Source organism: Hordeum vulgare, chromosome 2H (genome assembly GCF_904849725.1).
Source record: "Hordeum vulgare subsp. vulgare chromosome 2H, MorexV3_pseudomolecules_assembly, whole genome shotgun sequence".
NCBI classification, from domain to species: Eukaryota; Viridiplantae; Streptophyta; class Magnoliopsida; order Poales; family Poaceae; genus Hordeum; species Hordeum vulgare.
In genome coordinates this window covers 323197372-323269460 of record NC_058519.1, presented here as the reverse complement: position 1 = coordinate 323269460, position 72089 = coordinate 323197372, and the positions used below count along the sequence as shown (strand labels likewise).

Genomic DNA, 72089 nt, shown 5'->3' with positions numbered 1-72089 from the left:
TAATCCCTGAACTCCTCAAAATCCTTACGGTCTTGCTCCCTATTCTTTTGGAGCAACTGAACATCCAGCTGCAGGGAGGTGAACTCCAGCTGGTCTGTGGAGGAAGATTCACCAGGAGCAGCCATTGGGGAGGAACTCCAGAAGGGTTTAACACTGGCAGGGAACCAGGTTACCTTTCTGTACAGATCAACAGCCACAAAAAGAGGGATTTTTACTACAGATTGCGCTGCAAGCCGGCCTTTGTGCTGCTAATCCTGCCGCCTCCTACACCGTCGCCTACGCCCGCCGCCAAGTACACCGGATCTGGGTGGGAGGTGGGATTTTATCACACAAGCACAGAGCTTGCGCAACCACTGACCAGCACCAAACCTGTACCGAACATCGCCGCCACCAGCGCCGCCGACAGTCACCGCCACCGCGATCAGAGGGGAGCAGGGAATTTTATGGCTCCTCCAACCCCATTTCGACCTCCAGATCGAAGACGCCGCCAAGGAACTTAGGCTCTGATTACCACTTGTCAGACCCAACTAGTCTAAGAACACATTTAGAGAGGAATAGTGGTGCATCGATGGTATTTTCATGGGCAAATTGTCGAAGGTTGCTTACAGAAGGAGGCACCTAAGCCGGCCAGGAACACTGGCGACGCAAAGGGGGAAACCCTAGTAACAATACATGAGCTCCACGAGTTGAGAATCATGGCTTTATAGCCTAACAAACGCGATAAAAACGATAAAGCAGGGTAAGAAAAGGCGGGCGGTGCTCGGCGCTGGTGCCGGAAGGCTACAACGACGGGGGAACGAAAGCGCAGCCCTTGGATCGTCGATCAACGTGGCAGGTTGCATCTGGCATGAGCAAAGCGGTATGGGAGTCATTGGAGCGTCAGATCGATGATGGGTGGCTGAGGTTGGTTGGCGCCATCATTTAAACTTTGAACAGCCACGCCTTCTTCCTCACTGGGTCCTAACAGGTTAGGGTTACTACAAGGCTCCATGATGGCATATGCTTTGAGTAGGGTGGCTAGGCTGGGGGGGACGACCATTTTCTCCGGTTCGTTGTCTCGTTGTTGTTCCCATCTCCGTCGTCGCTGGAGAATCACGATCAGGGAACGAGAAGAGGGAGTATAATATCAGCGGCGAACGAACCAAGATCTGAGCATCTCCAACCGGCGTCCAACCTGACACGTATAAAATATCCGTTTACAACGCGTCCATCTTAAAATTTAGCGCGTCGTTGAACGCTAGCTTCAACGGTAGCCAAAAAATTAGACATGCGCGGTACTTCAGCGAAAGCCTAAAAATGAGACATGCGCGGTAAAATTCAGCACACTTTTTATCACATAGGATATAAGCGATACATAGATCATAGTTGCGTATATAGTCTAGATAGTTAAGAAATACTACAAAGCATGACATAGATAAAAAAGGCGATACAAAAACTACTCATGATCGTCGTCGGACTCCGACGCACCGGTGTCCGATACCTCCGTCGTGATGAAGGCGTCACACTAGCGTTCATTTTCGGAGGACCAAGTCGAGGCTTCCTCCAGCTCCATCTGGAAGAGTCCGGCTTGCTTCTGCGTACGCCTAACTGCACGATAGGCGGCTTGCTCCGCCCTCTTCTCCGCCCTCCTTTGCGTGAAGAATTGACGCTCGTCGAGGACGTCCTGCAGGAACTGTCGGCACCATGCCTCCATGGCATGCTCGTCCATCTGGCGCTCCCGTCTCCGGTTCCGTCGACGGTCCTCGTCGGTGATTACCCGTGGATGAGGCGCAAGTTTTTGCGCCAACTCCATCGTCATCACCTCGGGGAAGTTCATCTCCCTTCGAGGCCTGTTCAGGCGCCACGCCGCCACGTCGAACGCGCGGGCGGCTTCCTCGACGGTGTCGAACGTGTCGAGGCCAAGGCGCATCTCGTCGGATCGGATATTGGAGTAGAACGTGTCGGAGGGGCGCGCACGAACGCCGCGGTAGCCAGAAGTTCCATGCTGGCGCGACGGCTTGTTGGCGCGGCGGCGACGAGGATAGAAAGGAGGCAGAGGGGCGTGTGGCGAAGCGAGGGATGGCGCGTGGCGGGACAAGGGCGACTGAGATTCAGTGGAAGTGCGTGCGGCAAGCGCTGCATTTTATAGGCGCGCTAGACACCGCGCGTCAAATCTAGAGCGCGCCCACCCGCCTTTCCCGCGCGCGCGAGTTTGCCGCGTCCGCTGAAGCGCACGAAACCGTCCCGTGAACGTTAAAATGGAGTTTTAGCGCTCGAGCGCATTTTTTGGCGCGCCCGTTGGAGATGCTCTGAGTACCGGTTTGGGAAGATGGTGGATGAAGGGAAGGGAGCGGTTTGGACATGCGAGTGAGCTTGGGGCCATTGCCCTTTTTTGGGTGGGATCGTACAGGGGTGTAGCGCGTACGTGGGTGTGTTGATTTTTACAAGGTTGAGGTTGGGCTTCTTGTGCGATCATTGCATGTTTTCCTGGGATGATTTACTTGATCGTGTGTGCGTGCGTCAGGAATGAGGTGAGAATCAAGTGTGGTCAAACCATCACGACGATGTTCGATCCTCTTTAATGATTGGCTAGCACTACCCATCACACGGATGATAATATGCTTTTTAAACCGCCTTGTGAGCCGTGTGATTGGTCCCAGCCAGTCGTCGTCTTCACGTCAGCGGCTAGGACGTTTGACTGCACAATCCCGCGTTCACACACATGCACGCATACATAACGTTTGAATATGGTCTTGCAGCACCGCTGCCCTTGCATCGTCGCGTAAAGACTTACACTTCCAACCATGCACGTTTATCTCTTTGTGGTGGCATGGCATCAAAGCATGAGTCTAGTTAGTGCATGGTAGCATCGTGCAACAACGAAAGACACATCACATTCTCTATTGCAGTGACAATAGCTATTGTAAAGGCAAGCCCCGGCATGGCTGCTATCAACGTTGGCTCACACGCTACAAGTCGAGATGACAATGTTGCTGCTGCGGGCGACAAGCAGTGCAACGCCAGATGGCGGATGCTACGATGGTGACCTGACTCCATTGACGCCCACGGTGATGCTAGGAGGCGTGCTAGGATGGCATGCTTCGACTGGTGCAATGATGGCGCAACAACATGCTTCGAACGGCCATTGTGTCCTTCGACAGCGACGATGATGCTGTGACGGCGTGCGTCGACCGCCATCATGATGTTTGTGATGGCCGCCTGACTGCTTCAATAATGTTTGTGATGGCATGCTTTGACTGCCGTAACAAGGTTGTGATGTCAGCATGACTGATTCGATGATGCAACGACAAGCTTCAACGGGCACGACGGTATCATGACGGTGTTCTTCAAATGGTTGCGGCAATGCTGCGATGGCAGCTTGGCTGCTTTGATGCTGCTGCCATGACATGCTTCAACAGGCACGACGATGCCACGACGGTGTTCTTTAAACAACCACCGTGTGCTTTGATGACATGTGTCAACAACAACGACGATGTGACGATGGCAAACTTGATTGTTTGATGATGTTGTGACAACGTGCTTCAACAGCGGCAACGGGTGCTTAGAAGGCCGCGGTGGCATGATTCGAATGAACACAACAATGTTGCGACGACGTGCACCGACCACCCCGGCGATGCTGCGACGGAGGCCCGGCTACTTCGACGATGCTGCAAAGGCATGCTTCCCGGCCATGACAGTGCTGCGATGATGGCATGCCTGCTTCAACGATGCTACAACACCGGTCTGGCTGCTCCCATGATCGTGCAAAGGCATGCTTACCAGCCGTGGCAGTGCTGCTATGATGGCACGACTGCTTCGACGATGCTACAAGAACGGTCTGGCTGCTCCCATTATGCTGCAATGGCATGCTTGGACGGCACCCACGGTGGCATGCTTCGAACGATCACGACGATGTTGTGATGACATGCTCCAACCACCGCGACGATGCTGCGACGGAGGCCCGACTGCTTCGACAATGCTGCAAAGGCATGCTTACCGTCCATGGCAGTGCTGTGATGATGGCAGGACTGCTTCGACGATGCTACAACAACGGTGTTGTTGTTCCCATGCTGCTGTAAAGGCATGCTTACTGGTCATGGCAGTGTTGCGATGATGGCACAACTGCTTCGATGATGCTACAACAACGGTCTGGCTGCTCCCATGATGTTGCAATGGCATGCTTGGACGGTCACGACGACATGCTCCGAATGATCACGACGATGTTGCGACGACGTGCTTCGAAGATCGTGACGATGTTGCGATGAAGGCCCAACTACTTCACGATGCTGTAGAGGCGTGCTATCCGGCCATGACAGTGTCGCGATGATGGCACGACTGCTTCAACCATGCTACAACAACGTTGGTTTGGTTGCTCTGATGATGTTGCAATGGCATGCTTAGACATCCGCGATGATGGTGATTGTGTTAATGACACTACTCAAAGCATGCGTTGCTAGCGATAGTGTTTTGCATGCAGCGACCACACCCAACTATCGTTAGGGAAAAAGTTTAATGGTCAATGCCAATCCTTATACCAAAGCTAACTTGCTTAGAATATTTGATGCATGCAGAAAGGATGAGAGAGTGAGTAGCACACTAGCACGCGTAGTGGTATAGCGTGTGAGATAGCTACTAGGCCATGCATGTGCGCGAAAACAACAGGAGCAACAACGTAAGGTGAACACTGTTATCACGGAAGGAAGATCATGGAATCAGCCAGGACCACAGATAAGTGGCGGCTGCGGGAGGGGCCTTACGCCCGAGCTGAAATCAGACGAATGATTACAAACATTTTCCTTAATATATATATACTATAAAAGAACGAAGGGGCAGATCCAAATTACAATCTAAACCGTCTAATCAGATGATCAATGGTCTAAATTCTTCATTAACGAAATTCTTCGTTAACCCTCCGAAGCCCCTCGAGCGACCTAATCCCCACACCTCGCACGTCCTCTTCGCCAACCGCTTAGCCCCGCCTCATCGCTCAGCCCCGCCTTCACCCTCCACCCTCCCGTCCCGCCCACTCAACACCGCCCTAGATCCACCAGCCGCCAAGAAGACAGGGGCGAGATACAGGACAAGGGTAGGGACGAGGCACACGACACCGGCCGCGACATCAGGGTGAGCAGCCCTGGCACCGGACGACCAGGAGTAGTACACCCCCGACGCCTTGGCCTGGGACTGCCTACGCGGGGGCCTCCATCGTCGGGGTTGGGTTGCTTGCTGCTGACTGCCGTCACGAACGCTGGCGTCGCTGGGATTGCTAGTTGCTGTCGTAGATAACCAAGACATCCACGGAGATAAGCAAGATTCACTGTGCCTCCCTGTCCCTACGCGCTTTGAGGGTGCAACGTGTCCAAGAAAGGGTTCGGGAAGACCCTCGCCTTCGTGATCCCAATAAGATTTTGTTATTACTTTACTTCCCCGGTTCCACTTACATGAAATTAAAGAGTAAGAGTAATCCTTGGGATAATGGTATTTTCATTTGTGCTTCTAATTGATAGTACTATTGTCACGTCCATCCTGAGAGCAATTGACGATAATTGTATTTGTGCACAAACAGGACAACGGCCATAAAACAACTGCCGCTGCATTGCTAAGATACACCTTTATTTGGCCTCATTATTTCAATTTTTTGAGCATTACTTTCTTCCACACCTCTGCAAAATACTCCTACGTTGTTCTGGCTTCTCATGCCTCTATTCTCAACCAGTCCAGTTGTCCAGGTGCTTTTTTTCATACATATTGAAATTTTTTCCTTTATCTATCGATTTTAATTTTGTATCCATCCTTCTTAGGATAACCCTGTAATGTAGCCATGGGATCCAAAATAACTATTATTTTTACTAAACCTACACACTAAGTAGTTTCTACCATGTGTACTATATTTTGATTTAAACCTGAATGGCTTTCATCGTATGATACACCGTAGTGCTTTCATTTTTTATGATGGTAGTTCTTCCCTGTGTTACGAATATGATTACTATGGTGTTGCTGTATTTTCTGTATGGTTAGTTCTTAATTTTATGCACTATTCAAAGGGAAAATCTTACCATCACCCAGTGGATCGAAGCGCCTGTGTCCGTCACCTCCCCTACATGGCACGCGTCTTACTGAGTATCCACATACCGTCCTTCACCGAACGCGCTTCTGTAACAGGAATTGCGTTTCTGAAACATATACGATGTTGCAATGGTCTACGACGGATCTATATTTTACAACAAAACCTCTATTGTGGAATTTTTCTACACCAAGACATTTGTTACAAAAAAGTTCTGCAACAAGACCTATGTTACAAAAATAATTTTGTAACAAGGCCTACATTGGAGAGATAATTCTGCAATAAGACCCGTGTTACAAAAATAATTCTGCAACAAGACCTATGTTGCAGTTGTGATCCACGCTTCCCTCAGTCGATACGGGAAATCTAATGGCTCACAACCCGGCCGGTGGACGCGTAGTGGGTCCCTTATTCAAAATACTTGTACCCACTAGGATTTCATTTTTATTACTTACCTTCAAGCAGTATCTATTATTGTTGTTTGTTGTCCACCTTAGTCCTTTGCTGATAACTTTCCTAGGCAACTTCACATGGAATTAGGATGAGTTAATAAGATTCCGGTATATTTTCAAATTGTCTTGCTTTATGCATGAACCTATCATCAATATTTGGATCTCTTATGTACATGTGCTATTGTTGGAGTTATTCTGTGGTAAGAGGAAATGTACTATTGTTCTCATCATTTCTTTGATAGCATGTGTAATGCGTTACAATATCAGTTTCATTGGGTGGAAAAGGTGATAAACATCTAACCGTTCTTACTTGATGCTTCGCTGGGAGCAATTTCGAGTTCGTCTAGGTTTTGAATATTTCTTCTATTCCGGACAGGCCCAATCTTCCTCGACGAGGATGGGGTTGTGGTGGCGGACACGACGTTACTGGACGACGCTGAGAGTATAGTGGGTGGGTGCAAGTAGATCCCTCTGTGCTGCACATGCAGCGGGTCTGCAGACAAGGAAAGCAAGGCAGAGAATGCAGTGCTCGCGACAGCTGAGCGAGAAGGGGGCAGCTTCACATGATTATAGAACATGACGACCGTGCAGATACAGGGTCTGTGATGTTGACAGGGAAGATGGACCCTCATGCCCCTGAGTGGACGAAGCAAGGTAAATGGTTCCACTTTCGCTTCGGTACACCCCCCCTCCCCCACAAAACGTATAAAGGAGAATGTGTACCCACATTGTATTGTACACATAGACCGTCATACGTATACTCACCATGTATTCAAATGATTCAACTTTGTGCATATGCTTATCATGAGTGAGGAGTGCGTGATTAGATGCATTAACAATAAACTGAATGTGTGAATCAAACATACATGACTCAATGAGGCATAGTGCCCTAGCTTTTGTTTGGCTGTGTTAGTACATTCAGATTGCATGGCAAACATTATGTGATGTGAACACTAGGGTGATGTTTGAGCAACTCCGCAACCTGATATACCACGCCTGGCCAGTCACATACACAAACCTGCACATCCAGATACATCATTTATATCTCTGATTTACTACTCCCTCTGTACTGAAATATTTGTAGTTTTAGTAGGCTAGGTAAGCCTACTAAAACTACGAATATTTTGGTACAGAGGGAGTATTCCTCTCTCGCATACACAGACATGTATCTTCACATATCGGAATATTGATTCCCTTCCTAATCCTTAGTTTTGGGCCCTGTTCACTTCATATACATATATACTACCATCTTATAGAAATATGTTGTTTAAATATGAAGAGGTGGATAAGTTTCTGCCTTTAGCTACTTAATATCCAGATCCGGCTTGCTTCTCAGCCATGACCTACATTTAGAGAAGACATGTTCATATGTAAGAGATTTAAGGTCAATTATCTCCACCTGTTATAATGCTCCTCATCTTAATTCAGTCATTGTTATATATATGGACTATGGTTCATGATTGTACTTTTTGATATGTGTTTGCAAAGTTTGTCAGTATTATTATGCAAAGACAACCTGTCATGGCTCTGCGTTGATGTGTTCTTTCATATGCCATTTTTTTGCTTTGAAACAATGTTGATTGGTTGAAAGAATGGTTCCGCGTGGATCACACGCTTAGACCTACTATATTAAATTTTATTAGCTAACCCATCGAGAACAATGTTAATAGTTTACGTCTTGCTACATGATGAAGCTATGTACTGAAGATGTATTTTTCTTGATTGGAAATATTATACCTCAAATTTAATTCAATTGTGGACACAACGACAACTTTATGCCCTGAATAACAAGTTATTATGTGAGTGTAGGAATTAGGAATGTTGACAACATGTGGAGCGGCACAACAAGTGGTGTTGTGGAGGTACCGAAGCAAGGGTAGTCGGACAAATCCAAAGGCATGCACGTCCCAATGTACAGCTCTCTGCTACTTCTGTAGCCGCGCCCATGAGGATGGGGCGCACTTATTCTTCAAATGCAAGGTGGTGAAAGAAATCCGGAGGGAGCTAGCCCTTGAGAAAGAATGGATGGATTTTGAGCAAACACACCAGTACATGCAATGGTAGACTACCTCTCGAGTCTAAATGAGAGTAAACGGTTGCACATTCTAACCTTTTGGCGGTTGTGGTGGGGCAGTCGTAACAAGCTAAGGGAGGGTAAATTGCAAATCTCGATGATGGAGCTAGCGAGATGCACACGCTATCGTGTACTATAGTACAATCAAATCTACAATTCAGCGCTAGCAAAGAAGGACATGGAGAAGTGACGACCGCCAAATAATGATATGATCAAAATCAGCGTGGATGGTCCTTTGTTCCTGATGACATGCATGCGGGCTGGGGCTTTGTGACAAGAGCTTCCTATGGGAACATCATCTGGGCACGAGTTTGACGATACGAGAATGTTCAAGATGCCTTTGCTACAGAGGTCCATGCCATAGCACAAGCTGTGCCTTTTGTAGCCGACATGGGAATGATCCGACTGGTATTTGAGACTCATTCACAACTCTTATGTGATGCTCTAGACCTATGGAAGACAGACTCATCTACTTACTCGGCTGTCATTGAGGACATCAAGCTTCAGCTAAAGCTTTGATTCTTCAAACATGTTATTTCATTTTATAGGCGTAGTACGAATAATGTTTCTCATGAACTCGCTACTCTCGGGGATTGAAAGTGCAGTCATGCCCTTAATCGAGTTTTGGTGTTAATGACAACACATACATAGGAAACTAATCTTATTTGTTGAGTGTATCTATGGATGGCAAGTACTTTTAGTAGATTGAGAATTATGTGCCAAGGTGGTCTAAGAAGATCGGTACTTGTATGTCAAGAAGGCTCGGGATTGAGAAATGATGATGTAGCCTATCCTTTATATTTACTATTCTTGAGTATAGGGATCCCACGCTATTAAGAGGGGATCACAGGTTTTGCGATGAACTTGCTCATACTACATCTCTACTTTTCTGCTCATACCACATCTCCACTACTCTGCTCTTATCTCAAAACAGAACCAATGCCTCGGACATCCGGCCTCCTCCGGACGTTCGAGGGCCGGACGTCCGACCTCCTTCGGAAATCCAGAACCTTGGACCAGAGAAACTTGAGCCATATAACTCGGACTTCCGGCTCCCTCCGGACGTCCGAGGGCCGGACGTCCGACCAACTTCGGAAATCCGGAACTTTGCACCACAGAAACTTGAGCCATATAACTCGGACTTCCGGCTCCCTCTAGACGTCCGAGGGCTAGACGTCCGACCTTCTTCGGAAATCCGGAATCTTGCACCACAGAAGTTTGAGTCGAATAACTCGGATTTCCGGCTTCCTCCGGACGTCCGGTCCCTGTCCAACTACATAGTGGTTCCAGATATATATACATCCCTCGGACGACCGACCCCTGTCGGACATCCGAGAACTGTCGGATGTTCGACCACTGTCAGACTTAAGTGACCCCAACGGCTGTTTTACTCTCCCCACTATATATACCCCCTCCCACTTCGTGAGAGGGTGTTCAACACAGTTAGAACACTTACAAGAACACCTTTCTCCTCACTCACTCTTGCCTACACCGAATCTTAGATCCCAAGAGCATTTGTGAGTCCCTTTGAGTGTTGTTCCAATCAAAAGATAGATCGTCTCCTTCTCCTCCTCTCCACAAAAGTGATTTGTGATTTGAGCAAGTTTTGAGCAAGCCCCGTGATCCTGTTACTCTTGGAGGTTGGAGACTCCTAGGCGGTAGGAGTCTTCGGAGAGGAATCAAACCATTGTGATTACCCCCGGAAAGTTTGTGAAGGTTTGGAAGCCACCTCAAGGCTTACCACTAGTGGTTGAGAAATGCCTTCGTGGAGTTATCTTAAAGGGAGAATAGGGTGAGCCTTTGTGGCATTGGTGTGCCTTCTTGGTAACATCCGCCCCTCTAACGGTGACGTAGCTTACCTCCAAGGAAGTGAACATCAGGATACATCCTCGTCTCTCTTGGAGTTTCGGTTATCCCTAACCCTAAGTCTCTACTTGTGTTAATCCTTATTGCGTACTTGCATTTGATTATTGTTTACCGGTTGCCTTACTTCACTCTAAATAGCTTACTCTTTGTCATTGCAATTATTAGGCTCACGCTCATATTCCGCACCTTTGCCTAAAATTGCTAAGTAATTATTAAAATTTGGAACTGTACCTATTCACCCCCCTCTAGGTCCATCTCGATCCTTTTCAATTGGTATCAGAGCCTCGTGCTCTATTCTTGTGGCTTAACCGCCCTAGAGCGAGATGGACGGGATTCCCACTACTATAGCTCCAGTGGAGAGGGACGGGACTTCCACGGAAGTCAGGTCCTTCACCTCTGAGGACCTGGAACGGGCCCTAGCCAAGAAAAAAGAGGAGCATGATGCTTCTCTTGAGGCCTTGGTCCAACTAAGACTGGCATCATTAACCACGGGGACAGCCACGTCCCCGAGGGCCTCAGGGCAAAATGTGCACGGTTCTTCATTTGGCCAACAACCTCCAGGCAATAACCAAACCAGTGTTCCATGGCTTTATGCTAGATCTCAAGTTGAGAAACCTAAGTACAATCCTGGAGGAAAACCTCCTTTGCTTGATGACAATTCCGATTTTGCTTTGTGGAGAGTTGGTATGCAGGATCATCTTAGGTACGCCAATGATGAGATGTTGGACATCCTCGAGCATGGCAACAATCCTGTAGATCCAAGGTGCCTCACTCCCAGAGAAACTTATGACAAGCATCTCAACGACACTGCGATCATGTGCATAAGTAAAGGAATGAATGACAAGCAACGGAGACCTTACATTCACATCATAAGTGCCAAGGAACTGTGGAGTAGCATTATAAGGACCAAGACCGGTACCTCCACTCTTCGGCTTGCTCAATATGAAATTGCCAAGGGGCAATTGCAGAATTTCTGTATGGAAAAGGGTGAATCTCCCAAGCAACTGCTAGAACGGCTCATGACTCTCGCCGCAGACATTGAGTCCTGTGACTGTGACAAGACTCAAGATGGTTTCAACCTGACCAAGAGATTTCTCGTGGACAAGTTACTTCATGCTCTTGCTCCGTACCACCATCAAATGGTATGGGACATGAGGCAGCACCATGCGTTCAAAGAAATGACTACAGATGACATCATATCCACTTTCCAATTATTTGAAGAGTCAAAGGCAAATGCAACAAAGCACCTTGCCATGCATGGCACTTCAACATCAAAGATCAATCTTGCCTTGAAAGCCAAGCATGAATGTGACGAAGAAGAAGAATAAGAGGGTGATGATGAGTGCGAAGATGGTGATGATGTTGACTCTGATGAAAGCCCATCTTATGAGGACATTGCTCTCTTTGTAAAGAAGTTCAGTGCAGGAAAATTCAAGGGAATATTCCAAATAAGAAAGTAAGGAAATGCTATAACTGTGAGGAAACCAACCACTGCTCCAATGACTGCCCTTATGAGAAGAGAGAGGATAAACCAAGGTTTCCGAAGACCTTTGTAAAGAAGAAATTGCCAAACCCTATGAACTCGAAGCTCAAGAGAATAGATGGAAGAGCAATGGTTGCACAAGAAGAATCAGATCCAGAAGACGTTGGTGGGGTTGCCGGAGTAGCTCAGGATACACAAAACACCTTGAGTCTAGTCAACAAAAGTGGTGATGTTGTTCACTACAACTATACGAAAGACTACAAGGGCAACGCCCACAAGTGTTTGATGGCAAAGACTGTCAAAGAAGATGAGGAAGACCAAAGCTCCCATGATAAGGTTAAGGTAACTCCATGGTTAAACTCTTTTAGTCTAGCTTCTACCTCACCTGATGAGTACCTTGATGCGGAAGATCACTATGAGGATAATGACTTAGATCATCCTATGTTTGCCAAAATAAACAAATTTATGTGCTCTCTTAAAGGAAAGAGGCTCACTATGTTTCACATACTTATGGAAATGGTGAGTAAGCACACCAATACCATCAAGGAACTCGAAACCCTCGTCATTGAGGAGAAGGAAAGAAATGAAATCCTTGAGCAGAAAGTCCTGTATGAGGAAGCACAAAATGATACATTATGCTCAAAAGTTGGTGAAAACCTTGATAAACATGCTAACGATCTTGCTGTTGGAAATATGCCCTAGAGGCAATAATAAATTAGTTATTATTATATTTCTTAGTTCATGATAATCGTTTATTATCCATGATATAATTGTATTGATTGGGAACACAGTGCATGTGTGGATACATAGACAAAACACTGTCCCTAGTAAGCCTCTAGTTGACTAGCTCGTTGATCAAAGATGGTCAAGGTTTCCTGACCATAGGCAAGTGTTGTCACTTGATAACGGGATCACATCATTAGGAGAATCATGTGATGGACTAGACCCAAACTAACAGACGTAGCATGTTGATCGTGTCATTTTGTTGCTACTGTTTTCTGCGTGTCAAGTATTTGTTCCTATGACCATGAGATCATATAACTCACTGACACCGGAGGAATGCTTTGTGTGTATCAAACGTCGCAACGTAACTGGGTGACTATAAAGATGCTCTACAGCTATCTCCGAAGGTGTTCGTTGAGTTAGTATGGATCGAGACTGGGATTTGTCACTCTGTGTGACGGAGAGGTATCTCGGGGCCCACTCGGTAATACAACATCACACACAAGCCTTGGAAGCAATGTGACTTAGTGTAAGTTGCGGGATCTTGTATTACGAAACGAGTAAAGAGACTTGCCAGTATACGAGATTGAAATAGGTATGCGGATACCGACGACCGAATCTCGGACAAGTAACATACCGAAGGACAAAGGGAATGACATACAGAATTATATGAATCCTTGGCACTGAGGTTCAAACGATAAGATCTTCGTAAAATATGTGGGATCCAATAGGGGCATCCAGGTCCTGCTATTGGATATTGATCGAGGAGTCACTCGGGTCATGTCTACATAGTTCTCGAACCCGCAGGGTCTGCACACTTAAGGTTCGACGTTGTTTTATGCGTATTTGAGTTATATGGTTGGTTACCGAATGTTGTTCGGAGTCCCGGATGAGATCACGGACGTCACGAGGGTTTCCGGAATGGTCCGGAAACGAAGATTGATATATAGGATAACCTCATTTGATTACCGGAAGGTTTTCGGAGTTACCGGGAATGACGAATGGGTTCCGGATGTTCACCGGGGGGGCAACCCACCCCGGAGAAGCCCATAGGCCTTGGGGGTGGCGCACCAGCCCTTAGTGGGATGGTGGGACAGCCCAAGAGGGCCCTATGCGCCAAGGATAGAAAATCAAAGAGAAAAGAAAAAAAAGGAGGTGGGAAAGGATTGAAGGACTCCACTTTCCAATCCTAGTTGGACTAGGATTGGAGGAGGACTCCTCCCTTGGTGGCGCAGCCCTTGGGGCTCCTTGAGCCTCAAGGCAAGCCTCCCCTCCCTCCTCCTATATATATGGAGCAATTAGGGTTGATTTTAAACAACTTTTCCAAGGCAGCCCGACCACATAACTCCACGGTTTTACCTCTAGATCGTGTTTCTGCGGAGCTCGGGCGGAGCCCTGTCGAGATTAGATCATCACCAACCTCCGGAGCGCCGTCACGCTGCCGGAGAACTCTTCTACCTCTCCGTCTCTCTTGCTGGATCAAGAAGGCCGAGATCATTGTCGAGTTGTAAGTGTGCTGAACGCGGAGGTGCCGTCCGTTCGGCACTAGATCGTGGGACGGATCGCGGGACGGTTCGTGGGACGGTTCGCGGGGCAGATCGAGGGACGTGAGGATGTTCCACTACATCAACCGCGTTCACTAACGCTTCTGCTGTGCGATCTACAAGGGTACGTAGATCGGAAATCCCCTCTCATAGATGGACATCACCATGATAGGTCTTCGTGCGCGTAGGAAAATTTTTGTTTCCCATGCGACGTTCCCCCACACTTGCGTCCTTGAAAAAGGCTGAATCTGTGTGCAAAGAGTTATTAAATGATAAAAACCAACTAGTGAACTCTCATGCTTCTCTTTCTAAGGACTGTGAGCGCCTATCCTTGTCTCTCAAGGACAAGGAAGAGAAACTCATTGTTCTTACAAAGAGCTTTGAGGCACTCAAGGTTACTTATCTTGACACTCTAGCTAAGGCTTACTCCTCACCTATTATTAATGTTGATACCTGCACTACTAACTCTATTAGTGAACTGTCATCTATCCTTGAGGAAAACTGTTCGCTAAAGGCACAGCTAGATAGAGGTATCATGACATGTGCAGAAGGACAAAAGACTCTCAATGAGATCTTAAGTCAACACAATGGAGTCTTTGCCAAGGAAGGGCTTGGGTTCAATCCAAGCACCGCCAAGAAAAGTGCATCTCCTCTCAAGTGTACCACTCCGCTTAAAGAAATATTTGTACGAGAGGGACACAAGGAGAAAGGTAAGGTTGTGAGTGGGTCGGCCACTAGGGGTTTGCCCACTCTCAACAAGACAACTGAATTCATGCATCCATCCTATGTACTTCGCAAATCAAAGGAAGGAGAGGTTTATGCTAAATTCGTTGGTCCCCATAATGCATTCCGGTTTTATGCTATTTGGGTCCCTAAGACTCTTGTAACTAATGTGAGAGGCCCCATGACGAAATGGGCACCTCAAACCAAGTCTTAATTCGTTACAGGTTGTTTTCTCCGGAGGAGTCAAATGGGTGATCGACAGTGGATGCACCAATCATATGACCGGAGATAGTAACTTGCTCTATGACTTCATGCAAGCCATTCGACCATACATGAGCATTGTATTTGGTGGAGGGTCGAAAGGGCAGGTAATTGGGTTGGGCAAGGTGGCAATCACTAATGACATGTCTCTTGCAAATGTCATGCTTGTCCAATCTCTTCAATATCATTTACTTTCAGTTCGCCAATTGGCTTCCGTTGGTTATGACACACTATTCGGACTAACGGATGTGAAAGTCTTTAAGAGAGACACTCTCGAAGTGGCCTTTGTTGGAGAGTTGGATGGCAACCTTTACACGGTTGATTTCTCGAAAGAGAGCACCTTCCATACAACTTGTCTAATGGCCAAGGCTGACATGAGATGGTTGTGGCATCGCCGGCTCGCCCATGTCGGCATGAGAAATCTTCAAAATCTCTTAAACGGCAATCACATCCTTGGACTAACCAATGTATCTTTTAAGAAAGATCATGTGTGCAGTGCATGCATAGCTGGGAAGCAACATCAATCAAAACATACACCCAAGAACATTGTATCCACTTCAAGGCCGTTAGAGCTCCTTCATGTGGATCTGTTTGGGCCTCCTTCATGGGCAAGTCTTGGTGGGAAAAAGTATGGCCTAGTCATTGTTGATGATTACTCAAGATACACATGGGTATTCTTTCTCAAGTCCAAGGATGAGACGAAGATCACCTTCATTGATTTTGCCAAACAAGTCCAGCGGAAGTTTGACAAGGACATCAAGGCAATAAGAAGTGATAATGGCTCCGAGTTCTAGAATTACACCCTAGAAGAATTTCTTAGTGATGAGGGAATTGAACATCAGTACTCCGCACCTTACACCCCTCAGCAAAATGGTGTAGCAGAGAGGAAGAACCGGACACTTGTGGAAATGGCAAGGTCCATGTTAGACGAATACAAGTCACCACATAGTTTTTGGGCTGAGGCTGTCAACACAGCATGTCATGCATCAAACCGGCTCTTCCTTCGATCAATATTGGAGAAGACTCCATACGAGCTCCTAACCGGGAACAAGCCCAATGTTAAGTACTTTCGTGTATTTGGATGCAAGTGTTTCATCCTCAACAAATGGGAACGGTTAGGAAAATTTCAATCCAAAACAACTGAAGGGATTTTTGTTGGCTATGGATCAAACTCTCACGCCTACAGAGTCTACAACAAATCCACTAGATGTGTTATAGAAACATGTGACGTGACGTTTGATGAATTTAACCGCTCCCATGGGGAGCAAGTTGGTCTAAGTGATGCAGGTGAAGAAGATTCCTCGCAAGATATCTTGAACATGGGTGTAGGTGCACTTCTTCCCATGGAACAAAGACCCCATGATGATGATGAAGATGATGAGAGTATTTCTCATCCTCGAGACAGTTCACTGCCCGTACATCCACAAGATACTAGCACACATATCATGCCAGTTGTTGAGGATAAAGTGGGAGAACATGTCTCTCACCCTGATCACACTCAAGAACAAGTTGATCTTCAAGAGCTAGACCAAAGTATGGATATGGTTGATGATGAACCTCAACAGGTGCAACGCGATGAGGAATATCTTCCACCGCACGTTAATGATCCATATGTTGAGGACGTTGATGATGGAAACAAAGTGGAACCTCGTGAAACCCTGACCTCCATCATGCCACGTGTGGTCGGTCATGTTGATATTGATCAAATCCTCACCGGCATGTCGGAAGGTAGAGTGACTCGTAAACAATTAACAAACTTTTGTGCTCACTTTTCGTTTGTCTCTAGTACTGTGCCACACAGGGTTCAGGATGCATTGTGTGACAATGACTGGCTCCTTGCTATGCAAGAAGAGTTAAACAGTTTTACACGCAACGAAGTATGTCATTGGTAGAACGACCAACTGAGGAACACAATGTCATTGGAACTAAATGGATCTTCAAGAACAAGGAAGATGAGAATGGGACTGTCCTACGCAACAAGGCAAGGTTAGTAGCACAGGGGTACTCCCAAGTTGAAGTTTGAACTTTGGTGAGACTTTCGCCCCTGTTGCTCGTCTTGAATCCATTCGCATTCTATTGGCCTATGCTGCTTTCAATGGTTTTACTTTGCATCAAATGGATGTGAAAAGTGCTTTTCTTAACGGTCCTCTACAAGAAGAGGTATATGTATCACAACCACCTGGGTTTGTTGACCCCCACCACAAAGACCATGTGTACAAACTTCACAAGGCTCTGTATGGCCTCAAACAAGCACCCCGTGCTTGGTACGATCATCTTAAGAAGTTCTTACTCGATGATGGCTTTGTGGTAGGGGTGATCGATCCCACTCTTTTTACTAAGAGGGAAAATGGTGATTTGATCTTATGCCAAATCTATGTAGATGACATCATTTTTGGTTCTCCTAACATCCATTTATGCAAGAAGTTTGCGGCTTCCATGACCAAGACCTTTGAGATGTCACTCAACACGGACTTGAAGTTCTTTCTTGGGTTTCAAATACAACAATTTCAAGAAGGAATTTTCTTGTCTCAAACTAAGTACCTCAAGGACATTCTTGAAAAAATTGATATGACAAATGCTAAACCAATGAAGACACCCATGGCCATAGATGTCGTTCTAAATGAAGACACCAATGGTATTCCTTTTGACCCATCTACTTACCGCTCTATGATTGGTTCGTTACTTTATCTTTGCGCATCTAGACCGGACATCATGTTAAGTGTAGGCATATGTGCTAGATTTCAAGCTTCCCCTAGGGAAAGCCATCATACGGCGGTTAAGAATATTCTTAGATACCTTGTTCACACCCCCAAAGTTAGGCCTATGGTACCATAAGGATGCAAAGTTCGATCTTATTGGGTACTCCGATGCGGATTGGGCCGGTGACAAAGTGGGACAGAAATCCACTTCCGGTGCATGTCAGTTTCTTGGACGCTCCTTGGTAAGTTGGTCCTTGAAAAAGCAGAATTGTGTTTCTCTCTCCACGGCCGAGGCCGAATATATTCCAGCCACAAGCTGTGCAACCCAACTGCTCTAGATGAGGCAAACCCTAAAGGATTATGGTATCACGTATCGACACGTGCCTCTTCTCTGTGATAATGAAAGTGCCATAAAGATCTCTGAGAACCCCATTGATCACCCTCGCACAAAACATATTGATATTAGGTATCATTTCTTGAGAGACCATGTGCAAAAGGGTGACATTGATATTGCCCATGTGGGTACCGACATGCAGCTCGCTGACATTTTCATCAAGCCACTTAGCGTAGCAAGATTCTGTCAACTTAGGCGTGAACTTGGTATCTTGGAGCTTGATAACATAACTTGAAATCCTGTACACATGCACACACTCACATTATGTTCTTGTCTTGATGTCGGCATGCATTTAAGGGGGAGTCACTAGGACTTACGTCATAATTTTGTGTTTTAATCCTACAAATATGCATAAATCAACTACTTTCCACAAGTAGTATATATAATTCTTGTAGGCAACTGTGTTCAGTGTCCCTTGTGATAAACCATGTCCAATCACCACATCATCCAAATCCCAGAATTTGCCTCTGCCTACTCCTCTCTCGGTCGTCCGACGAGTCTCGGACGTCCGACGGCTAAACACACTCCGGACGTCCGACCCATGTCGGTCGTCCGACGGCTAAATACTCTCCGGACGTTCGATGCCTGTTGGACGTCCGACACATCGGGACCTCTATAAATAGAAGGGCGGGGGCTGGGCCTTGCCCTAGCCCCCATGCGCCTCCTTTTTTCCCAGCCGCCACCACAGCCGCCGCCGCCAGCGCCAGAGGAGCTCGCCCGCGCCGCCACCGAGGGCCCTGCTCCGGGATCTGGCTGATCTCCTCCACGGGATCCGATCTCCTCCGCGGGATCCGTTTTCCCTTCCTCTCCTCTCTCGATCTGCAGGTATCCTCTCGATCCTTTTCGGTCTCTCTCGCGATTGGTTCCTCTTTCTCACAAGTTCATACGTCGTTCATGTGGTTTGACTGTGACCGTTCCCCATTGGGTTTCCAATCGTGTAGGCCTTGTTCATCATGCCCAAGATTAAGCACACCGCCCGGAAGAACTCTGCTAGCTCATCCGCTCGTGCCCCTACTGGCACAGGGTCGGATGACTCCGATGGGCAACGCCGTCCCTTCAAACGGATCGCCCGGCGTCCTCCTCGACAGCTCCACTCCTTGTCTGATGGCTCTGACTTTGAGGATGAGCTTGCAGCTCAGGACCGTGCTGCACAGCCCGCCGTTCGGAAGACTATGCCGAAGCTTGGGACTCGCAGGCCCTCCTATATGCCACCGCCTCCTCCTGAACAGCCTAAAGGTGAAGCTCGTCGCATCTCTCTTGAACCTCCTCCTACTTTAGGTCGTGAAGTCAAGGACTTCACCACGGTTCCTAAGTCTTCCTACTTCACTTTCCGCCGCGACGTTGACCAATTTTCTGTTGTACGTGACTCTATGGATTCATGTTTCCGCACAAACTTCCAAGCGGACATCTTTACTACTGTCATTGTTCCTAAGGGTCTCTCTGTCCATCACTATATTGATCTTGAGCATATTCGCACACACCCGGCGAAATACCCGGGTGCCATTGAGCTCATTGAGTCATCGGGGCTCGCTGTCCCCTTTGCTTTTAGGTACGATTTTAACGGTGTTGCTATTCATCAATTCTATGCCACATGTTTCTTTGGCTCAAACAACACTATTAGCTGGATGACTTCTGATGTTCAGTTCACAGCCTCTTATGACGAGTTTGTTGCCGCACTCGGTTTCCCCGACTCCGGCTTCAAAATCCATAAGAATGATCCTAACCATGCACATAAGCCAATTGAGGCGTGTGGGTTTCTCCTCAAACCACTTCGTGAACTTGATGCAGATGAACGGATGAAGGATCTTAACCAAGTATCCATCTGGCGCTCTCCCTACTTTATCATTTTTCAGTGTCTTATCCGCACCATCTATCCCAAGATGGGTGGTAGGGGATCCTGCAACGGCTACTGTATTGACATCATGTCACATTTACACGAGTCCCCCAAGCGCAAAATTAATGTGCCTCACTTTCTATGGCATGAGATTCGGCTTGCTAGTTTTCAATACAAGCGAGCCTTCCCTCATGCCCCCTTCATCCAGGCTTTTATTCACCGTGTTGCTGAATTCACTGTTGCTCCCACTCACACGCATCACAAGTGGGTCATTCCCACCCACATGGAGGATAACTATGCTCCCAAGAAAACCCCACCATCCACCTCCACTCATCGCACTGCTGCCCGGACAGCAACCCCTTCATCCAGCTCAGCTCCTCTCGGTCTCTTTGCCAAATTCATTGGCAAGGCACATTCTGCTATGATGAAGGCCTTCTCTTTCCAGTGCGGTCAAACTAATGATGTGGTTTCTCGCCTCGTCTCCTCCAAGAATGCCCTCAAGGCTCGTCTGAGAGACTCGGGCGCTCTTGATGTGAGCGATGATGAGGCCCTTCCTGCTGCTCCTCCTTCTGACTTTGGCTTCCCATCTGGTCCTGAGTGGGCTGATTTTCTTGATGAGGCTGGTGGCAGTGGCTTGCCTAACGATGAGGATGATGATGATGCTGCTGCTGCTGATGATCTCTGAGCATGGTTGGTGCCTCCCTTTTTGGTACTTGGTGCCAAAGGGGGAGTAATGTATCCTAGTTTTAGTTTTTGGAGATTTAGTCTCAATTTGCATGTTTGTGTAATGTAATGGATAAACGACTGTGATGCACTATGTATGGCTACCTATGAATGTCGTGATTGCTATGGATTGCTATGATATCATCATATGCTATTATGTTTTGCTCCATTACTTCATATGATGATCTATTATCTTTACTAAGTCACATGATAGTTTCGATACACACATTAAAGGGGAGCTCCGATATTTTTACCATGCACATACTAAGGGGGAGCTCCGTACTAAACCTCTCCAAAGCTAAAATGTATGTTAAATCTTTTGAGAGCTATGTATATGTTGTCATCAACTACCAAAAAGGGGGAGATTGAAAGTGCAGTCATGCCCTTAATCGAGTTTTGGTGTTAATGACAACACATACATAGGAAACTAATCTTATTTGTTGAGTGTATCTCAGGATGGCAAGTACTTTTAGTAGATTGAGAATTATGTGCCAAGGTGGTGTGAGAAGATCGGGACTTATATGTCAAGAAGGCTCATGATTGAGAAATGATGATGTAGCATATCCTTTATATTTACTATTCTTGAGTATAGGGATCCCACACTTAAGAGGGGATCACAGGTTTTGCGATGAACTTGCTCGTACTACATCTCTACTTTTCTTCTCATACCACATCTCCACTACTCTGCTCTTATATCAAAACAGAACCAATGCCTCGGATATCCGGCCTCCTCCGGACGTCCGAAGGTCGGACGTCCGACCTTCTTCGGAAATCCGGAACCTTGGACCAGAGAAACTTGAGCCATATAACTCGGACTTCCGGCTCCCTCCGGACGTCCGAGGGCCGGACGTCCGACCAACTTTGGAAATCCGGAACTTTGCACCAGAGAAACTTGAGCCATATAACTCGGACTTCCGGCTCCCTCCGGACGTCCGAGGGCCGGACGTCCGATCTCCTTCGGAAATCTGGAATCTTGCACCAGAGAAGTTTGAGTCAAATAACTCGGATTTCTGGCTTCCTCCGGACGTCCGGTCCCTGTCCAACTACACAGTGGTTCCAGATATATATACATCCCTCGGACGACCGACCCATGTCAGACGTCCGACTCCTTGTGGACGTCCGGACATCCGAGAACTGCCGGATGTCCGACCACTGTCAGACTTAAGTGACCCCAACGGCTGTTTTACTCTTCTCACTATATATACCCCCTCCCACTTCGTGAGAGGGTGTTCAACACAGCTAGAACACTTACAAGAACACCTTTCTCCTCACTCACTCTTGCCTACACCCAATCTTAGATCCCAAGAGCATTTGTGAGTCCATTTGAGTGTTGTTCCAGTCAAAAGATAGATCGTCTCCTTCTCCTCCTCTCCACCAAAGTGATTTGTGATTTGAGCAAGTTTTGAGCAATCCCCGTGATCTTGTTACTCTTGGAGGTTGGAGACTCCTAGGCGGTAGGAGTCTTCGGAGAGGAATCAAACCATTGTGATTACCCCCGGAAAGTTTGTGAAGGTTTGGAAGCCACCTCAAGGCTTACCACTAGTGGTTGAGAAACGCCTTCATGGAGTTATCTCAAAGGGAGAATAGGGTGAGCCTTCGTGGCGTTGGTGTGCCTTCGTGGTAACATCCGCCCCTCTAACGATGATGTAGCTTCCCTCCAAGGAAGTGAACATCGGGATACATCCTCGTCTCTCTTGGAGTTTCGGTTATCCCTAACCCTAAGTCTCTACTTGTGTTAATCCTTATTACGTACTTGCATTTGATTATGGTTTACCGGTTGCCTTACTTCACTCTAAATAGTTTACTCCTTGTCATTGCAATTATTAGGCTCACGCTCATATTCCGCACCTTTGTCTAAAATTGCTAAGTAATTATTAAAATTTGAAACTGTACCTATTCACCCCCTTCTAGGTCTATCTCGGTCCTTTTAAGAGATGTGTGTGAACCTTCTCATTGTGTAATATGGGAGTTAGATGTACCAGCCAATGTGGTTGCGTGTGCGACGACCAATTTGCCTAAGCACCGTTAATTTATAAAGCTTTGCTTCTCCTAAAAAATGTACAACTTGAGAGGGGTTCGAGTGTGAACTGCGTTCACCCTATTTGTATAACGGAAATGTTGGTTCATGTAACAATCAACTTGTTTTTATGACTCGAGAATTAGGAATTTTACACACTTTGCATCAAATTTTAAATTTCCAAGAGTATTATTCTATATTATGATAGAAATATTTATGTTTTATAGTGCAATATGGTTTTAGTCAAGACGTGCAATGCACGTACAAGTTTACTAGTGATTTTAAGGATCAGACAGACTTACTTGAAAACATTTGGAAAAGTATAGCCCTGTCCGGGCAGGGCCGCCCATATGGCCAGGTTTCGCGGCCCAACCACTGGTCCATAATCCTTAAGAAAAAACAAAACCACGGTCCCATTTCCGCACGCATCGATCAACACGACACCGCCGGCGATGAGCGCGAAGCAGCTCTGCGACGCCTTGGCCGCCGCGGGGTTCGACAGCGGAGATCCGCTCGACCCGGAGAGCCTCGACTGGGCGTTCCTCCAGGAAGAAGACTCCTGCCGCGTGCTCGCGTGGATCGCCGCCCGCCTACGCCGCGCCAACGTCCTCTCCGCCTCCGACCTCGAACTGTACATACCGATCTGTCCCGCGAACCCTCTACAAATTTCTCTAATCGTAGCGTGCACAGGCGCTCGGTAGCGCAGGTGCAAGGGTCGCCAATGTCGTCTACTCGGTGGGGTTGTTTCGAACGCGATGGGAAGGGCATGTGTCTGAACTGTGAGAGGTGCAATGTGCATTGGCAATGCAAGGCGCTGTTGGGGCTTCCGGGTGGGGTTCTGGTTGGAGTTGGCCTGAAAAGTATGGGGTTTGGATTCAATATAATAATGTGACGTGGAGTACAAAGTTGTCTGTGAATCTCTGGGAAGTGCAGGGCTTTGGAGAGAAAAGCACACAACTGCAATGTGCGTCGCCACATGCTTTTGTTTTTTAACAATCGCCACATGCTTTAGGAATGCGATTCATCAAATCATAGTACTGTCTATACTTTAATTAAGGATAACAATTTTTTTTGCTGCATGAAGAATAGCTGCAGATTGTGATTTTAAATCCCATATTACATCATGATTTCCCCTACATGTACTTGATTCTCTTTCTTCTGAGGCTTAAATTGGTCTTCTTGTTTCGTGGACTATGCAGCTATGATCAGCTTGAACTAGAAGGGAAGCTTCTGGAGGTATAGAAAATTTTAGCTCCATTTATTTAGTAAACTTAGTTGGACTATTAAGTTACAATTGTTCATATAATCTTAGTCGATTGTTGGAATATAGCTGTTTCCGGCTAGGGACATGATCCTAATATGCGTAACATTTTTAGGGGAAGGACTTGGATTCCGCTTTCGACAGTATTTCGGCGTTCTCAGAATTTGGAGAGAACCATGAATACACATTCCTGTCAGAAGAAAGTCTGGGAGACATCCGGTATGCCATGTTGCTCTAGTGTTATGCAAGAACTTTTTTTTCTTCGAGAAAACGCAAAAGAATTTGCGTTTCATTGCATTGAACAGGAAGAAGACATCGGGGGTACAACCTCCAGAAAGGAGGGACACACACGCGCACACACACACACACACACACACACACGACCGTCCTCACCAAGCGACTACAACTAGGTAAGGAGGTGCCCTCAGCTACAGACACACAACGACATTAGGCCTCGCCCTGCCGCCATTGCAAGACACCTCTAGGGACAATTGCAGCTCCAGGACTGCCCAGGCCAACGTACCTCACACCCATGTGCCTAGGATCGGCGGTGAAAGGCAGGGCCTGATAGAAACTGGTGTAGCAATCGTTGGGGGAGGGCCGCGCTGGCAAACAACCTGCTCCCTGTTCAGCCGTCTACGCCAACGGTGCATCACGAGCCACCATCTGCCGCATCAAGTACTCCGCTTGCAGCCAAAGCAGCGCCCTCAAGAGGGTAACGGCGTTGAGACGCCGCCGCTGCCCGGTCCAGGAGGCCGGACCTAGGATTTCTCCCGGTGCTCGAGGAGGAGGTCCGGTCAGGGGTCATGCCAACGCCTCCAAGGAGGTGACGGCACCCTCGGGCGTCGCCGTTGACAGCGCAGGCCGTCGCTGCGCGGGGATTTCGCCCCGACCCATGAGCAAGGACCTCAGATGCAGATGCAGACCGGACATGACGAAGAACGTTGGAGAAGACGGAAGCACATGGAGAGGGAAGCCTAGGAATGTCGGTAGTCGCAGGTTTGGGCACCGGCCAGCGCAGCGCCAGCAGGCCGGCCACCACCGGGAGCGCGTCCAGCAGGCGACAACGATCACCTGCACCGCGCCGGCCCGCAGCCTCCGTCGCCGGGATTCGCCGTGGCACAACATCGCAGCAACCGTCAGGGTCACCGCGCGCGTGCACAACCCAGCGACAACCACCGGCGGCGGCTGGGAGGGGTGGGAGGAGGGAGAAGGGTGGGTGGGGGCAGAGTGGTTGACTCGGGCCAAGGCGGGCCCGCGCGGCCCAGATCTGGGCGCCCCCAGCTCTGCCGCTCGCTGCAGCGGCCGGCAGCCGCCGTAGCAGCGCCTCCGCGCACACGCACCACGCCATCTCGACCTCTCCTGCACGCGGACAGCTTTCCGGCGCGCCACCACACGCTCCCACCGCTCCAGCGCGCGAGCACGTTCCCACCGCTCCAGCACGCGAGCACGCGAGCACGCGAACAAGGGCCCCGCCGCCGCCGTCCACCGACGAGGGCATCGCCCACCAGCATCCTCCGGCGGCGGCGAGGGGAGGGAGGGGAAGGAGGGGGCTTGGGTGGCGGCTAGGGTTTCGCCGCCCGAGTCGCCCCTGGGAGCGACGCGGGGGCCGAGTCTCAGTAACCGCTCCGTATGAAAGAGGTTATGCAAGAACTAAATCAATTCCTCTAAAAAAACTGATTCAATTGTTATTGTGTGACCCTCTCTTGAGCTGCATTTCCCCTTTACCTTTCCATCACCAACACTTGCCGAAACAGCAACTTTACTATGTTTCTCTCCCATCATGTTCTTTTTCATCTTACTGAGTATGTCATTTATTGACATATGTACTTCGTTTGATTTTGCATGTGTTATACAATGGAATCACTGCCTAAATCTCTGATATGCTAACTTCTGTAACACCATCAAGTCTGATTTGGATATCAGAGGGTCTACCAAGTAGCACAGTAGTCACATACTAGAAAAAGAAAGAGAATTAGTCAAGGTTTGCTCAATATCAGCATCTAGCTTGCTAACAGTGTGTTTTAACCGCTCCATTGACCAAGGATTTTCTTTTGGTTTTTTCTAGCGACTCAAAACTAGCACTTAGAGCTGAAGTTTCTGATTTGGAAAAAAAGCTCGCTTCTCTGGAATGGCAGCTTGATTTGCTTACAGCGCAAGCTACCACCATCACACAGGGAAAGAAATCCCGCACATCTGCTAAAACTAGTGCAACTGGAGAACTTGCAAGATTTGATGAGGAACTTGCCAAGAGAAGTTTAGAGGTAAAATGTTAGTTTCTCTTGTCAACCTGGAAACAGTATACCATATACCACTGTCCTTTTGTCATTCCCTGATGTATCGTACTCCCTCAGTCCAAAATAAGTGTCTCAAGCTTAGTACAACTTTGTAATAGAGCTAGTATAAAGTTGAGACACTTATTTTGGGACAGAGGGAGTATTAAGTAACTCTAGTCTGCACTACTCATTGTCTAGTTTATAATCAGCGGGAGCATGGCAGTACTCTGGAATTAACGAAGTAACTACCTATCATTGTGACCAATGATTGTGGTCGTGTTCACTCAAAAAGAGACATATTGGCAGCGAACAGAGTTTACTAGACTTCAAGTTTACACAAATCTATACATATGTTTAAGTTCTTCTATATTATCTTCCTGTCTGACATTTGATAGGTGTGAAATACCGACTGTGGTTCTTCCTAATTGGCTTTATTATTTCTTATAGGAATTCGTTGTAGTACTATAATAGAAGAATTTGCTATGTGACAGTTTGTTTTTCCATTTTCCCTCCTTTGCTTCAGATGAATGCAGTACTTGGAAAACTTGTTGCTACAATCCAGGAGTTGTCTTACTATCATTCAGAAGCTGGTATTAGTGTTGCCCTTCACGTGTAAAATTGCACATCTTACCATTTGTTACTTACATTGACATGCGTTGATAACTGGATACCTCCATTTTGACCCACGTCCATTTCATTTTATTTTATTCATTATAGATATTGGCGTCTACCTGTCATACTGTGATTTCCAATCATATGTAATCAGTAACCTGGCTTGTACCAAAGAACTTAACACATGGTTCACTAAGAAGTTTGAGAAGGTGTGTTAATCTATCATGATCTTGCTGTTCCTATATTAACTGATTTATGTTTACCAAAACATGCAAATATCAGCTCAAACCATACATGGTCATACACATAGTGTACAGTGAATTAATGCATGCGGATTTTAATATTTTGCCAAGTCACGAAGACCTAAGATATTCATGCACTGGTGCCTGTTGTAAAAACCAAATCTGTCTTATCTTTGTTCATTTTTTTATTTGCAGTTATTATCAAGTTTACGTTGTCAATAATACCTTGTGTGAATATTAATCTTAAACACTATATGCAACAACAACAACAAAGCCTTTAGTCCCAAAAAAGTTGGGGTAGGCTAGAGGTGAAACCCATTAGATCTCGCGACCAACTCATGGTTCTGGCACATGGTCCACGGACTCCTGTCCATGGCTAATTCTTTGGTCATACTCTAGTCCTTCAGATCTCTCTTTATAGACTCCTCCCATGTCAAGTTCGGTCTGCCCAGGCCTCTTTTGACATTATCAACATGCTTTAGCCGTCCACTATGCACTGGAGCTTCTGGAGGCCTGCGCTGAATATGTCCAAACCATCTCAGACGATGTTAGACAAGCTTCTTTTCAATCGGTGCTATCCCGACTCTATCTCGTATATCATCACTCCGGACTCGGCCCGTCCTTGTGATACAGGGCAAACACGAGGGTGGCCCGATCTTCACGAATTGGAGGTGGATTCGAGGAAGAACACGAGGGGAAAACGTGGAGAAATCAAAGGGGAAAACACTCTATTGGACAAGAGTACAAGACCCACAACAAGTACTCCTCAAATCACAAGTAATACATGAGGTGCATCAAGATCCAAGAACAACAATGAAAATAAAGATACATGGGTACTTCATCCAAATCTTTAGGAGAGATGGGCATAATTAGCAATACATCAAGTGCATAAAGATCCAAGAACGTCTTCATACACCATAATTAGCATTTAAAGCTTACGTTATCTGTAACGCCGGCATTTACTCGCCACTATTCCACCTCTGTCCACCGGGCCATTATGAAGGGCAGCGCACTCTATATAAGCCGCCCTTCACCACTGGTACGGGGGTTGACACTTGCTGTAATCCTACAATACACTCGACACAAAGCTCCCAAGAGCAACGAGATGTAGGGCTTTTACCTACACCGTAGAGGGGCCTGAACTCATACATCTTCGCCGTAGCTAAGGCTCTGCCCATATACTTTCATACCGCATACTTCTACTGTCAGACTTATACCCACGACAGTTGGCGCCCACCGTGGGGCAGGTGTCTAAGCGACTTCCGACGAGTTTGCGATTTCATCTTTTCGTCATGTCATCCGGCGGAGATCTGTGCATGGGTCATGAGATCCTCTTCGGTGCACTCTCCTTCATCGCCGACGATTCGGCATGGCTTCGGGATGCGCCCCTCGACGTCGAGATGCTTCCGAGTCGCGGGGCTACGCACTTCCGTGCCATCTCCTGCGGCGTTCTTCTTCTCCAGCCATCGACCCCGGTGTCGATCTTCGCCCCCGTCACGCGCCGCAACAAGCGATCCGGTCGTTCGCGGCTCCAACGTTGGGTGCGACACGCCCTAGCGCGACAAAACATGTCCCCTCAAGTGGTGGTGCTCGAATCGGTTGTGGTCCCGCCGTCATCCCAGTGCTTGGAGTCAGTTCCGACTGAACTACCTTTCGAGTATCAGGGTCACGGGCCTGCAGCCGAAGTACTCATGGCCGATTCCCACGAAAGTCCCCTCGGGACTGGTCGGAACGAGCGTGAGTTCGGAGAATCATCCGGCGCTCGTCGTCAGCACCTTCGTTCCTCCAGTCGGCGCACTCGCCAGAGCAACGTCGAGGTGTTCCGCACACCCATCCTCAACTTGGCTGCAGCCGCCAGGATAGCTGATTCTCTCCAGCCGACTGATTCGGAGGCTGGTAGAGGAATCGAGCAGATCCGTGCCTTGTTACATACGGCGCAGCAGCAAAACTCGGCGGTCTCCCAGTCGCACAACAAGATCCACAACAGTTCCGTTCAAGCGAACATGCATCGGTCGGTTTTCAGTCCCAACTCTCACCAGCGACGCAGAGGGGGCAGCCGTTCCAGGGACCCGAGTCGGAATCCGCTTTCCATTCGGTCTCATCCCGAAGATCGTCGCCGTTCGCGTACTCCTCCGCGGAGTGGGCCTTACGGACCCCGGCATTACGATGATCGTCGTTCGGGCGGTGGCGCGCATGATCCAAGGCCTGATGCAAGAGGGTATATCACTCAGAAGAAGGTCGATAGAAGTCGAGCCGACCGTGATGGTCACGATAGAGACCGTTCGAGTGGAAGTAGGACCGTTGTTTCTGGTCCCGAGTGCTTCAGTCGGGCCATCCGCTCAGCTGACATCCCTCCTAACTTCCGATTGGCGACGGGAATCAGCAAATTCACAGGAGAGTCCAAACCAGAAACTTGGTTAGACGACTACAGAGTGGCGGTCCAGATCGGTGGCGGAGATGACCATGTCGCCATGAAACATCTCCCACTGATGCTCGACGGTTCGGCTCGAGCTTGGCTTAACCAGTTAGCTCCTTCAAGCATCTACAGTTGGGCATATCTGTCCCGAGTCTTCATCAGAACCTTCGAGGGTACGTGCAAACGCCCTGCTGGTCTCATAGAGCTTCAGCACTGTGTCCAGAAGCAAAACGAGCCCTTCCGCGATTTCATCCAGCGCTGGACGACCCTCTACCACACGGTGGAGAATGTTACAGAGCACCAAGCAGTCTGCGCCTTCAAGGCAGGCGTTCGGTACAGAGATCTATACTTGAAGTTTGGTCGGACAGGCGACATCTTCATGAGCAAGATGATGAAGATAGCTGCACACTATGCAAATGGCGAAGAGGAGGACCGCATACGTAGCGGCAAGCATAAGTCAGTCGCCGACGGAGATGGGAGCACCACTCGGAAGCAGAAACAGAAAGCCCAACCCACTCCGCAAGCAGAGGCAGCAGTCGTTACAAACGCTAAGTTCAAAGGCAAGGGGAAACAACAGTACACCCCCAAGAAGAAACAGTCAGGGAATTCCATCCTAGATCAGCCGTGTCCAATCCACATGAAGATGGATGAAGAAGGCAATGTCATATTGCCGAAACATACCACTTGGCAGTGTCGCCTCCTGATCCAAGGATTCGGTGAAGGACAGCCGAGTGAGAAAGACACCGAGCAAGATGATGAGGACAAGGAGGATCGTTCCCTCAAGTCCATGCAACGTTGATGATTTTTGCTGATGTGGAAAGCAAGAGTCGACTGAAGCTGTTCAACAGGGAGGTAAACATGGCAACCCCATCCACTCCCACGTTCCTCAAGTGGTCACAGACTGCAATCACCTTTGATCAGTCAGACTGCCCAGCACACATACCCACCCAGGGAGGCAAGCTTTGGTCGTCGACCCGGTGGTGGAAGGAGTTAGGCTGCGCAAAGTCCTCATGGACGGCGGCAACGGCTTGAATATCATGTACGCTGATACTCTCAAGGGAATGGCATTCCGATGTCCAGACTTAGCGCGAGCAGTATGCAATTCCATGGAGTCGTCCCAGGAAGAAAGGCCAAATCACTCGGCCAGATTGCGTTGGATGTCGTTTTCGGCTCTGGCAAGAACTTCCGCAAAGAGAAGTTAACATTCGAGGTGGTAGACTTCCAGAGTGCATACCATGTCATTCTGGGCCGTCCGGCATACGTACGTTTCATGGCCCGTCCATGTTACGTATATTTGAAGCTGAAGATGCCTGGTCCCAAAGGCGTGATTACTGTCACAGGCAATCGGCAGCGGGCCGAGGAGTGTCTGCAACAGGGGTCGAGAATTGCAGACAATCAGATGGTTGTACTCGAGTTGGATGAGTACAAGAAGACTGCTGACCCCGCTGACCTGGTGCGTTCAAAGAAGCCAGCTTCCGAGTCTGCATTCCAGTCGGCGGGACACACGAAGAAAGTAAGCATCCACCCGACGGATGCCACCGCCGCCCCAACAAACATCTCCACCACCCTTGATCCAAAATAGGAAGCCGAGCTCACCCAATTCCTCCGTGAGAACTGGGACATTTTTGCATGGAAGCCTGCTGACATGCCAGGTGTACCCAGGGAGTTGGCTAAGCACCGACTGCATGTGGATCCTGCTGCTCGGCCCGTCCGAGAACGCATGCGTCGGTCCGCCGCGCATAAGCGAAAAGCAATCGGAGAGGAGGTAGCTAAACTCCTGGCAGCCAACTTCATTCGCGAGGTACACCACTCCGAGTGGCTCGCTAATGTGGTCATGGTGCCCAAGAAGGACAAGTCTCTCCGTATGTGCATCGATTTCAAGCACCTTAATAAGGTCTGTCCGAAAGACCACTTCCCGCTCCCCCGCATTGATCAAATTGTTGATTCGACTGCGGTTTGCGAGCGCTTATCCTTCCTTGATGCCTATTCGGGCTATCATCAGATCCGTCTGTATGGTCCAGATGAATTAAAGACATCTTTCATCACCCCATTCGGGTGCTTCTGTTACATCACTATGCCATTCGGTTTGAAGAATGCAGGAGCAACTTTTATGCGAATGATCCAAAAATGCCTTCTAGACCAGATTGGCCGAAATGTGGAGGCATATATGGACGATATCGTAGTCAAGTCACGCAAAGGTTCCAACCTGCTGACTGACTTGGCAGAAACATTCGCCAACCTACGTAGGTACGATATCAAGCTCAACCCAGCCAAGTGTTCATTCGGCGTTCCCAGCGGGAAGTTACTCGGTTTCTTCGTTTCCGAACGAGGGATCGATGTCAACCCCGAAAAGATCGGGACCATTGTTCGAATGGAGCGGCCGGTAAGAGTACATGACGTGCAAAAGCTCACAGGTTGCCTAGCGGCTTTGAGCAGGTTTATCGCTCGACTCGGCGAGAAGGCGTTACCTCTGTACCGACTCATGAAGAAGTCAGATACCTTCGAGTGGACAGACGAAGCCCAAATCGCATTCGACGACCTCAAAGCCCTGCTTTCCACCCAGCCGGTTCTTACTGCCCCGCTCAGTAAAGAACCCCTTCTTCTGTACATCCCGGCTACAAATCAAGTCGTCAGCACCGTTCTGACAGTCGAACGCGAAGAAGAAGGCAAAGCGTACAAGGTTCAGCGGCCAGTATATTCTGTTTCCGAAGTCCTGACTCCTTCCTGGCAGAGGTATCCCCATTATCAGAAGCTTATTTATGGGATCTACATGACTGCAAAGAAGGTCGCTCATTATTTCCAAGACCACTCGGTATCTGTCATATCTGATGCTCCGTTGTCGGAAATTCTCCACAATCGGGACGCATCAGGCCGAGTGGCAAAGTGGGCAATGGAGATGCTATAATGTGACATCAAGTTCGAAGCCAAGAAAGCTATAAAGTCTCAAGCTCTTGCTGACTTCATAGCAGAATGGGTAGAACAACAACAACCGACTCAAATCTACTCGGCTCATTGGACCATGTTCTTCGATGGATCCAAGATGTTGAATGGCTCCGGCGCCGGCGTAGTGCTCATATCCCCGAAAGGTGATAAACTCAAGTATGTGTTGCAGATCCATTTTGATTATTCCAACAACGAAGCAGAGTACGAAGCTCTCCTTTACGGGTTGCGCATGGCCATCACACTCGGCTTCCGTCGCCTGATGGTTTATGGCGACTCAGATCTAGTGGTTAATCAAGTAATGAAGGAGTGGGATGTAAGGAACCCCACCATGACTGCATACTGCAACGCAATAAGGAAGCTCGAGAAGAAGTTCGAAGGTCTCGAACTTCACCATGTTCCCCGACTGAAAAACCAAGCAGCAGTTGAATTGGTAAAACTTGGATCCACACGGAGACCGGTCCCGAGTGATGTCTGCCTCGAGCACCTACACCTCCCCTCGGTAAAAGAAGATCCTTTTACAGAGGAACCTGTACAACCGAAGAGCTCAACAGATCAGACTGAAGTCGAGGTTCCCGCTGTGGTTGACTTGATCATGGAGATTCTAGCTGTCATTCCCGAATGGACTGTGCCATTCATTGCGTACATCATGAGGCAAGAGTTACCGGAAGACGAAGTCCAAGCTAGGCAGATCGTTCGCAGGTCGAAGTCCTTCACCGTCATTGATGACCAGTTATACAGGGAAGTGTTTCAGGTGTCCTTCAACGGTGTATCTCTCCTGAGGAGGGGCAGTTAATTTTGGAAGAAATTCACTTGGGAACCTGCGACCATCATGCCTCCTCAAGGGCAATCGTCGCCAAAGCATTCAGAGCTGGTTTCTTCTGGTTGCAGGCGAATGAAATGGCAAAAGATATAGTCGACCGTTGCGAAGGTTGTCAGTTCTATTCAAACAAGTCCCACAAGCCAACGTCTGCGCTGAAGGCAATTCCTCTTGCTTGGCCATTCGCCGTGTGGGGATTAGATACAGCCGGACCATTCAGAACAGGCCAAGGAGGATTCACCCATTTGCTGGTGGCAGTCGACAAATTTACCAAGTGGATTGAAGCCAAGCCTATCAAGAAGCTTGATGCCCTTACGGCCATCAAATTTATCAGAGACATCGCCAGATACGGGGTTCCACACAACATAATCACCGACAATGGCACAAACTTTGACTCGGACAGGTTCAAAGGTTTTTGCGCAGGCCAAGGTATCCGAGTGGATTTTGCATCCGTTGCGCACCCCCAAAAAACGGGCAAGCGGAGCGGGCGAATGGACTTATTCTTCAAGGGTTGAAGCCTCGACTCCTGCGAGAAGTTGGACATGCCGCCGGCGCATGGGTCACCGAGCTGCCTTCGGTGCTGTGGGGCCTCCGAACAACTCCGAATAGATCGACAGGGCGATCCCCGTTTTTCCTCGTTTATGGAGCAGAGGCAGTCCTTCCGAGTGACTTGCTTCACAACTCTCCACGAGTCGAACTCTTCTCCGAAGCCGAAGCAGAGCAAGCCGGGCAAGACGGAGTGGACCTTTTAGAAGAGGAGCGCGAGATGACACTGATCCGTTCAACAATTTATCAACAAGATCTGCGGCGATTTCATGCGCGGCACATCAGGAGCCGCACGTTCCAAGAAGGCGACCTGGTGCTCCGAGTGGATCAACAGAGACCACACAAGTTGGCTCCCATCTGGGAAGGACCGTTCATCATTTCTAAGGTGCTGAACAACGGAGCATATCGACTTTACAACCTCGACAGGGAAATGGACGAGCCGCGAGCATGGAATGGAGATCTACTGAAGCGCTTCTACACATAACCGCCGACAGAGACAATGTAAAGAACAAGTATCATCGAAGTAATACAAAGCGGATTAATTTCTTGCCGATTCAAAAAATTTCCGCGTTTGCAGACTCCGGTCTAAAAAACTAACTCCGAGTGTGCGCCAAAAGTCACACTCGGAGACTTAGCTTCGACCCAGAGTTGCCTAAGTAAAAACTCGCTCCGAGTGTGCACTAAAAGTCACACTCGGGGACTTAGCTGTGACTCGGAGTCGCCTAAGTAAACAACTCGCTCCGAGTGTGCACGAAAAGTCACACTCGGGGACTTAGCTGCGACCCAGAGTCGCCTAAGTAACAACTCGCTCCGAGTGTGCACGAAAAGTCATACTCGGGGACTTAGCTGCGACCCAAAGTCGCCTAAGTAAAAACTCGCTCCGAGTGTGCACCAAAAGTCACATTCGGGGACTTAGCTGCGACCCAGAGTCGCCTAAGTAAAAACTCGCTCCGAGTGTGCACGGAAAGTCACACTCGGGGACTTAGCTGCGACCCAAAGTTGCCTAAGTAAAAACTCGCTCCGAGTGTGCACCAAAAGTCACACTCGGGGACTTAGCTGCGACCCAGAGTCGCCTAAGTAAAAACTCGCTCCGAGTGTGCACCAAAAGTCACACTCGGTGACTTAGCTGCGACCCAGAGTCGCCTAAGTAAACAACTCGCTCCGAGTGTGCACCAAAAGTCACACTCGGGGACTTAGCTGCGACACAGAGTCGCCTAAGTAAACAACTCGCTCCGAGTGTGCACGAAAAGTCACACTCGGAGACTTAGCTGCGACCCAGAGTCGCCTAAGTAAAAACTCGCTCCGAGTGTGCACCAAAAGTCACACTCGGGGACTTAGCTGCGACCCAGAGTCGCCTAAGTAAACAACTCGCTCCGAGTGTGCACGAAAAGTCACACTCGGAGACTTAGCTGCGACCCAGAGTCGCCTAAGTAAACAACTCGCTCCGAGTGTGCACGAAAAGTCACACTCGGAGACTTAGCTGTGACCCAAAGTCGTCTAAGTAACAACTTGCTCCGAGTGTGCACGAAAAGTCACACTCGGAGACTTAGCTGCGACCCAGAGTCGCCTAAGTAACAACTTGCTCCGAGTGTGCACGAAAAGTCACACTCCGAGACTTAGCTGTGACCTAGAGTCGCCTAAGTAACAACTCGCTCCGAGTGTGCACCAAAAGTCACACTCGGGGACTTAGCTGCGACTCAGAGTCGCCTAAGTAAACAACTCGCTCCGAGTGTGCATTTCAAGTCACACTCGGAGACTTAGCTGCGAACCAGAGTCGCCTAAGTAAAAAGCTTCCTCCGAGTGGGCACTCGAGATACATTCGGAGGCTTAGCAGACCCTCATTGAGGCTCATGTGGATGTGAAGACAACTGACAACTACATGCTCCGCATGTTTGCCATTGGCTTCACCAAGAGACGCCCAAACAAAAACCACGAGCCAAAATCGTGTCAAAAAAAAAATCAGCGAAAGAAGAGCAAAAGATCCGGTTCGAATTCAAATTGGTTCTACGATCAGTCGGCTCGGTGTGAATCAAGTTTATCCACACCGAGCCACGAATGTACCGGCCAACAGCAGTGGCCAAAGTTTAATACAGACTTCACTCGGCATACCGAGGTAAATGCGCGTTCAGCATAAAGTTTATCAAGCGTCGCCGGGGCTGGCAGGCTCCACAAAGGTGTCGAGGTCGATTCCATCTGCAATCCGAGTGGACGTGTCGAGGAAGGTCTCCATGAAATCTTCAAATCGAAGCTTCTTGGTGTTGGCGACCTGCAACGTCTTCAGCTTGTCCTCACGGGCTTCCTTGCAGTGCACTCGGACCAGAGACAGCGCCACGTCCGCACCACACCGAGCGGCAGACTTCTTCCATGCCTGCACTCTGCTTGGAACGTCCTCCAGTCGAGTCATCAACCCCTCTATCTCGTTTCGGGAGTCATCTTCAGGCCATAGCTCCTTGTCAATTCGGCCGACAACTCCTCTCAGGCGACCAGTGAAAGGACCCACCCTGTTAAGGCGAGAATTCACTCGGAACATGTCCCCGTTAGCTTCATCGCCGAGTGGAACATTCTTTTGCCGAAGCGACCGTTCAATTTCGGCCGTTTCGGCCTCAACGTCCCGACAGAAATCTGCACAGAAAAGACAGGGAGAAAATAAGCGCGGAGTGAACTCCAAAGTCAAAAAGCACTCGGCAAGCAACTTACCACCAAGCAATGCGACCATCTTCTTCGCCCAGTCCCCGACGTAGTTCTCCTGCGCTCTGCACCGAGTGTTCATTAACTTCAGCTGGCCCATCCATTTGGATCTCTCCTTCTTCATTTTTTCTACCTCGGCTACCAGTGCCTTGTTAGTCTCCCGGGATTCCTCCAAAGATTTTTCTCGTTCAGCGAGAGCCTCCTTCATGCCAGCCAGGTCATTTGCAGCCACCTCCAAGTTGGCAGCAAGTTGAGTCGTCTCAGCCTTCAGAGCATTATAGGTTGATCCCATTTCACAAGTCTTCTGGCAAAGAGATACAAAGGGAGGATCAGCTAGATTCAACAAGGAAAAAGCCTCGACAGATATGACAAAAAAGTCAAAACTCAAGATTCTTCAGACCCCTGCCGATGCAAGCAATCGACAGCGGTCTCGAGGACTACACCCAGTGGGTTCACTGAGTGTGACCCCACTGGTATGAAGCTCGAACAGGTCGGTCCCATTTGAGCTCCATAGCACACCAACAACACTATGAGATTACTATTATTCGACCCGAGTAACACTACTCTCTGGGACTACACCCAGTGGGTGCACTCGGCGTGCCCCCACTGGTACCATTCGGGCAGATCAGCTCTGATCTGTAGAGATTATGGAAAATATATATAAAGACAACTGCCGGTGCAAGCACTCGACAGAAGTCATCAGGGAATACACCCACTGGGTTCACTCGGAGTGAACCCACTGGAAAATCAACCTACTGTATCCAAGTATCTCGCTGAAACCCCCAATGGGCACCAAGAGGAATGTAAACACTTACTAGCGCACTTACTCGGATATCATCCCGAAGCTCCAAGCTCTTCTTGTACAGGGACGCGATGGAGTCATATGCTCCCTTGGCGTCGCCCACCATCAGCTCCACTTGTACCATGGCGTCCTTGGCGGCTCCTACTTGATCTTCGGGGAGGCGGCGGGCATCATATTGAACAGCCGACGGACCCGGCGTGGCAGAAGGCTCCCTGGGCATCCCGAGCTCTGCTCCAGTCGGTTCCGCCGTGAGGGCCACCGTCTCAGTCGGCGGCACGTTCATCGCGGGGTTGGCAGCAGGTTGGATAACCCCAGGGACAGGCGCCAAAGCTGGTTCCGACCTACTTTGGTCGTCGTCATCCAGATGGATCACCTCCGAAGGAAGCCCGACTGAACAAAATAAAAATACAAAAAAAGGTCAAGATCAAAGACAGCACTCGCGAAACGGTAATACAGCTCTCGGAGTCGTGACAACGTACCTTGCTGGGACGTGGCGGCGTTATCAGTGTCCATGGGATCATCATCCTGACGCGGCAGAGAGGTGGCGGAGGTAGCAGCTCTGTTGAGTGAAATCCACTCGACGGGTAAACATGAATTCCCAAAAGGAAGAGTCCAATCGGATACTGAAGGAAGATGGAAGAGCAAAGATACTTACGCTGAGGCGACCGGAACAACGATCCTCATCTGGGGCAAGGCTTTCCGAGGTTTAGACCCGCTAGGTTTAGCCACCTTGGATGGCTGGTTCACGGGCTCGGCAGAAGCACCACTGGTTCTCTTCACACTCCGAGCACTCGGGGCCACGGGAGGAGCCGGCGGAGCAGCGGGGTCATGACGGCGCTTGGTTCGGTGTTCTGGTGGTGAGGGTGACGAGCTCTGCTCTCCACTCTCCTCCTCCTCTTCTGTCTCCTCCTCCGTCTCCCCACTGCCAGAGACGTACTCGACACTATCCGCGCTACCCTCCATGCTGCCTTCTTCTTCCTCGACCGGATTCCCATTTGAGACTGCAGAATGCCAGTTCGTCCACTCCTGCACAAAACACAGTTGGCAACGTCAGTCAGCGAGACAAGAAAAGCAATAAAACTGAGAAGGTTAAAAGCACTGGACAACATGTACTCACCTCATTCGGAGGAGGACTTTCGGCGCGGAAGGCCTTCACCCGCCGAGCTCCCACGGGGTTATCACATGTGCCCGTGATGCTGCGGACCCATGCACTCACGGTCTCCTCGCTCACGTCTTCAGGATGAGACCGAGTGGTGTCCGAATGCCCCGTGTAATGCCACATTGCGTGGTCTCAGGCCTGGAGCGGCTGGATGCGTCGACCCAGAAAAGTCTCCAGCAGGTCCATGCCGGTGACTCCCCTCCGGACGACGGCTATCAGCGCGTCGACCAAAGGCTGGATCTGGGTTCTTTCTCCCTTAGAGAGCGCTAGCTTCCTGGGAGGGCCCGGACGGTCTAAACTGAAGGGTGGCAATCCACTCGAAGCATTCGGGCAGGCAATGTCCTGGCAATAGAACCAGGACGATTGCCAGTTCCTAACCGACTCGGATAGCTGAAGGGAGGGATAGCTACTTTTCGTTTTCTTTTGGAATCCTAAACCCCCGCAGAGCTGGAGGATGTGTGTCGTATCATCGGACTGGCTAAGCTTCTTAACAGTCTGGGATCTAGCGGAGAAAACATACTTGAAGAGCCCCCAGTGGGGAGGACATCCTATGAAGCACTCGCAGAGGGTGACGAATGCGGAAAGATGAGCTATCGCATTCGGCGGGAAGTGATGGAGCTGCGCCCCGAAGTAATTCATGATACCTCGGAAGAAAGGATGGGGAGGCAAGGAGAAACCTCTAGCCACGTGGCTGAGCAGCAGAACGCGCTCCCCCTCCTTCGGCGTCGGCTCCGTCTCGCCTTCCGCAGCCTCCAGGACTTGTTGACGACCATGCCGTGCTCCACCAGCTCCAGCACGTCGTTCTCCGTCACCGTGGAGGGGAGGAAGTCCCCCTGGATCCAGCCCGCCGGCAACGCCCGCTGCCGCCGTTGAGTGGAGGCCGCCCCCTTCTTTTTCTTCTTCGCCTCGAGCTTGCTGGTCTGCCCCTTCGTCATGGCGAGGGCGACGGATCCGCAGAGGAGGAGAGGAAGGAGATGGCTAGAGGTGCGCAAGGAGTTGCGGGGGAGGGCGAGATTAACGGGAGGAGGACGAGCAGCACAACAGGAAGGACCGCTGGGGAAGCTTTAATAGGCCTCCGACTGAGTCACCTACAGGTAGGCCCAGGATCTTATCCTCCCAACCGGCCGCTGCAAGATTAGTGGAGAAGATCGCGGCGCGGTAATCGAGGAGGCGAAATCTACTCGATGGCGGTGTCGTCATCCCCGCTGAGCGCGCGGCAACCGAAATTTGAGGATCCCAGAAAATCCGGTGCTGTCAGTATGACCGTTCACGTCGAAAGATTCCGCGGAAGCAATCGGTCCCTCACGGTTCGTTTCGCTTGCATTTTCACTCGGATCACTTGCCGCAAAGATAAAATAGATCGAGGCAGACAACGCTAAGATCACCTCAATACCAGTCGGCTCCAAACTCCGGACTTCACTTCATCGTTCCAACCCCGATCCATTCGGGGACTAATGATGGGGTTATAGTCCTAGGGTAGGGTCATAGGTCTGCCCTATAGGTCCTACCCAAGGACTACCCTTCATAGAGGACAAGGCCCTTAGACAGTTCCGACTGAACTAAGGACGCCCCCATCATCCAGTCGGCGACGATCCACTCGGAGCATATATAACGTACCGACTGGAATCCACTCTGTACATCGTAACCTCCCAGGAGGGCAACGGTCATACGTCTTCATACACCATAATTAGCATTTAAAGCTTACGTTACCTGTAACGCCGGCATTTACTCGCCACTATTCCACCCCTGTCCACCGGGCCATTATGAAGGGCAGCGCACTCTATATAAGCCGCCCTTCACCATTGGTACGGGGGTTGGCACTTGCTGTAATCCTACAATACACTCGACACAAAGCTCCCAAGAGCACTGAGACGTAGGGCTTTTACCTCCACCGTAGAGGGGCCTGAACTCATACATCCTCGCCGTAGCTAAGGCTCTGCCCATATACTTCGTACCCCATACTTCTACTGTCAGACTTATACCCACGACAGTAGTCCACAAAGGGGTAAGTGAGAGAGAGATACATGGGCCTCAGGTCGTCCATGCGAGCAGGTAGGCGCCGGATGTCCGGCCCGAGCGAGGTGGCCCTCGGTTGGCTTTTGTTACCTCTTGGCCGGATTTCCGGGGAGAGGCCGGATTTCCGGCAGTTGATGAGGTGCCGGATGTCCGTCCGCTGATGCTTTGGTCGCTCGAGGGCACTGTTCCTCTTGTGCACAGGTGCCGGATGTCCGGCCTTCGCCCCGATGTCCGACCGTTGTAGCCTCAGCAACTCCATCTTCTTCCGTCTTCGCTTCCACGCGTCCTTCGCGAATGGTGTAGTTGTTTCCTGGCGTTTGCACTCCTCGTCATCCGTGAAGCCCCGACAATACCTATGTATGCACATGAGAGGAGTGTGAAGTAGTATACCATCTCGAAGGGGTAAAGTGAACACGTGTAAAGGATATGATTCACCTTTATGAATGTGAAGTAGATATCGCACGTGTCACTTGCCAAACGGACTCTTGTCATGGTGATGTCCGTAGGATGCTCCGCATCATCCCCTCCCCCTTGGGAAAGATCCATCCTCGAATCGAAATCCAAATCCCCATGGGAAAGAGATGGCGTCGCCGTGTAGAAGTGGGCGATCATCAAGAACTTATCATCGTCAAGCTCGAAATGGACACTCTCCAATGTCGCATCATCTTGTAATTCCTTCAAAAGGAGCAAACACGACAAACACTTGGAAACACAAATGTGGTTAGCGACTTAGCGTAAGTGCAAAACCAAGCATTCAAGCGATAATTCACCGAACAAGTGTCGTCATCATGCATATCATGTGGTGTGACAAGGGATTATTGTTGGCGAAGCTTTAACTTGACGCGATCAGCCGACGAATTCTTTCCGACGACACACGCACGTATGAAAGCTAGCCAATGCACTGGATCGATTCTTGCAGGAAACTCCAGCGAGCAAGCTAGCTAATTAGCTTTAAGCTAATGACCAACTCGCCGGAATCGCTGCATGCGGACGTAGACACGAGGCGAGATGTTTGATTGCTGCAGGACCGTCTCAGTCCTGTTGATTTCTATTGCTTTGATCTGATCCTTGATACAAAGACTACACAGGGGTATACGTATATATATTGCTAAGCTAGGCCTACTGCAAACCGACTCGGTTTGCAATACTACTACTAATCCTACTCGGTTTGCAATACTAACCAAATTAGGACACACGTGTACGTTTAGACTACAACTAGGTTAATTACTACATTCACCTCCTTAACCTTGTTGATATGTCTTCATTGCTTGCACTCCGACTTTCTTCCTCATCTCGATGAACTTCTGTCGACCGAGGGACTTGGTGAAAATATCGGCAAGCTGGTCCTTCGTATTCACGTGCAGAACTTCTATCATCCCTTCCTCAACGCACTCCCGGATATGATGGAACCGGGTATCTATGTGCTTGCTCCTTTCGTGATGAACCGGATTTTTGCACAATGAGATTGCAGCTTGGTTGTCAATCTTTAATGACACCTTCTGCACCTCCCGCTTTGCAAGAATAGCTAGGAGTCTTCTCAGCCAAACTGCTTGACAAGCCACCGTGCTTGCCGCTATGTATTCTGCCTCGCATGAAGACAGTGCCACCACCTTTTGCTTCTGAGAATTCCAGCTAATCGGATTCGGGCCAAGGTAGAAAACCATGCCCGTTGTGCTCTTTCGGTCATCAACATCACCTGTCATGTCACTATCTGAATATCCACGAAGGATCAATCCTTCCTTTCCCTTTCTGTACGTGCAGCCAAGATTAATTGTGCCTTTCACATAGCGTAGAATTTGATTGACCGCGCTCATGTGTTCGGTTGTCGGTTTCTCCATGAAACGACTCACGATCCCGACTGAATAAGCCAAGTCAGGTCGGGTATGCACCAAGTATCTTAGGCTACCCACAACGCTTCGATACATTGTGGTGTCCACCGGCGGATTTGAACTACGCTTGCTCAACTTGTGACGTTGGTCCATTGGAACTTGTGTCGCGTAGCAGTCTGACATGCCACACTTGTCCAATAACTTGACCGCGTAAGCCGATTGACATAGGGAAATCTCTCCGGAGCTTTGCTTCACTTCGATGCCCAAGTAATAGCTGAGTAATCCCAGATCACTCATGCTAAACTTGTTCTTCATTTGCGCCTTGAAACGTTCAATTTCTTGTACGCTATCTCCGGTGATAATCAGATCGTCGACATAAACTCCAACTAGCAGGTTTGAGCCTTTGGAGTTCTTTGTATAGACTGCGTGCTCGAGGGGACATCTCTTGAACCCGAGCGAGACCAGACTTCGGTCTAACTTTGAGTTCCAAGCTCTTGGCGCTTGCTTTAACCCGTAAAGTGCCTTCTTGAGCTTGTAAACTTTCCCTTCTTCGCCTTTCTTCTCGTAGCCGAGGGGTTGTTCCACGTGCACTTCTTCTGTGAGATCGCCGTTGAGGAAAGCGGATTTAACATCCATATGATGAACCTTCCAATCCTCTTGTGCTGCCAAAGCTAGGAGCACTCTCACCGTCTCGATTCGAGCAACCGGTGCAAACACCTCATCATAGTCAACTCCTTGACGTTGAACGTAGCCCTTTGCAACGAGTCTTGCCTTGTACTTCACAATGGCACCCTCCGTGTCCTTCTTTAACTTGTAAACCCACTTCAAACCTATCGTCTTTTGGTTTGGAGGTCGGGTTACCAAAGTCCACGTGCCATTGCTCTCAATTGCCTTCATCTCCTCATCCATGGCGTGCGTCCAGCTAGGACTTTTTCTCGCCTCTACGAAGTTCGCCGGCTCCTCAACTCCGAACAGACATAGTCCGGAGTACTCGAGCGTAACTGGCTTTGTGTACTTGTAGACTTTCTTGAGGGTCTTGTAGCGACGAGGCCCTGAGGAGTCCGTTGTGGCTTGCGAGGGAGGCGACACAAATTGTGTCGGTGTTGATGCACTTGAGGAAGACGGCTGAGACCTTGGTGTGTCATCGACATCCGTGTCGTCGGCGTAGTCGTCGTGACCGTGACCATCATCTTGATTGTCGTCGTCACTATGCGCCTCGTTGTCGATGTTGTCGTCGAGATCTCCGCCTGTGTCGTGCGCGGCGTTGTCGCTATCTCCTTGCGACCTATGCGCGTCGTCGTCGGTGTCGGCACCATGATGATCACTACCATTGTGGTCACCTTGGTTGGGCGTCTTGCCAATCACCTGGACATCCTCCCCTGCATCATCATCAGTTGGAAATTCAACTGCAAATATGTTACTGTTTGGAGCATCGTCGGCTGCGGCGCTCCAATTCCACGCTTGGTTTTCTTCAAACACGACATCGCGTGAAATCCGTAGACGCTTGGTTTGTGGATCGTAGAAACGGTATGCCTTGGTGCCAGAACTGCTCTCGTATCCGATGAACACCATCTTGGTGCTACGATCGGCAAGCTTTGAGAGGTGCGGCTCCGCCGTCTTCACATGTGCCACGCACCCGAATGTCCGTAGATGAGACACATTCGGCTTACGTCCGTAAATTGCTTCATACGGAGTCTTGCCGACCACCGCCTTCGTTGGAGCCCGGTTGAGAAGATAGACTGCCGTCGAGACAACTTCTCCCCAAAAAGTCCCCGGCAGGTTCTTGCTCTTGAGTAAACTCCTTGCCATGTCAACGACGGTTCGATTGCGCCTTTCAACGACCCCATTCTGCTGCGGCGTGTAAGGTGCCGTGAGGAACCTCTTTATGCCAATCTTCTCTTGAGGTGCTCTTGAGGTAGCTTCTCTTGAGGTGCTTGTCGGTGAAGATGTTGCATATCCAAATGCGAAGATGACTTGAAGTCGCTTGGCGAAGATGCCAAGGTAGATGGTGAAGTCATAGAGCGGTGGTTGGTGTCGAGCTCTTGACCTTCATGTTCTTGTCGGTGATTGTGTCGATGCCGATGTGATCTTGCCGGAGATGGTAGCTCGGAAGCATGTGCACTAGAGCGTCTTCTCGAAGATGATGAAGACCTCTTGCCGGTGTTCATGAGGAGCTTGAGCTCCTCCATTTGAGCATCCATCCTGGCGTCGATGGTTTTCTTCATGGCATCGAACTTGTCATTCTCGTTGTAGATTGAAGGAGATGTGCCATCCCTATCCATAGAAGCACTCAAGAAGGAGTGAGAACGAGATGGAATGAACATACGAAGTTACCTCTTTCCGAAGTAGTGGATGGATCTCAAAAGACCACAATGTATTCAAGGAAAAGAGTGCACTTGGTGGATAACCTTGTCCAATTCGCACGACCTACATAAATGGCTTATAGTGGAGCTTGGTGGGGTTAGTGGCACAAAAATCAAGCAAATTGAAGTCCAAGATATTGTAAATGTTGAAATAAATCCAATGGACTCAAGATGCAAAGCAAGTGATGACAAACATAGAAGAGGGCAATAAAGAAACACACGCGGTGGGACAATGGGGCTTGTGCAACTATAGGGATCCACCACCACCACCAAGCCTTTCAGTCCCAAACAAGTTGGGGTAGGCTAGAGTTGAAACCCATAAGATCTCGAAGCCAAGTCATGGCTCTGGAACATGGATAGCTAACTTCCACGCACCCCTGTCCATGGCTAAGTCTTTGTCGATATTCCAAACCTTCAGGTCTCTCTTAACAGACTCCTCCCATGTCAAGTTTGGTCTACCACGACCCCTCTTAACATTCTCAGCACGCTTTATCCGTCCGCTATGCACCGGCGCTTCCGGTGGCCTCCGTTGAATATGTCCAAACCATCTGAGACGATGCTGGACCAGCTTCTCTTCAATCGGTGCTACCCCAAGTCTATCTCGTATATCCTCATTCCGTACCCGATCCTTCCTTGTGTGGCCACATATCCATCTCAACATGCGCATCTCTGCTACACCTAACTGTTGGATATGTCGTCTCTTGGTTGGCCAACACTCCGCGTCATACAACATCGCAGGTTGGATAGCTGTCCTATAAAACCTGCCTTTTAGCTTTTGTGGCACTCTCTTGTCACAGAGTACGTCAGAAGCTTGGCGCCACTTCATCCACCCAGCCTTGATTCGATGGCCCACGTCTTCATCGATATCGCCATCCTTCTGCAACATGGACCCCAAATATCGAAATGTGTCTCTCTCCGGTACCACCTGCCCACCAAGGCTAACCTCTCCATCCTCGTGCCTAGTAGCACTAAAACTGCACCTCATGTATTCAGTTTTAGTTCTACTAAGCCTAAAACCTTTCGATTCTAGAGTCTGCCTCCATAACTCTAACTTTCTATTAACCCTCGTTCGGCTATCATCGACTAGCACCACATCATCCGCAAAGAGCATACACCATGGGATATCTCCTTGTATATCCCTTGTGACCTCATCCATCACCAAATCAAAAAGATAAGGGCTCAAAGCTGACCCTTGGTGTAGCCCTATTCTAATCGGAAAGTCATCGGTGTCGCCATCACTTGTTCGAACACTTGTCACAACATTATCATACATATCCTTGATGAGGGTAATGTACTTTATTGGGACTTTGTGTTTCTCCAAGGCACACCACATGACATTCCGAGGTATCTTATCATAGGCCTTCTCCAAATCAATGAACACCATATGAAGGTCCTTCTTTTGCTCCCTGTATCTCTCCATCAGTTGTCGTACCAAGAAGATGGCTTCCATGGTAGACCTCCCAGGCATGAAACCAAATTGTTTTTTGGTCACGCTTGTCAACCTTCTTAAGCGGTGTTCAATGACTCTCTCCCATAGCTTCATAGTATGGCTCATCAGCTTGATTCTGCGGTAATTAGTACAACTTTGAACATCCCCCTTGTTATTAAAGATTGGTACTAAAATACTCCGCCTCCATTCTTCGGGCATCTTGTTTGACCGAAAAATGAGGTTGAAAAGCTTAGTTAGCCATACTATCGCTATGTCTCCAAGGCCTCTCCACACCTCGATGGGGATACCATCAGGACCCATCGCCTTGCCTACTTTCATCCTTTTTAACGCCTCCTTAACCTCACACTCCTGGATACGTCGCACAAAGCACATGCTGGTATCATCAAAGGAGTCGTCTAGCTCAATGGTAGAGCTGTCAACCTCTCCATTGTAAAGGTTGTCAAAGTACTCCCGCCATCTACGCTTGATCGCCTCATCCTTCACAAGAAGCTTATCATCTCCGTCCTTGATGCATTTGACTTCGCCGACATCCCTCGTCTTCCTCTCCCTAATCTTGGCCATCTTATAGATGTCCCTTTCGCCTTCCTTAGTGTTTAAACGTTGGTAGAGGTCCTCATACGCCCGACCTCTCGCTTCACTCACCGCCCGCTTTGCAGCCTTCTTCGCCACCTTATACTTCTCCATGTTAGCTGCACTCCTGTCTAGATATAGGCATCTGAAACAGTCCTTCTTCTCCCTAATAACCTTCTGGACCTCATCGTTCCACCACCAGGTGTCCTTAGCTTCCCTTCTACTTCCCTTGGTCACCCCAAACTCCTCTACAGCGACCTTCCGCAAGAAGGTCGCCATACTCGTCCACATCAAGTTTGCATCGCCTCCTTCCTCCCAAGGGCCCTCCTTAATGACCCTCTCCCTGAAAGCCTGGGATGCCTCTCCCTGAAAGCCTGGGATGCCTCTCCCTTGAGCTTCCACCACTTCGTTCTAGCGACTTTGGCGCGCTTATCCCGTTGGACACGAATCCTAAAGCGGAAGTCAGCAACCACAAGCTTATGTTGAGGGACAACACTCTCTCCAGGTATCGCTTTACAATCAATGCAAGCGCGTCTGTCTTCTCTTCTAGAGAGGACAAAATCAATCTGGCTAGAGTGTAGACCACTACTGAACGTCACTAGATGGGATTCTCTCTTCCTAAAGAGGGTGTTAGCTACAACCATGTCGTAGGCTAGAGCGAAGCTCAGGACATCTTCTCCTTCTTGATTCCTGATGCCATAGCCAAAGCCCCCATGCACCCTTTCAAAACCTGTGTTAGATGTACCCACATGGCCATTGAGGTCTCCTCCTATGAAGAGCTTCTCACCAATAGGTACCCTCCTAACCAAGTCCTCCAGGCCTTCCCAGAACTCCTTCTTGATGCTCTCATTGTGGCCTACTTGCGGGGCATACGCGCTGATAACATTGAGGACTAAGTCCCCAACTACCAGCTTGACAAGGATCATCCGGTCCCCTTGCCTCTTAACGTCCACAACTCCATCCCTAAGGCTCTTGTTGACCAAGATGCCTACTCCATTCTTGTTTGAAGTTGTCCCCGTGTACCACAACTTGAAGCCGGTATCCTCCACCTCCTTCGCCTTTTGTCCCTTCCATTTGGTCTCTTGGACACATAGGACATCAACACGCCTCCTCACCGCCGTATCAACTAGCTCCCGTAACTTACCCGTCAGGGACCCTACGTTCCAGCTACCTAAGCGTATCCTCCTAGGCTCAGCTAACTTCCTTACCCTCCGCACTCGTCGAGTCAAATGCGAAGACCCTTGCTCATTTTTCACTACACCAGGGCGTCGGTGCAGCGCGCCACTAAGGATGCGGCGACCCGACCCTTGCTCACTTATCACCGTATCCGGATCAAGATACGGCGCGCCACCAAGGGGGTGACGGCCCGACCCTTGCCCATTTGACACCACACCCGGGTTCCGATGTGGCGCGTCGCTAAGAGGGTTACGCCCCAACGAGTTTCCTTTGGGTTTCATCTCCATAAGAGTGGCTGGGTTTTTCACGTTGGCTCGCCACGCCTATCACAACCCTCCTCCTTTACCTGGGCTTGGGACCGGCTATGCTGAGACAACATAGGCGGAGTTCTAAAAAAGGGGTTGAGGGGAAATCGAACCCTGGGTTCCCCTGGTACACCACAGTGCACCCTACCACCCTACTAGGGACCTCTTACACAAGTATAGGGATGAGCAATACAAAATCGCCTAACGAAGACTATGCTCGTGTTGCACAAACACAAGGAGAGACGCTAGCTTATTGCACGTTTGGGCACGATTCACCACATGGCACCAATCCTATTTATGCAAGCAAAATGTTTCCTATTCCATGTATCCTCATGCACAAGTATATATTTTCATGCTCAACTCTTCTTGCTTTGATCTTTCTTTCTTGTTTAGAAGTTTTTTCTTTTGCTCTTCTCTTCCTTTCCACTATTCTTTTTGAGCCTCAACCAAATATATGGGACGAGTACTACAAGATATGCACGGAAGCAAGCAATTGCACTATATGATATTTCAAATGATGGAACAATATGATATCGTATCACTATGGTGCACAAGTTTTCGCGAAGCCCGACAATACTCGGATAGCTAGTCTCAATAGGTATGATGGTATTCGCAAAGATGGTGGGGCTATCAAGGTGTAATGGCGACGAAGGATAAGTTTGTGACGGAATGGATACCTTCGTCACACTTAACCTTTCACGATATCAAGGTGTAATGGCGACCAAGCAAACATACCACTTTTCCGAGCTTCCACCACCATCACCATCGGCAATGGACGCATGGCGCTTTTCTAGCATGGCAATTGGAGCGCTAGGGGCGCCCTCAAGGAGCTTGCACTAAAACACTACAAGATAGCTACCCGCAAGCACTTGACGGTTCATACCGGGCTCGGTGGGAAAAGTTGGATCAAGGCGGTGTCCAGGCTGCACTGAGTGGCCTAGCTAGGGGAATTTATTGGTCTCTGGGAATGGATCAGTCAAACCCAACTCTTGCCAAACCAAGAGGACTCCATCTCCTGGAACTTGATGATCAGTGGGGTCTACTCTTCCGCTTCGACGTATGTGGCTCAATTCCTTGGATCCTACCCTAGGTTTGGTTCCTCCAAGATTTGTACCGCGCATTTGAAGGTCAAGTGCAAATTCTTCGCATGGGTCATTCTCCGTGGCAGAATTCTTACAGCCGATAGGCTGACAACTCGGGGATGGCCCCATGACCCCATGTGTCAACTCTGCATCCAGGCTCCGGAGACAGACACTCACCTGTGCAAAGGTTGTCCTTTTTCGGTTGCTGTTTGGAACCACGTGAGCACCTGGACGGGTGAAAACCTACCTTTGTCCTCTTACCTGCCTGAACATGGTGGAGTCTCCGAATGGTGGGATGACATCATCGCCTCGACGTCAAAGGAAGTCCGCAAGCGGAGGAGCGGGAGGCTCGTCTATGCCCTATGGAATAATATATGGAAAGAGAGGAACATACCACATTTTCTGGGGCACCAATATGACACACCTTGAGATGGCCATGTTGGCTCTCGAGGACAGTAAGCAGCGTCTTATGGCGTTTGGCGGCGCCATGCCCACCGTGGGGGTCGGCCCTCTGTACGTATTTGCTCATCTATTTTTTATCTATATGAAAAGGAAGTGCTCCTGCCGGTTCCTCCGGAAAAAAACTCTCCCTCACATATTGCCTCCCTGAGGCCTAACCGTTGACCTAGTGGGCATTTTTATTTTAAGTTTCCTAAATGATAATGCCCAAACATGTGGCCCGAGGTAACATCGTCCACACGCCTCCATAACCATTCATCTTGCCACATCAAACATATGACATTAGCAGAATCTTTTTGGTTTTCTGAAATAAAAAATATTTTATCTCTTAAATAAAAAATCCAATTATAAATCCGTTTTCATCATTAAATCCGTCTCGACGAGATCTTCAAAATTAGATCCCATATTAATATGTTTCGACGACCTTTTTTTTTGGGCCAAAAATTGTCGTGATGTTTACACTGAAGTTGCCATAGTGTTTACAATAAAGTTGCCACGACATGTTTCATCTAGTTTTTTTATTAGATTTAAAACTACCATTGTATTTCAACTACTTTTCATGACAATTTTAATTAATTGACCATGGCAAATTTTAGTAATTAACCATGGAAAATTTAATTATTGGATTATGCAATTTTTAGTAATTCATCATGGCAAATTGAGTTTGTAGATCATGACAATTTTAGTATTTTGATCATGGCAATTCTAGTATTTTGAACATGGAAAATATTTTTTGTATGAGCCGTGTCAAATTTTAGTGCATGTATCATGGCAAATTTAAGTAATTAGCATGGCAATTTTAGTTTATGGTTCATGGAAAATTTGAGTCATTGATCATGCATTTTTAAAGTGATCGACGACAAATTTCCTTTTAATTATGAACCATGTCAAAACTATTTCATGGGCCATGGCAAATTTTAGTAATTCATCATGGCAAGTTTAGTTTCTTAATTCCCTTTTTTATAACATGCCAAAATTTACTTTAAATGTAGAAGAAAAAGTAGTTGAAATATATGATGGTAACTTGAGTGTAATCATGATGGCAATTTATGTGCAATAGACATGACAACTTTTAACCCCAAAAAAAGTCGCCGAAACATATCGATATGAGATCTATTTTCGAAGATCTCGTCGTGACGGATTTAATGGTGAAAACGGTTTTCCAATCGGATTTTTTATTTAAGATAAAACATTTTAAAAACTGAAAAAACAATACATTCCTGCTTACATCATCCGTTTCGTCACTTGTGCATGCATGCCACGACATGACCCAATCTGTAGTCATGTGGTGTGTGGTCGGATGTTGCTTCCACCACACATGTGGTGGTTATTGGCGTCCTTAAGTTTTGCCAGCCAGGTCTTGAACTCGATAACTGTTGACTCTAATACGACATTTAGTGTTATGCACCAATAGTTCACCTGAAAGCTCGAGAACATTGGATCATACTTTTACCATCATGTGCTGAGCAAGTTTCTTATTTGGGGTTTTGCAGGGAGCTCTCCAGTTTGTTGCCAAAGAAGACATGCCAAGGGGTGAGGATTCATTTACTTGCTGCTTGCCATAATTACGATTTTCTTATGTCTACTAAAAAGGGCTCTTACCTTGGGCTTGCGTCGCTGGAATGCACCATAGCTCGACAGCGGGCATGCATCGCCTCTCTCAAGGACGGGGACACAAACACCTCCCTCTTTCATCGGCAATGCTCCTATTGTCGTCGGAAGAATCGGGTGCACTGCCTTAACGTCGACGGCAACACGCTCATTGATCATGCCGGCATGGCCTTCGCCGCCTTTGCACACTTCGACGAGCTCCTAGGTACCGGATCGACCGTAACTGCACCTCTCGCAGTTGATCACGCCCTCCCCGGATCTCCTTGAGCTGGACGCGCCCTTTGATGACGAGGAGATATCGTGCGCGGTCAGGAGATTGCTGGCGCACAAGGCTCCAGGACCCGACGGCTTCACTCAAGTGAGGACGCAAGATTGAATTTTAGAGGGGGCAAAGATGTGTTAAATGAGGAAAAATTGCTTTGCTAAGTGGGGGCAAACCATATTTTGCTTGGCATATTACAAGGACACTGAAAATTGAGTGGGGGCAGCTGCCCCCATGGCTTGCACACTGGAATCGCCCCTGGCTTCACTGCCGAGTTTCTGCGCGCCCGCTGGCCCACGATCAAGGCCGAGTTCGCCACCGTCTTCCAGCAGCTCTACGACCTGCGCGGACGTGGGTTCTCACGCTTGAACCAAGCATTGCTCCTGCCGCTTCCCAAGCGCGCCGACACGGGCTGCCTGCACGATTATCGGCCCATCATCCTCATACACCTTGTTGCCAAGATTTTCGCCAAGGTGCTCTCGCTCCGTCTCGCGCCACGGCTCGACGCCCTCGTCAGCAACAACCAAAATGCCTTCATCCACGGGCGAAGCCCATGCCAATTTTGTGCTGGTCTGCCAATCTGCTCGCTTGCTGCACCAGCTAGGTGCACTGCGCATCTTATTAAAGCTCGATCTCGCGCGGGCTTTTGACTCGCTGTCCTGGCCCTTCCTCTTTGAGGTGCTGAGGCAGTATGGCTTCAGGGACAGATTTCTAGAGTGGGTGGCGATCCTGCTATCCTCAGCCAGCACCAAGGTGCTGCTTAATGGAAGCCCTGGCCCCCCTATTTGGCATCGTCAGGGCCTGTGCCAGGGTGATTCCATGTCGCCATAGCTGTTCGTCCTCGCCGTTGACACCCTCAGCTGCCTGTTCAAGCGCGCCACAAGGTCGATCCCCCATCTCGCTGTATGCGGATGTCGTGGTCCTATTCTGCCATCCTATGTCGGACGACATCGAGGCCGTGAGGGCAATCCTGTTGCTCTTTGGCGGGCATCTAGGCTACGCGTCAATTTTGCCAAGAGCACTGCTACGCTCATCAGATGCAACGACGACACCACGACACCCATCGTTGAGAGCCTGGGCTGCCCAATTGTTGGCCTTCCCATCACATACCTGGGCATCCCGCTCACCATCAGGCGGCCGACCACAGTTCAGTTGCTCCCTCTCGTTGACAAGGTTGCAGAGAGCTTGCCCACATGGAAGGCCCGACTCATGAATAAAGCGGGCCGCCTTGCCTTGGTGAAATCAGTGCTCGGTGCGATCCCGCTACACCAGCTGCTCGTGTTGGCGCCGCCAAAGAACATTCTCAAGATGCTTGAGAGGATCCAACGAGGGTTCCTTTGGGCCGGCCGCGCCAAGGCTAACGGTGGTCACTGTCACGTTAGCTGGCGTCAGGTTGCGCGTCCAAAATGCCTTGCTGGGCTCGGAGTGCACGACTTGGAGCGCAACGACACAGCGCTGACTCGTTGGCTATGGTTCAGCAAAACTGATGAACGCCGTGCATGGGCTGGGCTCGACCTCCAGTTTTTTGCTGAGGAACGCGCCTTCTTTTTCGCGAGCACCCACACGATCATCGGGAACGGCGAGAGCACTAGATTCTGGGAGGACCGACGGATCAATGGCCACTCCGTCTACGAGATCGCGCCCCTGCTCCACGCTTGCATCCTCAAGCGACGGAGAAAGAGCAGGACGGTGGCTGAGGGCTTACATGCCCACCTTTGGGCGCGCGGCATCCACGGTGTCCTGGGAGTCCACGAGATCGGGCATTACTTGCTGCTTTGGCATCTCCTCGAGAGCGTGTCACTCTCTTTCGAGCCTGATAAGCTGGTTTGGAAGTGGAACGAGGCCGGCACATACACCGCTAGAGCTGCCTACCACGCATCCTTCCACGGATTGATCGCCTCCGATGAGTGGAAGCTCATCTGGAGGAGCTGGCCGCCGCCGAAAGTGAAATTCTTCCACTAGCTCGCCAGCTTAGATCGCTGCTGGAAGGTGGATCGGCTTGCTCGGCATGGAATGCAGCACCATGCGGCTTGCCCCTTGTGTGACCAGGCCCCGGAGACGCTGCACCACCTCCTGCTATCATGCCCCTTCTCGCGGCAGGTTTGGCATGAGCTCCTTGCTTGGGTGCGCGCGACCTGCACACCGCCTGACAACGAAAGCTCCGTGCTCGACTGGTGGCACCATGGTAGGCAGGACACCCCTCAGCTGATGTGCAAGGGACTTGCATTCGTGGCGCTCCTGATACCTTGGATGATTTGGAAGCATAGGAATGATTGCCTTTTCGATCGCACGCAGCCGTCCGTCCACACTCTCGTGGGTAGGATCAAAGACGAGGCCATGCTTTGTGCCACTGTTGGTGCCGAAGGGCTTAGGGTTGTGCTGCTAGCCTCATGGGATGTGCACTAGTGGCCATCCGATTTGTGTAACCACCTCCTAGGAGGACTGTAATTTCACAACTATCTCTCTTTTCAACGAAATGAAACGCAAAGGTCCATTGCGTTTTCCCGAAAGAAAAAAACTATCTCCATACTTTTTATGTGCTCTTATTTTTCAGCGCCAACAGATGCAGATTTTCTTTCTATATTCTCTTTTGCTCTGAAGCATCTATACGGCAGAAGTGTCATGCCCACGTGCAGGACGGCGCTGATACGACGCTAGACACGATACGGCCGCAATACGTGTATTCCGGGAGTATCATGATTTTTGATTTGAAACAAAAGAAAGAAAGCCGATGCGGTGGAGGACACGGTGTTGACCCAGCGGGATACGGTGATGCCAATAGCACAACCCCAAACCAATAGAAGCCCAGGCGACTAACCCTAACATTACTCCCTCACTTTCTGTTTGACCGCACGAGGACGCACAGGCGGAATATCATTTTATTCTTATCTCTTAAAGTCCCGACTGAATCCTGTCGTTCCCCCTATTTCATGTTTTTTTATGCATTCCACTGCTGAAGTTGGATACAAGTGATGGAAAGGCTATAAATCCTTTTTCATGTGTCAGCATAATGTGTTATTTTATTGCTGTGATAAGAAATGTTGAATGTTCCAATTTTATGTACCCAGCCAACATAGGACTGCACTATTGTAAGCTCACCATGCTATTCTATTTTATGACTCAAGTTTTCTGCTAAAATGTTATGCTTAGCTACCCGTACTTGTTTTGAGTTTTCCCATGAGTGCATCTTTAGGTCTGATTATGCTTAATTGGCTTAAATCGAGTTTCAGTTCTGAATGGAGCTATTTAATATCTGTCTCTGTGAGTTCATGTTGGGTTAAAGAACGGAGTCAACAGCTTGTCCAAAATCAAGAAGAGAAGAGTGACACATTTTCAACCAAGTCTTCGGTATCTGCCATTTACTGCTCCCAGATGGGCTTGGCTGTTGTGTACTCTATTATTGATATCTTAATGTATAACACCAAGAAGTTGCACTCAGTAATTCCCATGTAGGTTTACGACATCTCGGTTGTGGACTTCTAGAGTGAATTACATAAACAAAGTTTCTTCCTTTTCTTTGCAGGATATTCTGAAAAGCCTCATCGTTTTGTGGTTGAACTGAAGCGAATTAATTCAATGTAAGTATTTATCGATCTGTCAGTTACACTGATTTATTTATTTTTGCTTTACTACTGCAATTGCTGCATCTCCAGTATGTTAAAATCCCCTTTATTTGTTACCATCGGAAAACTTGAACTATGGTATCAATCACCTGACATGTCTCCACCTAAGGATAGATGTGACGATTCTTGTTGCAAGACATTGTTGATATAGTTAGATTCTGTAAGTCAGTGCTTCATTTTCTATTGAGAAGATGGCGTCGAGCTCGCTGGAAAGCAAATGACCTCCCGAATAGAACTCTCAGTCGATTTCGGCGCTAGGGCTGGAGTTCAAACAGAGCCGACTCGTTATATCTCGTTAACATAATGAGCTTAGTTTCAAACTCAGCTTGACTCATGTAACTCACGAGCTAGCTCGTCAAACTTGTTATAGATGTGGAGAATAAAGTATATGTTTTATATACGCAATTAATCTACAAAAATATACTTGTAGGCACATATTTGTCTTCAGAAATCACAACAATTAACAATTTACACTAAAGGGACACTTGGTGCATTCCACACATGACAATAATCAACAACAGTATTGGTACCTCATTTCATTTCTGATGTGGAAGAACCTGGTGCTGGCATCCCTGTCCTGAATCCTGATCTGTCAAATGCTGATGTGAAATTTTGCCTTCTCCTAGAGCTGGCCTTAATGTGGAAAAACATGGTGCTGGCATCCCTGTCCTGAATCCTGATCTGTCGTGACCGTTGACGCATTCTCGTGCGTTTCACCGCCGCTATACCCAGCAACCTGTGTTTGGGGGCTTTGCAAAAACGCAGCTCCTCCTGAGTTAGAACCCTCTCCTCTTGGGTGTTGAAGTGTATATGTAGATTGCCTAGCCCTTTCCATCAGTTCGGACTTTTGGTTGCGTTGGCTAGTGCATGAAGCTTAACATGGTATCAGAGCCCAAGGTCTTGAGTTCAAGTCCTCACTTTCGCAGTTTATCTAAAAAATGTTGTTGTCCCCTTTGTCCATGTATAGACCTCATGAGCCATACCTCTGAGTCTATCCATGTGTTGACTTTCCACGTGACACGTGAGAGGGGGTGTTGAAGTGTATATGTGGAATGCCTAGCCCTTTCTATCAGTTCGGACTTTTGGTTGCGTTGGCTATTGCATGAAGCTTAACATGGTATCTGAGCTAAGATCTTGAGTTCAAGTCCTTGCTTTCGCAATTTATTTAAAAAATTGCTGGTAGCCCCCTTTTTGTCCATGTAGAGGCTTCTGGAGTCATACGTGAGTTTCGCGCGCCATCGCTCTCTTCTAGTTGCACATGTTGACGTCTTCCCGTCACACATGAGAGGGGGTGTTACAGTATATGTGGATTGCACTAGCCCATTTAATTAGTTTGGACTTCTGGTTGCGTTGGCTAGTGCATGAAGCTTAACATGGTATCAGGGCCGAAGGTCTTCAGTTCAAGCCCTAGCTTTCGCAGTTTATTCAAAAATTGTTGCCGCCCCTATGTGTCCACGTATAAAGCCTCTTAAGCCATACCTCTGAGTCTGTCCACGTGTTCACTTTCCGTGTCATACGTGAGAGGGGGTGTTGAAGTGTATATGTGGATTGCCTAGCCCTTTCCATCAGTTCTGACTTTTGGTTTCGTTGACTAGTGCATGGAGCTTAACATTGGACTTGATTAAGCCTTAGAATTATGTCTGAGGCCATCGCAAATTGGGACCTGACATTCCCAACTCTCCGAGCTCCAATGTCGGATAACGCTAGCTGTTCTGATAACCCGATGTGGAGGGATGTAAGCACATCCGTGCCCTGCACTGGTTTGTTCCGCTCCGTGGCCACAATCTGCTCCAGCACAGGCAGTTTGAACCAAAAGGCCTCGAAACAGAAGCACTTGTTCATCTTGTATTGCTGCTCGCCTATAAGAAGCATGTGGCAGTGCTCGAAGATAATTGTGGACGCCGCATGGAGCGTGCATGCCGGGAAGAGGCCATCCCAGGCCGAGGAGTAGAATGTTAGAATACTATATATGTAGCCATGTAAACCTTTCGTATTTACCCTACTGTATAAGGGGTTTTCTGCATATTACACACCTGTACTTGTATATATACTGGCCTATGGCCTCCTGGAAATACAAGTTGCATATTTCCTAACATGGTATTAGAGATTTTAGGTTTTTCTTAGCACGCGCAACTTGTGCTCTCGATCCAATCTTCCGTCCCCGCAGCCGCCGTCTTTCTTCTCTGGACGGTGCTGCTCTCCGGTGCCTTCTCCACAGCAGGTCAACCCTGCTCTGCAGAACCGTGGCGCCGCGTTCTCCCGAACGTCGCATCGCCTACTGCTGCTTCTTCCGCTCGTCCACGGCCTCCCGACCACGTATCGATTCAGATCGAAGGACACACGATCCGCCAGCTTCAAGGACTCTAGATCGAGTCGACTGCAACACCTGTTTGCTTCCAATCGAGACGGCCATCCTTGGATCCCGTTGTGCACGCCTCTCGATAGAGCCGCCGCCGCCGGCCGCTGCTATTGGTCGCCTCTGGATCAGATCGCTGCTCTCCGGCTTCGTCTCATAGGCAGGAAACGCCCTGGTCAACATGTCCAGTTGTTTTGCTACTGATCGAGCAGCCTCCAGCCCTGCCCGCGTGCGTGCGTGTGTGCGTTCGATCAGCCTCCAGATCGAGCAGCCTCCAGCCCTGCCCGCACGAGCAGGTGTTTCTGCCAGATCGTAGGCTTGGTCCTGGTCTGCTTTTCGTTCGTTGAACGAGTTTCTTTGGTAAAAAAAATGTCTACACTAGCATGCAACGTTGCAGTCCCTTGCTTCCCGGTGACTCCTGACGGCTGTGCTGGTAGCTCTTCTGCTGCTCCTCCTACGAGCTTCACATATGGTGATTGTCGCTCTACACCGACTCCTCTCGCAACTTTCATCGGTGCATGTCGCTCTTCCCCGACACCTGCGACTTTCACCGGTTGTCCTGGTGCTTATGACTCCATGGACCGGTCTTCCCTCGGCGCTTGGTGCTTGTCTGCACACGGCCTCGTCTTCTCCACCGGCCTTTGTCGACGATACTGGTCATGCTACACCGCCATCTTTAGCGGCTTCCGCGGGTGGTGGTGGTCGCCTCTCTCCTCGTGCCACTACTTCAGCTGTGTACTTCACCGAGGACGAGATTGCGCGACTTCGCGCCCTGCTGATTGCCTCCGACTCTATTGTCGGGTGCGTCTACATCGACATCTTCAGTTGCGCCCCTGACTGAGCAGGAGATTGGGCGATTTCGATGCCTGGTAGCTCCATCTTCTGGTTCTTCATCGACAGGGTCTGTTGGTTCTGCTACGGACTCTTCTGACATTGTGAGACCACCTTCTACACAAGCAGGTACATCCCCATGGATTCTTGATACTGGAGCATCTTTTCATACGACTCATGATTCATCAACCTTGTCGTTTACTCGACCTCTCGATTCTCCTGTTCATGTTCTTACTGCTAATGGTACTTCTCTCCCGGTTACTCGCCAAGGCACTCTTAGCACTGCATCTTTTCATGTTCCCGATGTTGCTCATGTTCCTCGGCTAACCATGCAGCTCATTTCTGGTGGTCAGATTGTTGACTCTGGTTGCAGGGTCATTCTTGACTTTGACTCATGTTCAGTTCTGGGCCGTCACACTGGTGCTCTTCTTGGTGCTGGCCCCCGGTGCCGTGACTCTTAGGGTCTCTGGGAGCTTGACTGGCTTCACCTTCCATCCGTTGCCAACGCAGCCAGTCTCTCGATCTCTGCTGCCTTGTCTACCAGCTCTTTTCAGCAGTGGCATCATCGCCTTGGTCACTTATGTGGCTCTCATCTCTCATCCTTATGTCCTATTAATTCATGTTCACCACCGAATATTCATTTCTGAACCAGGGCTCATCTACTCTCGATGAACAGTAAAATAAAATAAAACACTAGATTTTTAAAAAAATCTGATTTTTTTTTGTTAACCAAGACACAAATGCGTGATGTCCGGGATAAACTTCATCGGACATCTGAGGAGCTCGTGGGAAAAAAGACAAAATATGTCCGAACAGTTCATGAACAGTAAACTTTCTCACAAACCCCAATTGTTTTTCCTGAGAGCTACTCAAATGTCCAAACATAACAAAATTTGGCATAGAGATCATGCACTTGAGCATCTTCCATGCCAAAAAAAATCTGATTTTATTTATTTTTCTAGTATTATTTTAATCTTACTGCATGCAAGGGAGCAGATGACCTCGGGAGCCGAATTGCTGCGTCCACTGTTCACCACTTTCTTTAAAAATGTATGTCAAGAAAATTCAACATCTATGACAGATATAATTATTCTGAGTGTTCCTTCAGTTAGCCACATGACATGGACTCAGATTTATATCTCTTCTTTGACGTTTTGATGTCCGTTGGATGTTATCTTTTAACAGTCTACCTCATAGTCACCATTGTTACAATATATGTGGATTGCACTAACCCTTTTCATCAGTTCGAACTTTTGGTTGCGTTGGCTAGTGCATGAAGCTTAACATGGTATGAGAGCTAAGGTTTTGAGTTCAAGTGGTAGCCTCCTTTGTGTCCACGCAGAGGCCTCTTGAGTCATATGTGAGTTTCGCGCGCCGTCGCTCTCTTCCAGTTGCACGTGTTGACTTGTCTTCCCTGTCACACGTGAGAGGGGGTGTTACAATATATGTGGATTGCACTAGCCCTTTGCATCAGTTTGGACTTTTGGTTGCGTTGGCTAGTGCATGAAGCTTAACAACCATCAAATTGAAGAACTATTCTACTTGCTGTACTAAGGCTTCACTCCTATTAAAAGATTTGCTAAAGGTAGAAAACAGTACATCGAAGCACAAATGGAACATGCTAAGGAGGAGGCTACACTTTCAAAGCTGAGAGCTCAGTTGGCATCTCAACACTCATATATTCATGAAGATATCCATTCTCTAAGGTATGTATGACGATAGTAAACTGGAGTTAGCATAACATAATTATTTGAGAATGGAAGTTTTGAGAACATGGTATATTCCTTCTTGGCCATCTCTAATAAGGGAACTGCTTGGTTCTTGCTGTTGTCACTAATTTTACTTCCCTAGCTTGCACACAGTAAGTAGAGATTGAATAAAGCCTTGTAAAGAACACTTCTTTTTTTGGGTATGAAAATGGTTAGGCTCCGTGTATTTTTTCCCTATTATATGGTACTGCAGTGGAGCTTTTGTTTATTTGTTGTTCTGAATTTGTATAATTCCACTACTATGTATCTGCGGTATTGTGGATTTTCTTATTTCGTTTTCAGGAGGAGAAATTCTGAACTTACAGAAGAGCTGAGGGATCTCTCCCTTCAAGTGCAGGAATGCCTATCCAAGGTATATTCTAAAACAACAAGTTCGTTCCTGATATATCATGAACTGCCTAGAATTTTTCCTCCATGGATGCTTCAGAAATGATAAGCTGACTGTTTGATGCCTTGGGTTAATAATGTTCTATTCCTATGAGCATTACGTGCTTTATCGATGATATGTCACAGGCCCCTGCCTGATAAGGGAAATATAAGAGGCAGTGGGAATATTTTTTCCTAGACACCTTGGTGATATCACGAGCTCATGGCTGTTTCCGTGGAGTTAGTACATGAATGAACAATGAAGCTAACCATGAGCCTGATAGCTTATTTGTCTATTAAGGAACTTGTATCCTCAATCCATAGTCACGATACGCTCTTTTCCCACTGTCTGAAGTAAAAAATTATATCTTTGCCCCTAATTTAGCTATCCCATACTTTATCTGCCATGTTTCTATTTTGTTTGCTAGATTTTGTAATAATTAATGGTCTCTTTTCATTGTTCTTTTCTCTAGACTGTCGCAAGCTTGTGTTCTGACCTGGTTCGACTTGAGGGTGCAAATATTCTGCAAGGTGTGATCTTGTCATGACTCAGTAAGCATTTGAAAGTGTTTTGCAGTATTGAGCTTGGCACTTCATGTTGCTACCTATGACCTTCTAGGGGATCATAACTTGATTGTTCATCGCCAGGAATGCTACATAAGCCAGCAAAAAAGGGTACTTGCTACTACCCTGTTCCTGTGGAAACCGACGTTCTACCAAACTAAGTGATAATGTAGACATTTCTTCTTTGTCGCAGTTCATCAATCATTTGGTGAATCAGCTTGCTGCTCATAGGTTTCTGGCGATAGCATGCCAGCTTGAAAGACGGACAAAAATTTCGAGTTCCTTTTCATTGTTGAAAGCTACAGAAATGGAGCTGCAGAGCTACTTATTAGCTGTCAATAGTCGCCTGGTATTGGCACTGCTTACTGTTTTATCACTGTGTGTACACTCTTATATTCACTTGAAAGTTAATGATCCCTCCATTTCTAAATATAAGCCTTTTTAGAGGTTTCAATATGGACTACATACGGATGTATATAGACGTATTTTAAAGTGTAGATTCACACATTTTGCTCCATATGTAGTCCATACTGGAATCTCTAAAAGCGCTTATATTTCTGAACGGAGGAAGTAGTTTAGCTTGTTATTATTCACTTCATGTGTACACTCTTATAAAATAGATTATATACTGCACAATACATAGGACCAATATCATCTAATTGGCGAAGCCGTGTCTAGCATGATCGAAGAAGGGTCTATTGATGACCGGGATACTTTTCTCCATGCTGTGAGGGATATTCTTGGCAGTTACTCAGGTAAACAGGGTTTTTGCACAAATCGTGTGGTGCAACCTACCAGAGAAGTATGAATAATTCATTCTTCTTCCCATTTTTTGTAGGTTCTCAAACAATGACACCAACATATATTTCAGCATGTGCTTTGGTTAAGCAGATATCTGAGCTGGAGGATGAGCTCCACTGTTATCAGTATGATCTTGAAAATGTTCTTCCACGTGAACGGGGAAGATTTATCGATGAACAGTGAGTTATCCTCTCAATTGTGCACAAAACATTTCTTCCCTAGATAAATTTCACCTTTCTTCAATATATTGGGTGGTTGAATCTTGCTTACTGCACATCAGCAAGAGGAGGTTCACACTAATAGAGACATTGACAAAAAATGTGTTGATAGAGTTATATGTTAGGTGCAATCACTCCCATGATTTTTCATAATTTTGCAGATGCAGGATGGTCCAAACACTCGAGCAGATTTTGACTGTACCCGTTACATATATGCTACCAAAATTTACACCATGGGTACATTCTCATCCCATCTGTCTACCCTTTCCTACTCTGTTCCGTTGCCAGTAAGCTCACCATGTTTTACTTAGCCACTGGCGCAAGCTCTTGAAGAATTGGAAACGATCAGCTATGAAGTCTCTGCTTCTGTTAATGAAGTAACGATGGCTCGAGAGGAAAAGTCGAAGGTCTGTTGCTTCCTCATGTTGGTAGCACTCAGCTGTTTTAGCATTTTTGGTGTAGTAGTTCTGTATGTGGATTCAGTCATCACTTTAAATATTTACAAATTTTGCGCAGATGTTACTGCAGCCTTCACGCAATGTGCAGCAGGAAAGACGAGTATTCGCCGATTTCTTCTGCCACCCAGGACGGCTTGAGAATCAAGTGACAGAACTGACTTCTCGTGTTAGAGGAATACCTGAGTAATGTTGGCTAGGATGGTCAAGGCAAGTGCAGAGTCTTCTTTGGATTCTCGAACCAGTTACCATGTCTTGTCCTGCTCAGCTCGAAGTCTTTCCTCCAGAGAAAAGACAAGACTTTATTTGTTTGAAATAACAAGTACGCTGTTTATAAAGAGGGAAGGGGGGGGGGGGGGGTACAAGTTCACCCAAAGCCTCCTCAAATCAGTCACTAGTCAAAGAAAATTTAGTCATGTTAGCAAGCTCATTGGCAACCTTATTTGCTTGCCTAAAACAGTGTTCAAAACTAGTAAGGAGAAAACCACAAGCCAAATAATAACAATCATAAAAAATTGGTACCGTCGTTCCTGCACATCGTCCTCCATTTTATTGGTTTCAATGATCTTCAAATTAACCAAGTTAATAATTGAGACCCGCCTTATGCCTTTTGCATAAGGCGGGGGTGCACCATATCTTACAGCCAAAGCTTCAGCCTTGCGGACATATGTACACCAATCAATTTTTCAATTACCTCTCGTAATGAATTTGCCTTTTATCATCTCTCATGACAGCGCCAGCTGTGTCCCCAAGCAGGTCATGTAATGAATTTGCCTTTATCATTTTCCAGGATAGCGCTAGCCATGCCTCCAAACAGGTTATGATCAAAAGAAGCATCCACATCAAGTTTTATAACACCGGTAGGATGTTGGACCCAATCCCATCTTTTCTTTGTAGCCTTTGGAGAGGACACAATGACATAGTTTGTTATTGGAGCACGTACCCCCATAGAACTTTGGTTAGCATCTTGATTTTTCTCCTCATGCATCAGTTTTCGCCTTAAGTAAAGCACGGTAACGGCGTTCATCTCACGAGCATTCTAAAGGCCCAAAATAGCAAGCTTGGTTAGAAAGAGTAGAAAGTCAAGAATGATCATGTCATGAGCATTCTAAAGACCCAAAATAGAATGCTTCAGTAAAAATAGTAAACTCATGAACAATTTCAGCAGCATGATCCACTTCGCAAGCTTGGTGATGTGTGTATTGCAATCCATTCATATCATATTATGCTCTCCACCAAGATGTATGTGGCATGGAGTGACCCATGATCCTAATCGATTGTGCATTTATATTCAAATGCAAATTCAAAATAATGCATAAATTTAGGCGGAGCTCATTCTTATCACACACCTCTCAAAGCGATGATATTTTTGCATTGATTATATCCATTGTCGAAGATTTGATATATATGCTGTCATCAATTACCAAAAAAAGGAAGACTGAAAGTATAACTTCTTCTTAGATGGTTTTGATAATTAATTACAACATATAACTCAGTGAACTATTAGGCTTATCAAGCATTTAAATGAATGGGTTGTCTAGGAAACATGATGAGGAACCCCTTGGATGCAAAGGAATCATATTAGTATAAGCTTCAAGACTCTACATTTTACTTTAAGTGTTTTGATCACATTGAGTTCATAGAAAAGTCAATACTATTAAGAGGGGATGCCGTACTGATGATGATCTGGTTGCTCAAGTGCTTAGAGATATGCCACCAAAAGCCTCAAACACTTCCTCGCAAAGTATTATGTCCAAAACCCTAAACTACCATTTCGGTGCCACCAAGTTTTCCACTTCAGTCTCATCGAGTCAGTCCTAGACAAAACCCTAAGCCAAACCCTAATATCTTGGTGTAACCGAGACTATTTGTTGGAACCGAAAAGTAGTGACCAAGTTTTTGTGGTCGAGATTTTGAGTTCTCAAATTTTTGAGATTTAATATTCGGAGCCAACGAAGGGATGGAACTGCCAGGTTAAGCCGAATCGGTCTCACCGAAATGCTAAAAGTTGGGACTTTTTGCACTAGTTGGTAGCACCGAGTTTTCTCTTCGGTATCACCGAGTTGGGCAATAATGTTGTAACAGTTGAATTTTTGGTGAAGGCTATATATACCCCTCCACCACCCTCTCACTCATAGAGAGTGCACTCAGAACGAACCAATACTTTAACCATTCATTTTCTAAGAGAGGACCACCTACTCATGTGTTGAAATCAAGGGATTTCACTCCAACCAATAGATCCTTTATTTCTAGCCTCCACGGTTTTCTTTGTACCTAATCATCCTCTTCTAGCAAGCAAAATTCTTTGAGAGAGTGACTGAGTGTCGAGAAGACCATCTTTTGAAGCACAATAGCAAGGAGTTCATCATCAACACACCATTTATTACCTTTTGGAGAGTGGTGTCTCCTAGATTGGTTAGGCGTTGCTGGGAGGACACCAAATCGCGTGGAGTTGAACCAAGGAGTTTGTAAGGGCAAGAAGATCGCCTACTTAGCGAAGATCTTCCCCGAGTGAGGCTAATCCTTAGACAAGGTTTCTTCTTCGTGGACCCTTTGCGGGTGAAGCCCTCCATGGACTCTCGCAACCGTTACCCTCCGTGGGTTGAAGTCTTCATCAATGTGAATGTACGATTGCACCATCTATCGGAATCGCGCCAAAAATCTATGTGTCTACATTGCGGTTGATCTTCCTAACCTTCCTTTACATTCACTTGCAATGTCTTTACTTTCCGCTGCACAACTCATAGACTTGCATGTGTAGGGTATGCTAGACTCGGTAAAATAGCTAAAACTTGCCTACCGATACAATTGGCAAAAAGTTAAGTTTTTAATTTGGTCAAGCAGTCTAATCACGCCCCTCTAGACATACTTTCGACCCTACATAAAGGGACTTGCAAGCAGAGAAGATAATCGCCCCGTCGTGTCCTTGCATCACCATCCCCGTGCCCACCGTCCCATCCTTGCTCAAAAGTGAGACATCAACAATAATTTTCATGTAGTTTGCCGAGGATGGACACCACTTGCACGTATGTTTTTTGTTGGTCGCCACATGCATTATGGGCTGCTCGGCCCCATCTCGCTGAACGACCAGCTTTCCTTCGTCCCAGTCACCTGTTGGATATTGTTGGTTGTCCAAGAGAGATGTAACATAGCTATGTAAGAACCTACATGAGACCTTCATGGGTAGCGTCGGCTTGTTGTGTTGGATTTCATTGCGCATGAACCAACATCTTCATAACATCATGAGAAGTCTCAGCCGGTCCCCTTCATCACAATCCGCAATAAGACATATAACCCACTATAGTCTTGTATTGCATACATTGTCAATGTTAGGTATCATCCAAACTTGCGCCATAGCACGTCATAGGTCCACCGCCGTCAGACACCTACGAAACACATGGAATGTGTCCTCTCGCTCAAGACCACACAACAAGCACACGTCAATTATCTTCATGTGACGTTCAAATTTATTAGCCCACGTCGCAAGAGAATTTGTAGCTAGTCTCCAGCCAAATACACACACCTTCGGAGGAGCATCGCAACTCCATAATAATTCCCACACGACAAGTCACCCGTCTGGTGCCCTTGAAAGCACATATGCTCCCTTGATGGTTTTGATAATTCATGACAACATACATTGTCTCTTGAACTAATAGTTTTGTCTAGTTTATTTCACATGAAGTCCACTGAGAAAATTGTCTGGAATGTGAGGAGAAGCCCCACGAAAGGAGAAGAATAGGATTGGCCAAGCTAGAAGCTTCAAGACTCTATATTTTGCTTTATGTGAGAAATTACAGTTGAGTCCATAAGAAAGACAATACAATTAAGAGGGGATGGGGTATCTATGATCATCAGGTTGCTCAAATGCTTAGAGTTAGCCACCAAAAAGCCTCATGAAATTCTCCCACATAAATATTTTGTGCAAGCCCCAAACTCCAAATTCGCTGCCACCAAGTTTCCAAAATCTGCCGTATCGAGTTTTGCACTAGACAGAATCTAGAGCCAACCCTACCTTCTCGATGACACGAAGTTTGATTTCGGCGCAACCAAAAAACAGAGACCAACTCCCTGGTGTCCATTTGCTAAAAATCAGAATTTCCGACTTGTGCAAATGGGTGCCATCGAGTTTGGGTAACTGCGTAGGCCAGTCAAATCGGACCCAGTGAGAATTATATATCGGTCTCACTGAAACGCCAAAATTTGCCACATTTTGCACTTGTCGGTGCAACCGAGTTTTTGTCTCGGTTCCATCGAGTTGGGCAATAATATTGTAACGATTGGATTTTGGAGATGCCTATATATACCCCTCCAAATGCCTCTCATTCGTAGAGAGAGCACTCAGAACAAACCAACACTTGCCCCATCTATTTTCTGAGAGAGTACCACCTACTCATATGTTGAGATCAAGATATTCCACTCCACCCATATGAATCTTGATTTCTAGCCTCCCCATGTTGCTTTCCACCCAATCAATCTCTTCTACCAAGCCAAATCTGTGAGAGAGTGATTGAGTGTTGAGGAGACTATATTTTGAAGCACAAGAGCAAGGAGTTGATCATCCATACCGCATCTATTACATTTTGGAGAGTGGTGTCTCCTAAATTGGTTAGGTGCCACTTGGGAGCCTCCGACTTTGTGTGGAGTTGAACCAAGAAGTTTGTAAGGGCAAGAAGATCGCCTACTTTGTGAAGATCTACCTCGAGTGACGGTAGTCCTTCATGGACGTAAGCCATGATGGAATAGACAAGGTTACTTCTTCATGGACCACTTGTGGGGTGGAGCCCTCCGTAACTTCCTGAAGATCTACTCCGAGTGACGCTAGTCCTTCATGGACGCAAGCCATGGTGGAATAGACAAGGTTGCTTCTTAGTGGACCCCTTATGGGTGGAGCCCTCCATGGATTCGCGCAGCCGTTATACTTCGTGGGTTGAAGTCTCCATTAACGTGGACGTACGATAGCACCACCTATCGGAACCATGTCAAAAATCTTCGTTTTATCTTTGCGTTTGATTTTCCTATCTCTACTCCTTACTTTCATGTGCATGTCTTTACTTTCCGCTGGTATACTCGTTGACTTGCATGTGTAGGGCGTGCTAGACTTGCTAAAATCTGCCAACCATTAAAATTGGGAAAACGTTAGGTTTTATTTTGTCAAGTAGTCTATGCACCCCCTCTCGACGTCCCTTCGAGTGATCCCATGCCCTGCTCGCCACGACTGAACAAGGACGAAGCTTGTCCTGAGCGCCACCCGACGCATTGTGCGGTGAATGTAAGTTCAGGTCCCCACGCATGGAGAAGCTTTTATCTTTAAAATTTCCTCGACATCAACCATCAAGCAATATTGATGCAACATCAACCAGCAAGCAATATTGATGCAGTAGACCACCGCACCGAGCACCATGCTCATCCAGGAGTTGGACACACTGCACACGCGACATCTCCCTTGTGGCAAAATTGGTGGCCAGCCAGTCGGGTGAGGTATCCATGAATATCTCCATATTCTTACTGATTACCCGTTACCTATGCGCCAAACTAGTTCCTCTTTTAATATCTCCAAGCTATGAGTTATAGATTGCCAAGTTTGTGAAGCATCGGTAGAAAAGATCGTATCCTCTCATCCTCCACTAGGAAAATAGCAGGCCTTCAACACTCGTGCACATAATCTCTCTGGATTTACCAAAATATGTCATGCTTGTCGCGCCAGCATTGCTTGATTAAAAATTCTAAAATCGTTGAACCCCATACCTCCACACATTTTGGGTCTCAACATGGAGTCCCGGGCCTTCTAGTGCATCTTCCTCTTACCCCTATATGTGCCCCACCAACAGCTTCAGATCGTATGTCCAAGATCATCCAAGTACTCCTTGGGAATTTGAATAAGCTCACGAGGAACGTCGGAAGGGGCTGTGCGATCGACTTGATGAGGACCTCACGGCCAACTTGGGACATCAGCTCACCCTACTGGATAATTCTGTTGTTCATCATTTGCTGTTGTAGGTTTTGTAATTTTCCTCTTGTAAAACGACCACTTGGGGTTGGGAAGCGAGGGTACTTTTCCTCAAAGCTAGCATTGGAAACATCCAGTGTATGCATCACATCCTGTTTGTTTTCTTGAGAGCACCATGGGCCCAATAAAATAGAGAACTTGTTGGGATTTATTAATTCACTAGTAGATCTAGCATATTTCCAAGTGCCTCCTTAACATGGTTTGCTTCTACTTCATGATACCAGTATGATATGGTGTAAACCCGAGGCTGTTGATCTTTTCACACTTGGAGGGGGAAAAGGGAAAAACTAAAGAGAAAACACAAACTCTCAAGAATGATTCGCGATCACACATCCACTAGATCCACATAAACACATGGGATACATAGATCCAAAGTCAACAAATGGACATAAGTAACCAATAGTCTTCCACTTCGAAGGAGGGGCCTTGATATCCCATGGGATCTTCCCTAAAGAGGGGCCTTGACATCCATAGGATCTTCTCACATGGAGGTGTTCAACTCCAAGGGAGAAGGATATTGAAGGAGAAATTCTCAACTAGTCTATGGGCCAACACATTGCTACCCTAGACAGAGGTGGGAAAAAGTATTTATAGTCTAAGGCGAGATAAAGGGGTACATGGCCCAAGGCCCGAATGACTATGCACAAACACGGTCCGTATGTCCGGAGGCTCACAAAGGGTTGGACGTCCGAACGTCGCCGGATTTCCGAGGATATGGCTCACGTATGGTGGGTTCGGATTTCTAGAGTGGCTGGGACGTCCGTGGGTCGGTCGTCCGGAGGGCTTCGGTCTTCCATAGATTCTGTGATTGCTTGTCGATGATGGATTTTTGGAGGAGCTCGGTGGTCCGGACGCTGGGGGGTGTCAGATTTCGGATAGGGTCGGTCGTTTGACCACCGTAGCGTTCAGCTTGGCTTGTGACTTGGGTGAGCTCCAAGGGTCGAACGTCCATAGTATGCCGGTCGTCCGGAGGCTGTAGCCTATCCGCAGCTCCTCATTGGTCCTTTCGAGCTTGGCATCCTCGTGGTCCTTCGTTCCATGATCTTCCTCCGAGTACCTGAGTATGCAAAGGGTTTTCGCTTGAGGTACTGACCATGTTCGAGTGGACCAAATGATGGTTGTGCAAGGAGAGATGCCACCTTAGTTTCAATGGCACGTGCAAGGGCTCTTATCATGGGCCCACTTGGAGCTTGAGGTGTTGAAGATGGATTCATAGAGATGACCATGGGATACTCTGCATCACTATATCAAGAAGATGATGAAGATACAAGGTGCACAATCAAACGTCAAGTGGAACGAGTAACCGCCAAGCGCAAGGTTGACAAGCACCCCATGGTGTTCAAGACATGTGATCTTGTGTGTCTATACCTCGCTAGAGGGCCAGCTGGGCCCCCACAAGCCATCAAGGCACGACCAGGGGGCTCCCTGTTGGCTTGTGCCCAGCTGTTGGCCCCTCTTCATTATATTTTTGGCCCAAAAATTCTTAAATATTCCAGAAAAATCTTCCATTAAATTTCAGGTCATTTGGAGAAAGTTGTTTTTTGTTCCCTTTTCTCGGTTTCCTAGTCTAGAATTCCAGTTTCCAGATATTTCCCTCTCAGTGATGTACCTTGCACATTCAGAGAGAAAGAGCATAATAATTGTAGGATAATAAGGGATAATGGACATGATCAACACAAATATCAATAGTAATTCATGGTGCAAAATGAGCGTATCAACTCCCCCAGGCTTAGGCCTCGCTTGTCCTCAAGCGAAAGCCGAACTTGAAAATAATGACCACATGATTTGAGAGAGCGGTGTCGATAAAAAACATAATACGAGCATGGGAGCATCATGAATATTAGCATATCAGCAAGTATTTTTTATCATATAACTTCTCATAAACAAGTAATATCCATTCACAACTGTTGGAGTATGAAGCATAAACTTTACTGATAATCAACAAACTAAATTCTCAGTCATTGGGACAATCACAATTCATCATATTTCAGAGGAGAGTCTATGTAAGAGCTTTCTTTTTGGCAAGTTCACATACTCAACTATCATTTAATTTAATCTTCTATGATTGCTCACGCTCAAGGCATATCTTTGGAGCTCATTTTTCCATAGGACACATAGGAAGATAGGGGCTTAAATGGCTCGCCACCCAATTTATACCTCGAGGATAATGTCAACAATGATAAATCATGATCATCTACATCCACTTGGATATATAAATCTGAATCTTTCCTCAACACATGGTGTTTGTCGCTATAGTATTAATAGGTTGGAAGAGGAATAAACTTTATTTACTCAAGTACAGGATTGAACTCCTGAAAGTAAAAGATAGGCCCTTCGCATAGGGAAGTAGAGGTTGTCAAGCGGTTTTAATTTGTTGGATGTGTGAACTCTTAATGCAAATGAACATCACTTTATATTGCCCCTTATGATAGCAAACTTTTTTAGGCACTCTGTCGGTTTTATTTCTTTGCCATCAAAAGATCGTACAAAGCTTATTTTCTCTTGCAATAAAATATCATACATATTTAGGAGCAATTTTATTGCTTGGTGCATCGATTACAACTTACTTGAAGGATCTTACTCAATCCATACGTAGGTATGGTGGACTCTCATGGCAAGAAACTGGGTTTCAGGGTTGAGGATGCACAAGTAGTATCTCTACTTAGTGCGGAATTTTTGGGCTAGCAAAGGATCTAAAGCAAGCTTCACATGTTGAAGGATCCAAGACCATATAACTTCTATGTGAATATAAACAACCATGATCATTACGTTGTCTTCCATGTCCAACATTAACACTTGATCATTATATAATATTTGACAAAGGCTCACAATCATAAAATATGTCCAGGATAGTGTATTTATATGTGAGCCTCCTCTCCTCTTTCATAATCTTTCTTAGATTGCAACAATGACTAATACTATATTTGTTTACTATCAACCACTTTTATTACTTATACCCTTTTTGTGTGAAGTCAATACTTCTCATGAGAAGAGCATATGATCTTTATCTTTCTTTTTATTGCCATGCTAAAAGGATGGGTGACCACAGGTAAACCACAAAAACTCAAGTAATCTTTATTATATAACTCGCATACTCGATTACAAGGATAGATGGAACTCAAAGCAAAAATTCTAAGCAAAGCAAATCTGAAATTCATTTCTCTAAATCACGAAACATCTAAGGATGGAACTAAGATAGATAGTAATGATGGAAGTGATAGTGATACGATATTGGGGGACCTCCCCCAAGCTTGGGACAAGCCAAGGGTGGTGCCCATACCCATGTACTCAAGCGTCCTCCTCAGATGATGGTTTTGGTATACTAGGGGTGTCATCAGTACTCCAGGGCGTTGACTCCCCATCAAAGAAAGAAAATTT

The 72089-nt window shown here is 47.6% G+C and overlaps 1 protein-coding gene and 1 pseudogene across 4 annotated transcripts; one reads left to right on the top strand and one right to left on the bottom strand.

Annotated features, from left to right (window-relative positions):
- Positions 1–23162: 23162 nt before the first annotated feature.
- Positions 23163–63925, top strand: LOC123426178 (AUGMIN subunit 3-like). 4 transcript variants are annotated; one of them, XM_045109956.1, is made up of 19 exons: positions 23163–23467; positions 24036–24072; positions 24213–24316; positions 26166–26361; positions 26897–26963; positions 27091–27194; positions 51342–51381; positions 55245–55299; positions 60106–60237; positions 60583–60652; positions 61140–61197; positions 61286–61341; positions 61424–61579; positions 61874–61985; positions 62069–62210; positions 62411–62486; positions 62561–62656; positions 62766–62914; positions 63495–63925. In XM_045109956.1, the coding sequence occupies exons 1-18, from the start codon at positions 23289–23291 to the stop codon at positions 62892–62894; spliced, it is 1809 nt and encodes a 602-aa protein (XP_044965891.1). In that variant the 5' UTR covers positions 23163–23288; the 3' UTR covers positions 62895–62914; positions 63495–63925. The 4 variants fall into 4 exon arrangements, with proteins under 4 accessions (XP_044965891.1, XP_044965892.1, XP_044965889.1 ...); XM_045109957.1 differs by lacking the exon at positions 63495–63925 and having other exon boundaries at positions 23168–23467; positions 60121–60237; positions 62766–63042; XM_045109954.1 differs by lacking the exon at positions 63495–63925 and having other exon boundaries at positions 23168–23467; positions 62766–63042.
- Positions 24359–25611, bottom strand: LOC123426179 (annotated as a pseudogene).
- Positions 63926–72089: the final 8164 nt, after the last annotated feature.

Bases quoted from the DNA above. Each gene is read 5' to 3' on its own strand.
- LOC123426178 (XM_045109956.1), top strand. From the start codon at position 23,289: ATGAGCGCGAAGCAGCTCTGCGACGCCTTGGCCGCCGCGGGGTTCGAC. The intron at 27,195-51,341 runs GTGTGTTAATCT...GGGGTTTTGCAG, and splicing joins TCACTAAGAAGTTTGAGAAG to GGAGCTCTCCAGTTTGTTGC. The intron at 60,653-61,139 runs GTATATTCTAAA...TCTTTTCTCTAG, and splicing joins TGCAGGAATGCCTATCCAAG to ACTGTCGCAAGCTTGTGTTC.